Genomic DNA, 70,766 nt, shown 5'->3' on the forward strand with positions numbered 1-70,766 from the left:
AAGCTGCAGCTGTTCCTGAATACAACATGTTTCTTCTCTTCTGCTGGACAGAAGAATCAGTGTGTTTATTGAGTGTTAAACAGAGGACACAAAAACACGTTGATTTCTGGGTAAAATAATTGAAGCTGCAGATGTTTTGGAGGCTGATGTGGTCACATGTTGAAACAACACTAATCTGTCTCCACAGTAAGAGTCCTGACATGGAAGAGCAGTATTAGTGTACTGAAGGAAGTCTCTCATCTGGAACACAACAACAGTTCAGACCTTAATCTAATGTAAATGTTGTGGAAGGACTGAGACGAGTTCATGAGGAAACTCAGCTGTTCTAATCTACGTTGAGGACGTTGTATGAAAGTCTGATGTTTCAGGTCATATTTATGTAGAAATCCAGAAACTTTGAAAGAACTCACAAACTTTTAAGCACCTTCGTGACTCCAACGACAGCAACAGTAGAAGTTCGGCCGCATCGTTTCAACATGAGCTGGAGGTCAATGAATGTGTCTGATAAATCCAGGTTTCTCTACTTTACAGATCAAATTTAAAGATTGAATTTTTAACAGTGAAATGTTCGTGATATAATCACTAATCAGACTCCACCCAATTATTCCCTCTGCTTCCATCACGTCCCAAACTCCTCCATCAAAACCAGTCACAACCCTGCGTTCTGAATCTGACTATTTCTTTACGTACTGCAGCTTCCCTTAAAAAGTACCGTTTCACGTAGTACGTGTACAACTGGGACATACTTCATCATAAAAATAGGTCTTGACCTTTGACCCACTTTGTCGTGGCGCAACATTTGAAGTAAAAAGAAAAAGGATCCGATTTGGAGCGAGTACGCTTCGTTTTAATGCCTCCTCTTCTTCCTCTTGTGGGCGGAGCCTCAGCGTCACCAACCGTCTCGGCGGCTCAGTCGATGTGACGTAACTTCCGCTGCTGCAAAGGATTGTGGGTCAGAACATCCAGAGTATCATGTTGACCTGCAGACTGCAGAATACGAGCAGATGTAGTAGAACATCCTGGTACTTGTAGCATCCTACATTTTACATCCCGAGTATTGGGACGTACTAAATAGTATTTTTCCACCAACGTTGTATTTTGGAGGATTTTCTTGAAACCACTTTCTTCTGTAACATTTCATTCAGTCAGTCAACACAACAGCTGTCGAGTACATCCGTTTCTTTAATATTTCAACAGTACAAATTAAATCTGACTTAAGAAACATGACATGAGAAATACATTGCTTCATATTTCTGTATTCATTGAGAACATTCTGGGCCACTGAGAAATCACCTGAGAGAACGAGTTAGAAAACCTACCGGGTTTGATATGAGGACATTTACAACGAGGGAGAAATCAGAAGTGCTGAATCTCTGCGGTTCCTTGTATGTGCATTAAAACATCCATCCAGAAATATATCATCTTTTTCAGCCTCACCGCCGCCTGCATTAGTAAAACACTGGTACTGCACACTAATGACGAGCAAATACATCACAGCAAAGACCACTTTACTCAAACGTAGTGTTCTCAAAATAAAACATCCCAAAATATTCAACATTTCACAACATATCAAGAGGTTAAGTTCATACAAAGTGTGCAATTTTCCACGTACGGTCACGAGATGACTCCGAATGAAGGCACCGGACTTTGAGCTTCCGCCGCACCGTTCCCATGACAACCGAACCGTGCCGCCGGTGATCCGCGTCGCGCCCGCTTCAACTCATCCTCACCGAGGGTTTCCACGACATCGCTCACGATAACATCGGAATAATCTTCAACATGATTCATAAGGTGATGATGGAAACTTGTGAATGTGCGTCACGTTACATGTCACAAGTCACATGTTACATGTCACGTGTCACGTGTCACATGTCACATGTCACATGTTACGTGTCACATGTTACATGTCACGTGTCACATGTCACGTGTCACATGCGGCACTCACATGCAGCAACAAGCACGGCTGACAGTGGAAGAGTTTAATACAGATTCTGAATCTCTGGTTGTTTACAAACTAAAGAACCAACTCGGGGTTCATTTTTGTCACATTTATCGCAAAAATAACCTGAAATATTCAGATATTTTCAGGTTATTTCACCTTCTACCATAAAACAGTCCCTCCAGGAAATCATCATCTTGCGATCACAATAATTCATGCAATGTTTTTCACAAAAAATGTCGACAGCAGCAGCTGTGCTGCAAGTATCACAACATAAAGTCTTTTCAAACAAAACTGACTTTATTAATAAAAATACCTCCTCAGTGACACTCAAAGAATCATCTCATCAGCGTTTGCAGAATTACTGGATGTTAAATGAGTTTTCTCCACACGTCCAGTTATCAGAGACGTCTCTTTGTTTGTTTCATCCAGCAGGTCTATGTGTTGAATGAACATGAATTAAACAGCATCTAAAGCTCTTATTTTGAAAGGCTGATGTAGTCCTTGTTTCTATATTCCAGTCACAGACGCTCTGTTCTTCAATTTTTCAACAAGTAAATAAAAAATGTTTTCCTTGATTTGCAATTTTTTTCAAATTTTCCCAAATTCACTTAAAACTGTAAACTGTGTCACAATTTTTAAGAAATTCAAGCATTTTTTGATCACAGCAATAAAAAAAAAATACTGGAGGGACTGATAAACCAAACTAAATATCTGGATTAAAAACCAAATCAAAAGAGCAAAGAAGAACTGTCATCACGCTTCTTCTGTTCACCATCCGTCCCTCCATCCAAGTCAAAATTCAACAGTAATATCTGCCTGCTGATAAAACTGCTTTAATATTTCTATCTTTGACAGGTTGGACGTTCAGGTCGGAGCAGGAGGGGACCATTTTTAATCACACACGAATAGTTTGGATAATCAAATCTAAACAAACTCAAGTTGGACACATTTCAGGCGTCTTTGCATTTTAAATAGTAATAAAAATTGCACTTGACTTATTGTCCCCATGTAAGTATCTGAGCACAACAAGACCATATATGGAGATATGCATGAAATCAAACTCATATCAACTCCTTAAATTGCATCTTAAAACGACAGCAGAGCAGGAGAACGTTCATCTGATGTGATCGAATAAAACCTGCTCGAACACCGAGCTGAAGGCAGGAAACAGTGAAGGTGGTGAAGGTGAAGCAGGTGGAAGAGGTGAAGGTGAAACAGGTGGAGGAGGTGAAGGTGAAGCAGGTGGAGGAGGTGAAGGTGAAGCAGGTGGAGGAGGTGAAAGAGGATTAAAGTCGGTTCTCTTTCTGTTATTCTGAATTAAATTCATAAACATTGTGTTTACCTTCTACACCCTTTTTTTATCATAAATCACACAACACCTGTCAGACTGGGATTATTTGGGATTATTTGGGATTATTTGGTCTCATCAATGGCATCTCTCTCTCACCCAGACATAAAAGGGAGGAGGTTAAATTCACATAATCTGGTATGAAAATAAACATCTTAAAACAACTTTTTGTGTTTCAGGCACGGACTGTAAATCTACTCAAACATGTATTCATCCGGAGTATTTCCAGATTTTGGCCTTTGATTGTGAAAAATGTCCCACTTTGATCCGTTTTGTCAAAAAAGTAAATTAACCAACAACAATTTTCACAATCGGTTAATCTTTTAATTTAAATATTAAAGTAGAATTTGCTGCTTTTGTATTTAAAAAATAACCAGACTTCTAAAACAGTGACGGGGACGAACACACACACACACACACACACACACACACACACACACACACACACACACACACACACAATCTCATTCATACACAGAGAGAGAGAGAGAGAGAGAAACAGCATGAAATAAGCAGCAGAAGCAGGTTGGACTTAAGCTTGTGATAGAAGCTCATGAATCAGTGATGTAATGTAGTCGGTGGTATTAATATCTGTATGACCTTTGACCTTCATATCTGCGCTGGAGCTGCAGCTTTAAATTCAACAGGGTTTGAAACCAAGTCATTATTTATCCAAACAAATATTCTCCCAGCAAAAACAAAAGAAAGAAGAGAAAACAGAAACACAAATGACACCCTCTTACATCATCATCATCACATCTTTGCAGGTTGTTTAAATCTAAATAAAACGGACGGCAGTTCACAGCTCACATCAGAAATCTTTTCCAGAACGGATCTTGAGTGACAGCTCGTATTTCGGACTTCACAAATTAGAATTGAGGATCAGCAGCAACAGAACCAGACAGAAAAGGTTCAGTTTGTATCACGACTCTTCAGATAAAAACAAGCGTCACGGTGGTTTGTGACCACTAGAGGTGCTGTGGAGCAACGCTGTGATCAACAGCCTCCAGTGTTTAGTGCTTTCTGTTTGCATCCTGCACTCCTTCACACAGTTTAATAATGTAGTGCATGCAAGCCAAACTTTACACCTGATGAAGAACAACTCTGTGTAAACACGACTGTGTGGAGTTATTTAGCATCTGAAAGAAGAAGAAGAAGAAGAAAACAGTCACCAGAAAATACCAGCAATGAGGCAAATAAAAAGGTTCTCTAGAGGCTCGAATGTTCTCCGTGTGGAAGGACTCCTACAGCTGCGATGTTTACCTGCCTCCACTATTTTTATGCAGCAGTGTTTTTGTGCATCAGGACATTACCCCCCCTCCCCCCCCAGCTGAATTTATCCACCCTATAAAGCACCAACTGCATGAAGCTCATCAGCCCACATTTGGTTTCACACACAAGCCTGATGTCCAATAACTGGCAGTGATGTCACCAACCTGATGTGCTGTGCGCGCACACACACACACACACACACACACACACACACACACACACACACACACACACACACACACCCTTTCTGTTCCACATGTGAACGGGGGCGGCGGCCTAATGACTAATAACCCACCCCGTACTGGTATGACATCAATAATCCCCTGAGATCACCCGGTAAGAAAGTCCCCTGATAAAGAACAGCAACACGACGCCATGGACCACGACTGAAGCGGGACTATATCAACTACACAGCCAGCACGAGTACACTGTTATACCAAGAAGCTCTACACAGCACGGTGAAGTCTACTGCATCTCCTGTTGGGTGAGGATGGAGACGGGAAAAAAATCTCAAATAAAATCACAGCCAGGTCACATTGAAGAGGAAAATACATCGAATTCAGAACTTTCACAACCACTGAACTGAAGTGGAGACGATAAGATCCAGTCTGCAGCTGCGCTCTTGTCTTTGAAATATCTAACACCACGGGAGGAGCGGAGAAGGAGCCGTCGGCGGGCCGGGTCAGGTCCAGGCCACTTTGCGTGAGATGGCCTGTTTGAAGCACTCCGGGTCCACGTTGCCGGGCCGCAGCGCTCTCTCCAGACTCACCAGGACGTTCTGGTGGCACTCTCGGATGTTGACCGGGTACTTGGCCCTCAGCAGCTCGTAGGCGGCGATCAGTCTCATGTTCTGCTTCACCATCAGGTACTGGATGATGCACGTCGGCGCCAGCGAGAAGCCGTCCCGACAGTGGACCAGGACGCGCTTCCTCTTCTCCGTGGAGGCGTTGATGCACTCGTTGATGTCCTCGAAGCAGCGCTGCTTCAGCGCCGGGCCGTCGCCCAGAGCGTCCGGCACGTCTCCGATGTCCACCTTGAGGCGGGACCAGCTGTGCCGGGCCCCGCGGGAGCAGGTGCAGGGGACGAGGCTGAGGGTGGGGCCCGGTTCTCCCGGCACGCTGCTCATGTCGATGATGCTGTCGATGTTGTTGCGGCACAGCGTGCGCCCGTTGTACGCCGCGTTCAGGTTACCGACGTAGATGTAATCCGTCACCTTGGAGATGACGGGTTCAGAGTACTGGAAGTGTTCAGGGCCGCCGGGTTTGGGCTCCGGCGTGTCGGGGCCCCGGGCTCCGGCGGGCCCCGTGGCGGCTCTTCTGCTGTAGTTGCGCAGCTTCTTGGAGCCCGAGCGAGACGGAGGGTTGGAGTCGGACTCGGAGCTGCTGTTCCAGGGCGGAGAGAAGAGAGAGAAGCGGCTGGAGGACTTGCTCTTGTTGAGGATCTCCACCGGGCTGGACAGAACCGAGCTGGACGCCGTGGTGGAGGCCGGAGCGCAGAACAGAGAGGCCCGCTCCAGAGAGCCGGTGCTGCTGGCGGCTCCGGCGCTGTGAGCCTGCTCCATCTGCAACAAGCACAAACACACCGACATGTTTCCAACAAACATCACATGGACCGCTTTTCTCCGTCTGGGAAACAAAACTTACATCAACCCGGCAGACAAGATGTCAACTTCTTGTTGACACACAGCACACAAACTAATTGGTTCTGGTATGAAGAGGAGAATCAGGGAGGACGCTCATGACATCACATCCTGCTCGTCACTGGACCGGTTTGGATTGAACACATGACACGGTGCTAAAATGTTAAAAACACACGAGTCCATGGATATCTTTGTTCCTCAGACATCTTTGTTCATCAGATATCTTTGTTCACCAGATATCTTTGTTCACCAGATATATTAGTTCATCAGATATCTTTGTTCCTCAGATATCTTTGTTCACCAGATATCTTTGTTCACCAGATATCTTTGTGTGTTGTTCATCAGATATCTTTGTTCATCAGATATCTTTGTTCCAACCAGACTGAGCCAGCTGATCAGTTTAGTGTTTCTATGTTCTGTATTTATTCAGTTTGAGAAACCATCTCTAGAAACCAATAAAATGGACTAGAAATGCCAAAACTGACCTTCAAACACCCTCTGGTGTCATTTTGCAAAAGCAAAACTTTCCTGTTTTCATATAATTTATTTTTGTGAAGCAGTTATTTATTTTGGTTCAGATTTACTCCTGACTCCAGGACAGACAGGTGTGTGTGTGTGTGTGTGTGTGTGTGTGTGTGTGTGTGTGTGTGTGTGTGTGTGTGTGTGTGTGTGTGTGTGTGTGTGTGTGTGTGCTGGTGGACACACACCTGAGCTTTGAGGTTGTTCTTCCACTCCTGTGTCTCCAGGGCCTTGAAGCGTCCGCTGCTGTCGGAGGAGACGGACACACAGAGGGGCCGGTGGGCCCGGGGGGGGAGCTGGGGGGTGAGGGCCACCGGGACGGGCCTCATGTCGGTGTGCTCACTCCTACTCATCATGAGGTTTGGACAGGAACCTGAGACACAGGAGGAGGAGGAGGAGGAGGAGGAGGACGAGGAGGAAGAGGAAGAGGAGGAGGAGGAAGAGGAAGAAGAAGAGGAGGAGAAGGAAGAGGCGGAAGAGGAAGAGGAGGAGGAAGAGGAGGAGGAAGAGGAGGAGGACGAGGAGGCGGAAGAGGAAGAGGAAGAGGAAGAAGAAGAAGAGGAGGAGAAGGAAGAGGCGGAAGAAGAAGAAGAGGAGGAGGAAGAGAAGGAAGAGGAAGAGGAGGAAGAGGAGGAGGAGAAGGAAGAGGAGGAGGAGGAAGAGGAAGAGGAGGAAAAGGAGGAGGAGAAGGAAGAGGAGGAGGAGGAAGAGAAGGAGGAGGAGGAAGAAGAGCACATGACTGATCAGTGAGGGTCACTGATCAACTTCATATTGAACTTTCGTCCACTGATAAGCTGTAATGTTCACTGATTTAACTACATGTTAAATCTCCTCCTCCAGGTATCAACCATCTGATGGAGGAGGAGGTGATGGAGGAGGTGGTGATGGAGGAGGTGGTGATGGAGGTGTTGATGATGGAGGAGGTGGTGATGGAGGTGTTGGTGGTGATGGAGATGGTGGTGATGGAGGAGGTGGTGATGGAGGAGGTGGTGATGGAGGTGGTGGTGATGGAGGAGGTGGTGATGGAGATGGTGGTGATGGAGGTGGTGGTGATGGAGGAGGTGGTGATGGAGGTGTTGGTGATGGAGATGGTGGTGATGGAGGTGGTGGTGATGGAGGAGGTGGTGATGGAGGTGTTGGTGATGGAGGTGATGGTAGGTGTTGGTGATGGAGGTGTTGGTGATGGAGATGGTGGTGATGGAGGAGGTGGTGATGGAGGTGATGGTAGGTGTTGGTGATGGAGGAGGTGGTAGGTGTTGGTGATGGAGGTGTTGGTGATGGAGGTGATGGTAGGTGTTGGTGATGGAGGAGGTGGTAGGTGTTGGTGATGGAGGTGTTGGTGATGGAGGTGATGGTAGGTGTTGGTGATGGAGGAGGTGGTGATGGAGGGTTTCACCTACCGGCACATAGTGAGCGGGTGATGGCCTGAATCTGGAGGCTGTTCTGGGTTCTCGCCAGGTTCTGGAGGGTTCTCGCCAGGTTCTGGAGGGTTCTCGCCAGGTTCTGGAGGGTTCTCGCCAGGTTCTGGAGGGTTCTCCCTACACCTGCGGAGGAGAGGCCGCCATGCGATGAACTTCACAACCCAACACGGGACTAAGTCAGAAAGGCTCCGGACTCACCGATCCGTCCATCCGGCTTGCAGAGCACCTTTCGGTCCGGAGGGTTGTCTTTGGTCCGCTCCTCCTCGGCGTCCATGTCGCGCCTCCTGCTGCCAGAAGCCCATGACCCCGGACCAGGAGGCCGGCCGAGCTCCTCTTCAGCTCCATGCTGCTAGCATCACGGGCTACAGTTAGCTGCTAACAGCGGGCTAACTCCGCGTCAGCCGACCAGCCAGCCAGCTAGCTCCCCGAGAGTCATGTTGTCGGGCCGGAGGCTGCTGGATGTCGGTGGTCCGTCGGTGGTCCGGAGGCTCTTTAACTGTCGATGGTCCGGAGGCTGCACCGGACTGAAGCGTTCACACCGGCGGGCCGGACCAACATGAGGACCGGAACAGTTCCCTCATGTCACCGGTGAAACACTGAACGTTATCTGGAGCGTTAGCTTCCGTGACCCGCTGTTGGTCGGTCGTTTAACGGGCGCCGCAAAAAAAACACACAAAAACCGAGTTCTACCGAACTCTACCGAGTCCTACCGAACCCTACCGAACTCTACCGAGTCCCCTACCGAACCGTACCGAGTTCTACCGAACCCTACCGAACTCTACCGAGTCCCCTACCGAACCGTACCGAACCCTACCGAGTCCTACCGAACCGTACCGAACCCTACCGAGTCCTACCGAGTCCCCTACCGAACCGTACCGAACCCTACCGAGTCCTACCGACACAACACGAGCCAACGTCGGTGTCCAGCACCGTACGGGTGATCCTTCACACGGAGCTCCGGTGACTCGGTCGTCCTGCAGCATCACCGCCGTGAGCGCGAGCCCGACCCCCCGCCGCGCGGACTCAAACGCGGCTCGCGAGCGCTTGTAGTTGTTGCCCTGAGTTCAGTCTTACAGGGTGTGTAATACTTAGTACCGTTTTATTGTTACCCTGTTCTGGCATGATATGTACCACTTAACAATCTTCAACAAATAAACAACTAAGATTGTGGCTTGTGTTTGTAAAACGCGATGAACAACAGGTAACTGAGCGCGTAATAAACCTCCTGTCAGACTCAACACGGGGCACACGGAATAAACCTCCTGTCAGACTCAACACGGGGCACACGGAATAAACCTCCTGTCAGACTCAACACGGGGCACACGGAATAAACCTCCTGTCAGGTCCAACACGGGGCACACGGAATAAACCTCCTGTCAGACTCAACACGGGGCACACGGAGCTTCATATTAAACCTGGTTCGATTATATTACCGGCGTCTCCCGCATGGGTGGTGTCTGTCAGTTTCATAATGAACTGAAGCCGAGCTGCACTCATTATATTCAACAAACACAGATCGAGTGCACTTACTTACGCACATGTAATAATGCGACATTTTAAGAAGAGATTTTTCTGATACTAATAACCCTTTTTTATAAATCAATTCATACACATCCAAGAGCAGAACACACAAGGAACATAATCACAAGATCACGTGACATTAGCTGAAGAAATTATGTTAATAAATATATTAATAAATGCAGAAAAATATATAGACAGAGGTGCCTTGACAATGGACAGAGGAAGTACATGTAAATGTGCCTTAGAAATAAGCAGCACAACTGTAAAATCATTTCTGAATGTCAGATGATTCATCATTTATAAGGATAGGATGCTCCATGCTGTTGTCTGTCAGGTTGTCTTGAAAATATGTCATTGATATCACTTTAGTAATAATAATCAAAAACCCAGAAGCACAATCTTTTTTTTCATCTTGTTGCTGAAAATCATAGAATTGATCATTTGATTAGGAGCCTCACACAGAAACTAATCACACTGAAGCAGGGTTTTACTTTTACTTTCAGCTTTTGCACAGCAACACTATTTAACACTATTTCAAAGCCAAAGTAACTTCGGCTGCATGTTTCTCCTTCACAAGCGCTGCTGAAGGACAGAAAGATGGAGCCACAGCCCGGTCATGACAACCACCTAACAATATACCATTCCTCCCATAAAGCAATGATTTCATGGAAGCTTTATTTGTGTAACAGCTTATTAAATGTTTATTTAATTGACTATAAATCTAAAAAAAATCCAACTGACAGTGGTCAGAATCATAAAAAATCGGGACATCCTCACATCTGTAAGGTCAAAACAGGTTCCTGTATGTCATGTTCCCACACAGTTAATAGATAATCTGCACAAATAAATCAGCCCTTTAGTCTGACTTAACAACCATCAGTTTGGAAAAAGTATTTTTTGTTGTTCCCTTCACAAAGACTTTTGCCTGATGTGAACTCAGCAGTCATACTTAAGCTGCCTGGTGAACTACAGAAGAATAAATGCTGATTAAAAAACACACTTTCATGTCAGAAAAGCTCCACAAAATAAAACCACAGATTCAACAGAAAGTGTCACTGCAGTTGGAGCTGTGTAGAAGAAACCATCAGTGACTCACCGTGTGTGAAGCTGGTTGTTCCTCAGTGAAGCAGCAGCTCCTCTGAAAACATCTGATCTGGAGCCTGGGTTTTTCTCCCCTCTTCTTCATCTTCTTGTGTTTAATTGGACGGCCCAGGTCTCTCTCCAGGTATCCTGGTAACCCGCCGATCTGCTGATGTCGCTGCTCTCCATAATGAAGTGTGAGTGTATTGAACGGCCTTTGTGTCCAGAAGGCGATGAGATGAACATCGTCTGCCGTGACGGGATTCAACACCAAGGAACGATCAGCTTCTCTGAACTCTTCTTATCGCAGATGATCTTATTATTTAACTCAAATTATTATTTCAATTTCTCCTCTATATTTTTACAGTTGCTTGAATTTATACATTATAACAGCGTTGTATATAAAATCAAGGATTAATAAGTTGTTGTTTTTTACGTTGTACTAAGTGCTTTCTTAGTGTCCAGAAACTGAAGAGATGCTCCTCATTGTCAGAACTGAAGATTAAAAAAAAATAGAGATAGAATTCAGTGATAATATTTTACAGTAATTCCTGCAACTGGATTTCCTTTAAACTTTCCTGTTTTAAGGTGAGACAGCACAAAATCATAAAATCATATAATATGATCATATAAAATCATTTTGATGATGGACATTAGCTTCGATTTCAGATCCTCATTTCTAAAGGCTCCCACATGTTGAGAGTTTGAATCTTCATTGGTGACAGAATGCAGAAGGATGATCCTGAGATGTAAAGTGTTGTGGGAGGGTGGGGGTGGGGGTGGGGGTGGGGGTGGTGCAGCTGCCTTTGGGTGAGTGGGACATTTGCATTTCAAAGAGACTCTTCAGGCTCCTCAGCTCATCAGTCGAGTCTGTTGAACCTTCGCTGACCTGCTGCTGATCTGTGGCTGATAACTGCAAGCAGACTGGACATTTACAGCAGCCCAGTGGAGCTGAGATGGTCATTACAGCAGATAAAATATATATATATATAGATATATATATATAGATATAGATATAGATATATATAGATATATATAAATATATATATAAAGTTCATCTGGAGAGGGGAAAGCTCATTATAAACATGTCAGACTGAAATTGTTAACTCAGTTTTTTATGGGGAAGAAATTTCGAAAGAAAGAAACATTTCACTGATGAGAAATGTTCTTTTATTTGCTGTGAGGTGGTTTTGTCCTGTTTTCAGTTGCAACTATAACACGATGTCACAAATAACGCAATGAAGTATCTCCAAAAATGTAAAATGTAAATAAATGCATACACAAGCTGTTGTATTTTGTGATACAAAATGTGTGTTAAATATCGATTTGTTCTTATAAAATAAGCTGATTCAGCTGGTTTGGCTCAAAGGAGCTAAAAATAATAATAAAAGCTCTTTTTGGAGCCGACCTCTAGTGGTACTCGGTGGTATTGCAGCTTAAGACATGTCTGCAGAGGAACCATTTTTTAGACCTGAAGCTACGAACTCTTTTACATCCAGTCTGGTTTCAGACCATCAGCTGTGTGTCACATTATTCGTGTTGAGCAAACAACCGTGTTCACAACTGTTGGAGGTCATTTTTAAACACAAGGAACAAACACAAACTGAAGAACACTATTGTTTAAAAAATGAGCATCGTAGCGTCAATATTTCTCTTCAATGGAACTGATGGAACAAACCCAGAAAAAAACTAAACAGAAGTACACTATAGAATACTTTTATTACTTTTATAGTATAAGGAAGTAGAGTCACATACTGTAGTGTAATTTCCTCTGGTTGTGTACACAGGAAACATTTTCTTCCTCCAGTTCAAATGAGATCATGTATTTTGCATCAGGTGCTGACGGAGTGAAATCAAACCGAGCCCTCAGTTGTCTCCTGCTCTGTGATTGCAGAGCTCAGGGACGGTTTAATGAAGATGATCTCTGGAGGCCTGAAGCAGCAAGAAGAGACGCCTGCTGAACTCAGCTTGATTGACCTCCTGTTTTAAACCTTCGAGCGTCGGAGCTCTTCGTCTCTGCGTTTAACTCACGCTGACACGACCGTCGGCCTGAAGGGACCTCATCACTACATGATCATTCTCCAAACGTTTATATACATACTGATCCGCTGCTGCCTCATGACCCTTCAAGTCATCTGCGTTCAGTTTTAATCTGAAACAAACTCCCAGGAAGCTGCAGGTCTGCAGGTCAACCTTCACATCCAGATTCAGTGTTTATTAGAAATGTAAATGGATGAAAAACTCCACGTGTTTTTCAGAGTGATGTTTCCAACACGTCCTGAGAGCTGCTGCTCGTTGGACAAGATGACGCATATTTCTATGTTCTGATTAAAACATATTGTCTCTGTTTCTTTTACGTTTCTGACCTTCTTCTGACTTACGTTGGAAATAAATTTCAGTGTGATCACATGAGATAAAATTATATTCAATTCATATTACAGCAAACCTTTGAATCCTTTCAGAGGTTTGAGGGATGAATTGTGTTCATACACCAAGAAAACTCAGATTTGTAAAGTAATTTACCGTTTTATGATTTGATACCAAAAATATGATTGTAAACCTTAATATTTAATACAAAGTGATCAGATAGATTAAATTATTTTCATCCCATCATCATATTTGAGTCTCCCGGTCCTGGCTTGGTATGTGTGAAAGGTTTTACTTTGAGTACCAGCGCTGGGTGTTCTCCATCAGCTTGCTGGGGACGGGGATCTTCTTCTTCAGGGTCAGGGTGGAGTTGACCTGCTCGGCCGACAGCAGGCTGTGCCACTGAGCGACCGGCCGCCGCGGGTTGGACAACATGTCGGCCCAGTGCCGGAGCTGGTTCCCCGTGGCGTCGCAGCCCAGGAAGATCTTCCCCATGGCGTCGTTCCTGGTCATGGCGTCGTGGTCCCACAGCGAGATCACCAGGTTCACCCTCTGAGGACGACGGGAGAAACGGTTTTAGTCTGGAGATTAGAGGAAGCTAAAAAGCAGCATTACATCACCAAACTGCTGGTCTTTTGCAGGTTTTATCATTTATTCGCAAAAGTATTTTTGTGACTGATTAACTTTTCATAATTTACATGTTCTTCCTTTCGTCTGGGCAGAAAATATGTTTTGCACTGACTGAAAAAGTATCACAAAAATTTCTGAAGTAAAAATGATGTCGTGTATGAGGAGTGTTTTTTGTGTTTTTTTTAATGCAATGATGCATGGACGTAAATATGAATAAAAATATATATTATTGAACCTCTAATCTAATTAAGATTTTCTCAAAATGAGACCCAATTTTGAAGCAATAGCCTTTGAAGTTATTTTTATTCTGATATTATTTCTCTGCATCTTTTTCATCATTGTTTTATCAGTAGATCTCCGTCCTCCACGTCCTGCTGTTGTGTGGAAGCTTCACTTCATCGTGTGCTGCAAGTTTTGACTTCTTTATTAAAGCATCTTGAGTTTGTTTGGCCGCACTGTGATCAAATACAATATTGGTTTTTTTATTGTAAGTAGCTGCTCAACAAGTGATTGTTGTTCTATCGAAACACACTTACTGTTGCTACGGTAACCGTGAGTGTTGTCAAATCAACTAGAACTGAAATCTTAAAGCTTGTAAGATGGTTTTAAATGTTAGGTTTTGTTTTAAACTGATCCAACAACAGTTTAAACAGTTTAAAGCTGTCAGCTGCGGACTGAGATGGCTCCGCCTCCACATCTCCTCCCTCTACCTGCAGCAGGGTGGAGGAGTGACTGTAGACTGTGTAGTGACTGATGATGATGACGATGATGACGATGATGATGACTGATGTCCAAACTCCACTCAGTATTTTGATGTCAAGAACATTATTGAGATATTATTGAGTTTACGGTGACTTTTCTGTTGTAAACATTTCTGGAAATACAATATTCTGTCATTTAAAATACAAATATTCAAAGAAGAATCGATAAGAGTATCAATAAACAACCAGACTGATAAGAGTATGAATAAGATCTAAAATAAAATCTTAATCATATCCTTCTCTACAGCTGCCTGCTGAAGACCAGCTCAGTAAAATCAGTCTGAAAAATCCTCCTCTGTTAATTTTATCTGGTAAAACTGACCTGGATGAGTTCAAACGACACGTCGAAGGTGAAGGACTCGTTGTAATAAGGGTTCAGCGTCTTCTTTTTAATGGACGTCTTTCTTTTCTTCCACTTCCTCTTGTCCAGAGCCAGCTGCACCTTCACGTACGGATCTACGACCACCGAGCAGAAGAATGAACTCAGCACAATCTGTAATCTGTAATCCGTAGGCGTTTCAAAATTCTTTCACAACATGCAGCTTCAATTTTTACATGAAATACTGAAGTGGAAGTTTGTTCAAAAAGATAAAATAATGAAAAATAAACTCTTTAAATGCGTGAAGATTAAAAGAACAAATGACTTGCTCCAAGAGTTTTTACTGAACTTGTAATTCAGAGATCTACTGACAGACAGCTTTTTAAGATCATAATTCATTAAAGGTAATAAATAATATCAGAAACACTTCATCTTGCCTTACAGAGCACAGGGACAAATCAGAATCAGTCTTTATAATATCTGCTTTACCTTTTAACATTTTCACGATTATATTGATTTTATACTATTTATGAGAAATGTGTAATATAAAAATATAAACAATGCGTATGATTTGGTGGAACAACAAAAGAAAGAGGTAAAAACAAAGAAAGGAGTAGTTAAATCTAACAAAAACAGTGAAGACTAAGTGCATCTAAAAATCTAACTAGCACACCTTAACAGTTTTTTACATCATCCAACAATATCAGATTTAATCTAACAATTATGTTTTTCCTAAATTGTGGTTTTGGCTTTAACATTTTAGATTAGCAGCCTTTAGTTCAACTTTTCTCTTCACTGTTTTCTGTAGTTACTGTCGTTTGCCACTGTGGGGCAGTGTCGTCCACCAACATGACCACCAGTCAGTTCCTGTAAGTGGAGAACAAATGTGCTCGAACCACAGACTGAATTTAAAGTGTTTTTAGCTTCAGGTCTGTAAAATGGTTCTGATCCAGAAGTGTCTTCAGCTGCAATACCAGCGAGTGCCACAAGAGGTCGGCTCCAAAAAGCCTCCGGCTCCATAGACTCCCATTCAACTTCTCTCATCAAATCCAAAGTGAATAAAATGTGTCCATCAGTTATCTCGGTGTTGTTAGCTAAAGTCACTCCTTCTTATTAGTTTTCTGGAGGTCCATCTGAAAATAATCCCTCATTCATTAGAAAAGAAGATTCAAGAAGACCTGTTTTTGGGGGCGTGTCTGTTTGATTGACAGGCCTGTGGTGCAGTCAGGTTACAGCTGCCGGTGGGCGGGATGTAGTGTCTGACCTGAGCTCCCTCCGGTGTCCATGCTCTTCAGGTTTTTGGCCTCCAGGATAACCACCGTCAGTTTGCTGGCGGTGGGAACGTAGCGCAGCGAGAAGCAGATCTCGCCCAGGTTTTCTTCCTGCAGGACAAAAATACGACTCTGAATTCTTCACGATCCATTCAACAGTTTTATCTTTACATTTAATACACAGTCGTCTCAGAAGGAACTGAGACTCCCTTAAATTTTTGCACACTTTATTGTGTTGTACATTTCATTTTGAATAAATGTCCCTCCATCAAGCTGAAAACAAAATTAAAGTTCTCATTTACAAAAGTCTTCAGAGCCTTAATTCAGTAGTTTGTAGAGAAATAAAACCTCGAACTTGGCGGGCTCAGCCAGGTCCTGCCACTCCTCGATGACGTGGTTCCAGTCCACGCTGCACAGCTGCACCCTGAGCTCGCCGATGATTTCATGTTTGGAAAATCGGTTGAAGTCGAACACCTTCATCACCACTATGGACTTCAGGAGGCTGGATTTGGACAGCTGGGAACACATCAGGTCAGAAATAAATATATCTGTTTGTTCTCTGGAGATTTTGGGCTTTAAATTCAACAAGTCAGTCAACGAAAGAGCAGAAAATTCTGATTCTTGAACAACATTTCCGCCAATTATATATTTAACTCTTTAATCTTAAATATTCTTCTTAATTTTAGATGCTGTGTTTTTATGTTTCTAAATCGTCAAACTTTCATTTTTTTCAGGCTTGCATGATAATATGACAGATTTTCAGTTCTTTGATGTGCATGCAGAGACTCATGCAGTTTAGAGTGGAAGTATAACTCAGGTTGTTCTCTGTACCCGCAATTTACAGACGTTCCCTAAACGCCTCATACAAGCTATTGGTAGAGCTGGCCAGGGAGCTGCTCACAGCAGTCTTCTACAACGACTACATTTACTGACTTTTCAGCATCCTTTAGTCATTTTCTTTTTCAATGAAGCACCAAACAACAAGTCTAGTGACTTTTTGACAAAACTCAGCTGCTTGCCATCGAAACATACACCTTCCTGCATCTACGCTGTTCTTCTCTGAGTGATGGTTTACATGTAAATATGGCTGAAAAATCACAGCACTGCAGTTGTGTTTAAATTATTTGTTCTAAAATCAAAATACATTTTTCTATCAAATGTTCGCAAATAATTAGAACGCTACTGAGAAAATATCCATCTTTTGGTCCAGGTTACTTCTTTGTGACGTCAAATCAAACCTCAATATTAATAATTAGCCTCATATATCAAAGTACAGCCAGTTTTTAATGTATGTAAGCGAAGCTCGTCGTCCGGTCGCTGCTGTCCACCTGGAAGCTGAACTGCTCGTTGAAGACGGGGTTCAGCGTGTTCCTGAACACTTTGGTCTCGCAGGTTTTGGACTTGTCGGGGCAGATGTAGACTTTGACGTAGGGGTCGGAGCTTCCTCCCAGGTCCATGGCCTTCAGGCTGTTGGCCTGTTTGATCCCCACTGTGAGCTGCAAACACCCACAGACAACAGGGAAGGTTGTCGATCTTTGTCATTAATGTAGTGAGAGTATAAATAATATAAAAGAATAAAAAAATGACATCTCATTTCTACATCAGTGATTTAAAAGGATGGCGTGTGAAGACGTGGTCACATGTTTCATTACCTCCGACAGGTTGGCGTTGTAATCCAGAGAGTAGAGCATCTTCCCTCTCAGCTGTTTGGTCGAGCCGTAGTCATCATCGCTGACGTCTGGCTGCACCTGTCAGAGGAGCGCATCGGGAAAATAAAATGCTTTTCGCTTTTAAATAAAGATCAGATCACACGAGGAACGAAACAGGTCCAGTGTTCTGGACATGTAGTGGACAACAGTTATGTTATTTGGCAGCTACTGTTCAGTTCATAAGTCTACATTAAAAAATACAAAATGAACTTATAAAATATAATATTAAAGATTACATAATTCTGGCCTTTTTGGCTTGTGACCCCCTTCTAAAAATATCGTCGAGTTGGGGACCCTTGTCATATTAGATTTGATGTTTAAAGTGCTTTCATTTCAATAAAAGAGGTGGAATTATCTAATATTTCACTGAAAAAGATTATGCTCATATATGGATTTGGTCAGAAGAATATCTTCTCATAACGTCTTCTATTTATTGTCTTATGTTAATTTTCTAATGAATGAGGGATTATTTTCAGATGGACCTCCAGAAAACTAATAAGAAGGAGTGACTTTAGCTAACAACACCGAGATAACTGATGGACACATTTTATTCACTTTGGATTTGATGAGAGAAGTTGAATGGGAGTCTATGGAGCCGGAGGCTTTTTGGAGCCGACCTCTAGTGGCACTCGCTGGTATTGCAGCTGAAGACACTTCTGCATCGGGCTCGTTTTTCAGACCCGGAAGCTACGAACACTTTGATATATGATGGACAGAAAATATAATGACTTGGCACCACTTACACAATCTATTTTTTTTATGTTTTTGTGAATATAAAACATTGTGACTGGCTGCCGCCCACAGCGCTAACTACTACTATTAATATAATCATCAGATGGTGCGTCTCTGTCACTCACCAGAGCTGTGGTGGTTTTTCCGTTCAGCCCCTTCAGATTGATCTGCTCATCCTGGTTCTTCTGCCGCTTCTTCTTGCCTTTGCAGCAGCACTTGATGCATATACACAGACAGCAGATCAGAATCAGCAGGCCGCCAGCAGTAAAGATAGCGTAGATTACCCATCGAGGCACTTCAAGAGACAAGACGGGTATACGGTTAGTCAGGAAAGATGTGCTGATGTTCACCTAACAGACTCCCTGGGAATGAGTACAGATTTCTGTTGGGTTCATATTTTCTCTGACCCAAACATTTAATAACCATTTTTACTGAGTTGCAAAATTCTCTTTTTTTTTTCTCATCAAAAATCTTAAGTGACTCAAAGTTGGAGCAACACTTTCATCAGCACAAAACTCTACCGGGTTCAACTATCAGTCCAAATAATTAACATTTCTTACAAAATAAGTGGTTCTTTGATTTAAAAACAGTTGAAGCCCCAAATTTATGTAAATAAAAATGTCATTTGAGAAGTTAACTACGACTCCTGAGCTGCATTTTAATAAGAAACATCCAACTACCAAATTTAAAGCTGAAGACTACAGTAAAATTAAAACACAATCACTTCACAATCAGTCAGCTTTTATCAAATTCAGCATATTTTGTTCAAGTCCCTCACCTTTAATGATTAAACCTCTAAAAGTCATCCAAATTTATCAAAGTTACATACTTAAAGCTTTTTCCAAGAAATAAAAATTCCCTGGACGCCCTCAAGTGGCTGAGATATAACTCTACACCAGAGGACCACATTCCTTCCTTAAAGGGCCAAATTTTAATCTTGATGGACGACGGGCCAAAAATAAATGTTATGTGAAATAATATTTTATTAAAATATAATATCGTTTAAACAAAATTGAGATTCTAAATCTTAAATAAAATTTCAGAATAAATAAAACAGTCTTTAATCTGTTGTCAAATACAGTGGCGGGCCAAAATAAAGAACGTGAGGGCCAAAAGTGGCCCGTGGGCCCCAAATTGGGCAGCTCTGCTCTGGGTAGGTAGGTAGGTAGGTAGGTATTTACTTTATTAATCCCCGAGGGGAAATTTTTTCGCTACAGCAGCATACAGAAGCAATAAGATAATAATAGAAATAATAGAATAAAATACTAGCATAGAATATAATAATAGAAAAGCAATAAAATAGCAGTAAATAGCAGTAAGAAATATAAATATAAAATATACAATATAAAATGCAGTTTATACAATACATTATATATCTATATATATTATATACAAACAAACCAAGAACACAGTCAACAGTGTTATTGTACTGTGATGGATTTTGCCAGAGGTGAGTTATTGTACATTCTAATTGCGGTCGGCAGAAATGATCTCCTGTATCAGGAATGATCTCCTGTATCAGGAATGATCTCCTGTATCTGGAATGATCTCCTGTATCTGGAATGATCTCCTGTATCAGGAATGATCTCCTGTATCTGGAATGATCTCCTGTATCTGGAATGATCTCCTGTATCTGGAATGATCTCCTGTATCAGGAATGATCTCCTGTATCTGGAATGATCTCCTGTATCTGGAATGATCTCCTGTATCAGGAATGATCTCCTGTATCAGGAATGATCTCCTGTATCAGGAATGATCTCCTGTATCTGGAATGATCTCCTGTATCTGGAATGATCTCCTGTATCAGGAATGATCTCCTGTATCTGGAATGATCTCCTGTATCTGGAATGATCTCCTGTATCAGGAATGATCTCCTGTATCTGGAATGATCTCCTGTATCTGGAATGATCTCCTGTATCAGGAATGATCTCCTGTATCAGGAATGATCTCCTGTATCTGGAATGATCTCCTGTATCAGGAATGATCTCCTGTATCTGGAATGATCTCCTGTATCAGGAATGATCTCCTGTATCAGGAATGATCTCCTGTATCTGGAATGATCTCCTGTATCTGGAATGATCTCCTGTATCAGGAATGATCTCCTGTATCAGGAATGATCTCCTGTGTCTGTCCTTGTGACAGCAGATGAAGGAGTCTTTTAGAGAAAACCGTTAACTTCATTCAGTGCATGGAGATCTACTATTACACAAATAGTTACTGCCTCTACCTCCACCGACCCTCCAGGAACAGTAACACCTGAGGCCTGTGGGAAGGTCTGAAAGTTTAGCCCCGCCCACATGCAGCCTGTGTGTCATTCAGGAAAAGTAGGAATTTTGAAACCTTGCCATTATTCAAATTGCTCAATTTAAGACTCCCTGAGAAGTGTAGGATTTCATAATGTTCTTTTTAACGTACATAAACATAGTCATATATAAAACCATAAAATTATATAAGGTACAAAAAAAGACTAATAAATGTATATTTTGGAATATGCATCATTATCTGCGTCCGAGTCCCTCTCGCTGGTCATTTGGCATCTTACTGGTAAGATATGGAAACATTTGGTGAATGACAATTTTAACTTTTGAGTCTTAAACAATGGATACAACTAAAAATAAAATGCATTTATGTAATCTGAGATAATCTACCATAAACATTAATCAGTCATTTCTACATCATCTCATGTTTGTGTTTACAGATCATCTTTTTCTATCCTTTAAAGCCCATATTTCCACAACACTCATATTGTTTCTGAACTTGTTTTGATTTACATCAAAAATTATCTGGGGAATTTAACTTAGAAAAAGTCCGTCACTAAAAATAAAAATGTCAAAATAAAGTATTTTTGTGACTTGAGGGAAGAAAAACCACCACGCCTGACTATGGTTATCACTTTACTCTGATGCTGCTCACTCAACCCTAAAACAACTTTATAATTGTGCTTTGTGTTACATTACAAGCATCATGCTCGTCATCGTCTACCGGATAAAAAGAAGCAAGACCCGAATTCTTTATAAAAGTATAACACACGACCAGGAGAAATCAATATAATAAAATAAGACAGTGGGTGGAGGATTGTTGATGCGAAGCTTCTGTTTGGTGACTTACGGTGAATCCTGTCCAGCAGGTCACCAAAGAACTTGGCGGCGGGGTTGACGGTGGTGTTAGTGGGGGCGGAGGTGGAGGTGATGGTGAAGGGGTGAACGGTGACTGTGAGGTTGGTGTCGGTTCCCATGAAGGCCCATGAAGGCGGTGCATTAGGTGATGGATGAGATGAGTTTGATGGTTGATGGATGAAAGGCATGATGAAGAGCAGGATGAAGAGTTCTGGGAGCAAGAGATGTGGAAATAGTTTCAGTTTAAGGTGTTACTTCCTGTCCCGACCCGTGAGGTGAAATTTTAAGACTTCAAAATAGAGAGAAACTCTTCCAAGTGTTTGATCGCTTTTAAAAAAAATCATCACGCTCATGTTTGTACTTTGTGTCGGCTGACTGGTGAAACATTCGGTTATTTCCAGTTTATAAATAAATAAGGAGCCAAGCTGACAATGATAGATGTTACAGAAAAAAATTGTGGACGAGCTGGGGGAGGAGCCAGCGGTGGATCTGACCGATCTGATTGGAAACCTGGCGATACTACGTCCCGCCCACCGATAGCTGTAACCTGACTGCACCACAGGCCTGTCAATCAAACAGACACATGGGAGTCTATGGAGCCGGAAGCTTTTTGGAGCCGACCTCTAGTGGCATTCGCTGGTATTGCAGCTGAAGACACTTCTGAATCGGCCTCATTTTTCAGACCCGGAAGCTTTGAACACTTTTATATACAGTCTAATGGTTGAAACATACAAAGTTAATATTACTTTGATAAATGTTAAGAAGTATCCTCCCATTAAACACGTTCTCAAAATCTATTGTATAAGCAGGTTATTAAAACCTGTGTTTTATTGTTGGGTGACCTTTTGTAGTCATGTGAGACGATAAACGTTACAATGACAAAGGCCTCAAATTTCTGTGGTAATTATAACGAGCACAAAGAAGAAAGTTACGTAAATTAGTCAAAGAGCCAACAAGTCCACAAGGAAGGAGATTGTGGCGGATGGACGGGTCAACAAAACATTTACTTTATCACAGGAGACCAGTTTGCTTCTTGTTACTTGTAAATGTGTGTATATTGTTGTAACCATGGAGACAAAGGTCCTTTAAATTTAGTTTATTTAGCAATGAAGTTATTATTTCTAAATCCTGAAATTTCCTTAAACCAGACTGAAGTCGTTTTTGTGCCAAACCAAACATTTCCTGTAACATCGTCATGTCATAACAGTGATTTTCAGCAACTGATCTGCGGCATCTCTTCACACACTTATGGGTCATATTAAGTAACGTGGACAAAATATCCGTATAAAAACCGTACAATCCTTCACCGTCACACAAACACTGAACACTTGGACGGTGAAAACTCCTCAATATAAGTTTGGAGGTTTCCCAACAACAGTGATGTATCAAATCAAACAAGCAGCCATCAAACTCTGCTGACACGGTTAAATGAAATTCCAGCGCTGGTCTCCACCATGAACAAACAGCAGCAGCACATTAACCCACAGTCTGATTCACACTGATAACAAGTCCTCACCAGGCTTCAACACCACTTTGTTTTTACCCCAAACTGAACCTGATCTCCAATCTGATCTTTATCCTTCAACCAAGTCTGAACCCTCAGAGAAATGTTTACTCACACTTGCTGAAGACGATTTTCAAAAGAGACGGATTACAACAAAACTCAAGCTGCAGCGACGACACATCCTGACTTTTAGTGCCTGGAATGCATCAAACTCCAAAAACACTGAATCATCTCGTTCCCATGACGCAACCATCTTACTATTTTTTAAATTAGCTTCACTCCATGCTCTGGAGCTGAAAACACAGATTTTCGATCATATTTAATATATAAATCTCGTGGCTTAAATTGATAGTCACACTTCAAAATGACATTCAAACACACAAACTATGGAGATGGTATTAACTGGTTGCTGAAGTTCTATAGCTGGCAAGTAAATCACTAACACGCAATACAAACTATTAATTATTTATTGCTTTTCTATTGTTCTATTATTATCTTATTGCTTCTGTATGCTGCTGTAGTGAAAAAAAAATTCCCCTCGGGGATTAATAAAGTAACTACCTAACCTAACCTAACCTAAACTGAGAAAATCAAGCTCTCAGGGGTAGTATCTATACTACTGAATACTGAACCCCAGTGAAGCCTGTCAATGCCCAAAAACAAAATTGAACAAAACCAAGATAAAATATTGTCGCACCAATTTTAACTTTAAGTCAAATATACTCACTTGTGATGAGTTCTACAGAAATCCTGACATCCCTACTCACTTCACCTGTACGAGTGGCTGAGTGTTTCTGGCCTGTAGCACTCAGAATAAAAGGGATTTGTATTGAAGAACAACCGAGGAGGAAGGAAGTGACTCTATCGGTGGAACGGACCGGTCCTAAAGACGGGATGAAAGAGAGGAAACGTCTCCTCCCTCCATCTACAGCCAGTCTGCTGGGGCTGTAATCAAAAAGGGGAAAACACATCATCAACAGTCCATCTGAAGCAGCCTCAGCAGGAGGCCGGCCTCTTTCTAAATAAACTAATCAAACTGTGATCAGAGACAACAAATACACTTCCTGTTCTGTTCGACTGAGGGAGGAAACGTAGGTTCGAAATCTTTACTCAAAGATCTAAATATAAACTGTTAATCCCACAATCGATAAACTCCCCATGACAGAATGGAGCTCTGAGAAACCACCAAGAAAATGATGAGCACTGTTGAAGCCCCTGAGATCTGATGTCTGGTTCAAAATACACAAAAAAACAACTTGTTGCCCCAACTTGGCCAAGAGATATGACAGATTACTCGTCTGGTTTTGACCAATCAAAGCTTGCCTTCTTTCACGACCTGTATGACGTCATCAGGAAGATGATGCTCACCGAATACAAGAGTGTAAACAAACCGTGGCCTCCAAAGCAGTGTGTATGATACAGGCAGCCTCGTGTTGGGAAACATCCTCAATAAAAGAGGTGTCGACCGGTCGGTGGCTCCCACTACACGTTGTTATGAGGTGTGAGAAGAGTAAAAAATCGGACACGTTTTTTTTTGTTGGGACAATGTGAAGCATCCGATCCGAGACACATGAATGAAAGATAAACCTCACGTTTAATACCGAGTTGTTTTAACATCCAGAATTAAAGACTGAAAAACAGAAGAGAGAAAGAAGTGTAAAAAGAGTGGAAGAGAAAGAAAGAGTAGAACAAAGTAGCTGGGAAAAGAGAGGGAGGAAGAAGTGGAAAAAATGAAAGCATTATTAGAGGAAAGAAAAAATGGAAGCAGAAAAAAACAAAAACTGGTCAATTTGGAAGAAGAAATGAAAAATGAAGGAGGAGGAGGAGGAGGAGGAGGAAGGCTGGGAACATGGAATAAAAAAGGAAAACAAGAAGAAAAACAAAACAGGATGAAAGAGAAGAAATAATTAATCTCAGAGAGGGAAGGGAACAAAAAAAGGACTGACAGAAGAACAATGAGAGGAAAAGGGAGCGAAGGAGAAACGAGTCGGCTAACAGTGAAAGTTTGTTGTGTTTTCTGGGACTGAAGCGTTCAAACAAGATCAGCCAGTTTCCACTTCTCATCTGGAACATCGTTTCTTCACCGAGGAGTTTTCACACCATTAAAGTCTGTTAATGTGACATCACTGAACAAAGTGTTTCCTCCCTGACAAACACAAAACCACATGATGTCGAGACAGAAGAGAGAAAACTATCAGGAGCAGCAACAGTACCTGAGCGTGACGACCACTTCCTGTCTGCAGGTTTTTCCTTTTTCCTTCATTTATCTCTCATTTCTCCTCGTTTTGTTCAGTCGGCTGTTAAATGTAAAAACGTCCTGTGGTGCTCAGCGTCTGTCGGCCATCTCCAACACGCAGCTCTCACCACACCTGCTGAACACACAGCTACCGATGCAGTCAGTGTTCAAACAGAGGTGGAGTTACTGAAATAGCACTTATTTAAATACAGTAAGTTTCATCCTGCAGAACAACAGCTACTGAAACAGGAAGGTCTGTGAGGTCATATTATTATTAAAGGGAATCAAGGCCTCCTCGGCCAAACAGTTAATTACTGTAATATTTTAGGAGTTTTGTTTTTTATTTCATCCTGGCATTTGAATTTTGAACAATATTGTCTATAGCCCGTTTAATCAACTTATCTTATCTTGGCTGCATCAACTCAAAAACTTCTCTGTGGTTTCAGTAACTTTAACACAAAAAAACCATGAATGAATGTCTCCCTCTGTCAGTAAATGTGTGAACATTGACGTTCAAGGTCACCGTGGAAATATGAAATATCTCAACAGTTAATGAATGAACAGGAACTAATAAATGTGGTTAATTCAACTGACTTTACTGATCCAACTTTTCCTCTAGCCTTTGATTTTATGATTTATAGTGAAATGTTTCCATAATTGTTTGTTGTCTGGTCCTGATATTTGGTTGAGATATTAATGTTCCCCTGAAGATGAATCATGATCATGAAGATCCGGTTTTCATGAGTGAACACAGTAAATCTGTCTCCGGAGGGATTCTTCAGTCATTATGAATTATCCAGATTTACCTAAATTACTTAAATGTTATGAACCTAAATGTTCAAAGTCCCTAAAAGCTGAATCCTTAAACAGTCATTAAAAGTAATAAAGTCCCTCATTGCAGACGATATCTTCACTACCATGATTTCCCACCGTAATGTTCTCATCTGAACGAACACACACACACACACACACACACACACACACACACACACACACACACATTTAATCAGACCAGCCTTCCTGTAACTCCTTCTTCCTTCCGTCACAACAGTCAAACCACACTCAAATATTTGTCTCCATTACTGCAAACATTACATCCATCGTGAGGATCTCTTGATTTGACATCTACCTCTGATGATGATTGTTTTCATTAACATTTGATCTTGATCGTATATTTTACTTCCTTTATATTAATGATGTGATAATGTACCACGTAGAAAATTATTTATTCTATGTTTCTATTTGAAGGTTTGTTTGTTCATTCAAATACTTTCAATACTGTAAAATGAAGATCACTGGATTCCAAAATAAACATCTCTGTAATAATGCAGTCGGTCCTGATATCACTTGTGTTTATATTTCAGATATTATTTGAGAGCTTTGTTCTCCCCTCTGTGAGTCGCCACCTCAACGTGGTGGAGGGGTTTGAGTGGCTCAGTGATCCCGGGAGCTACGTTGTCCGGGGCACCAGCTCCTGGTCGGGTCTCCCAAAGCAAACTGGTGTCAGGTGAGAGTCCAGACCAAGAGCGGTTCACAAAACCCCGATGAACAGCAGGGGACACCCTGAGGAGGTCTGAGGTCACCTCGCCCGGATCAGGGAAACCGGGGCACCCTCCCGGAGCCAGACCCAGGAGGGGAGCTCGCCGGCGAGCGGCTGGTGGCCGGGCCTTCGCCCACGAGGCCCGGTCGGGCTCAGCCCAAAGAAAGAACATGGAGCAGCCACCCTGTGGACCCACCACCCGCAGGGACAAGCATCGGAGTCGGGTGCAATGCAGACCAGGCGGTGGGCCGGGCCGGACCGGGGGCCCGGGCGAGACGATCACCGGCAGTATAGACTAGCTCTAGGGATGTGGAACGTCACCTCGCTAGCGGGGAAGGAGCCGGAGCTGGTGCAGGAGGTGGAGCAGGAGGTGGAGCGGTACCAGCTAGATATAGTTGGGCTCACCTCCACGCACAGCACTGGCTCTGGAACCAAGCTCCTGGAGAGGGGCTGGACTTGATCCTTTTCTGGAGATGCCCAAGGTGAGAGGCACCGGGCGGGAGTGGGGAGACTCACGAGACACCGGCTGAGCGCCGATGTGTTGGAGTTCTCCCCGGAGAACGAGAGGCTCCGCCTCCATGCGCCTCCAGGTTGCAGGGAGGAAGACTCTGACTGTTTGATGCACTGGAAGGCAGCTCGGAGTATCCGGCCTTCTTGTAGGTGGTGGGAGGAGTCCTCTGGAAAGGGCGCCACCTGCTGACTCCATAGTTCTGCTGGGAGACTTCAACGCTCATGTGGGCAACGACGGAGAAACCGGGCGGGGGGTGATTGGGAGGAACGACCTGCCCGATCTGAACCCGAGTGGTGTTTCATTGGTGGACTTCTGTGCTAGTCACGGTTTGGCCATAACAAACACCATGTTGGAGCATAAGGTGGTTCATTAGTGAACCTGGTACCAGAACACCTTCGGCCGGAGATCAATGATCGACTTTGTAGTCGTATCATCGGATCTGCGGCCGTATGTCTTGGACACTCAGGTGAAGAGAGGAGCAGAGATGTCAGCTGATCACCACCTGGTGGTGAGTTGGATCAGATGGGAGTCGGCTGGAAAGACCTGGCAAGCCCAAACGTGTAGTGAGGGTGAACTGGGAACATCTGGTCGAGGAACCTATCCGGGAGATCTTCAACTCTCACCTCCGGAAGAACTTCTCACACATCCCGAGGGAGGTTGGGGACATGGAGTCCGAGTGGACCGTGTTCAAAGCCTCTATTGTGGACGCGGCCGCTAAGAGTTGTGGTCAGAAGGTCATCGGTGCCTGTCGCGGCGGCAACCCGAGAACCCGGTGGTGGACACCGGGGGTGAGGGAAGCTGTCAAGCTGAAAAAGGAGGCCTTTCAGGCCTGGTTGGCTCAGGGGTCTCCTGAAGCAGCTGACAGGTACCGGCAGGCCACAAGGGCTTCAGCTGCGGTGGTCGCAGATGCTAAAACTCGGGCATGGGAGGAGTTCGGGGAGACCATGGAGAAGGACTTTCGGTTGGCCTCAAGGAAGTTCTGGCAAACCATCTGACGACTTAGGAAGGGAAAGCAGGGACTACCCAAAGCGGTTCTCAGCAGGGGGGTGGAGGTGGGAAGGGGGGAACTGCTGACTCGGACGGGGGACATCGTCGGGCGGTGGAAAGAGCACTTTGAGGAACTCCTAAACCCGGCCACCATGTCTTCCGGAGAGGAGGCAGTGTCTGAAGATTTTTTTATTTTTTTTGGGGGGGGGGGGGGGAGGGGGGGGTTGCACCCATATCCCTGGCAGAGGTCTCTGAGAGAGTCAGAAAGCTCCTCGGTGGCGCCGGGGGTGGATGAGATCCGCCCTGAGATGATGAAGGCGCTGGACATTGCTGGGCTGTCTTGGCTGACACGCCTCTTCAATGTCACATGGGGGTCAGGAACAGTGCCCATGGACCGGCAGACCGGGGTGGTGGTTCCCATTTTCAAAAAGGGGGACCCGGAGAGTTGCTCCAACTATCGGGGTATCACACTACTCAGCGTCCCGAGCAAAGCTTATATCAGAGTGCTGGAAAGGACTCAGACCGTTTGTCGAACCTCAGATTGAAGAGGAGCAGTGCGGATTCCGTCCTCGTCGTGGAACAGTGGAGCGGGAGATCGACCACCGGATCGGTGCGGCTGCAGCAGTACAACCGGCGCTGCACCGGACCGTGTTGGTGAAAAGGAGCTGCAACGGATGGTGAAGCTCTCAGTTTACCGGGCGACCGATGGTCACGAGCTCTGGGTCGTGACCAAAAGAACGAGGTCGCGGCTACAAGTGGCTGAAATGAGTTTCCTCCGTAGGAGGTCGGGCTCAGCCTTAGAGATCGGGGGAGGAGCTGGACATCAGGAGGGAACTCGGAGTTGAGGCGCTACTCCTTCATGTCGAAAGGAGTCAGCTGAGGTGGTTCAGCATCTGATCAGGATCCTCCTGGGCGCCTCCCTCCGGCAGGAGACCCAGGACACGCTGGAGGGATTATATATCCTGGCTGGCCTGGGAACACCTCTGTGGACGGCCGCAGACTGAAGCTTTAAGTTACTGATAATCAATCAATCAATCAATCAATCAATCTATCTATTTATCTATCTATCTATCTATCTATCTACTGTAAAACCACCACTGAAGATGTCGGTACATGTGAAGTTAAACTTAACTGCTTTTATTGGTTTAGATGGTGAAGTAAGCAAGGAGAACAGAGCAGAGCCAATCACAGTGGAATGATTAGAGCAGGAAACGGTTTCCTAGCAACTATCAACAGCTCTCCTCCATAACCGAGTTGATATCGACCTAAAACGGTTCAATCAATATCAGAGTTGCACAGAAATCGACTGCTGCGCCGTTTCACACGTCGTCCCGCACAACTCAGTGAAGTCACAGCTGGTGTTGAACTTCAAAACAAGTCAGAACTTACCTGCAGTCAGCGGCGCTGCCACCGACCTGCTGTGATGTCACTGATTTGGGCGGGACCTGAAGCTTTTAAGAGATAATTGAATTAAAAGTTTCCTGCTCCGACCACCCATCATATCTGTCGAGATGAAGTCTCACACTGTAAAAAACAGACACAAATATCCCCTTCTATCTTTACGAGAGAAGTCAGAGACGCGCACAGGCCATAATAATATTTATATCTCCGCGGTGTAAATAAGTGCATGAGAAGCTCTTCTTTTAAACTATGTGTGGAAACAAAAAGACTGACTGTCAGTTCATTTACAGCCCGAACCCCCTTTTATTATTGGTAGAGAACATTTGAATAACAGGGGAACTAAGTGTGGTACAGGTTGGATGTTTGGATGCGTTCAGGTGGTTCGATGAACGTCGTGATGCGGACACACGGCTTCCTGTTCTCCGACCGACGTCACAGGAAGGTGCGACAGCAGCTGGCAGATTAGAAGTTGATGGCTTTGCCAAAAGAAGCGGCGAGGTTGGCTTCTCTGAAAGCCTCCGACACGGTCTGTAGGAAGAGGAGGAGGAGGAGGAGGAAGAAAAAGAGGAGGAGTTTTCATTTTTACTGATTTCATAAGACATAACTGTCTTAAGACAGTTACAAAGAAAACACACCAACAGGACTTTATCACTTTTAGCAGAATATAAACGGTGAAGTTGTAACAGATAATAAATGATGATTCAGTAAAACAGTCAAAATCAAATCGGCCTTCAAAGAAGATGAATAATACAAATGAATAAACTTTCTGTCTCAGTCAGAATTAGTTCTTAACAGATTCAATTAATCTGGGTTGAGAGACGCTGTGCCGTGGGACAAGATGGTGGACGGTACGTACGGGATGAGCGTGGCAGACCCGGGCGACGTCCTCACACGAGGCTCCGTACTCCATCGCCAAAGCAGCTTCGTTGATCATCTCTCCGGCTGCCTGAAGGGAAAACACACCAGCAGCCGTTAGTTCGAGCTCCTCCTTTAAAGATCGGAGGCTACGCTCACATTTAACCGCAGCGACTCCGCAGTCACGCGTGTTCATTTCTAACATCCTAACTGTTACAGACCAACATTGTTGAACACTGATTGTTACATTCATTTTCAGTTACGTCTGACTGTTGAAGACAACATGTCCTAAAAAGGCCACCGTACAGACTTCAGCAACAACACAAGCGTTTCCTCTGGCGCCACCTGCAGGACAAACATCTTTCAATCCAGCGCTGGCCAGGAACTAAAAATATCGACTTCTCTGTTTGACTTGTTTTCTGGTGTGTAATATTACAGCGTGATATTGTTACTATACGACTACACATTGCACTCATAACATTTTGATATTTCAGAACAAGAGAAGTCCAGTTGAACTAAAATCAAATGAAGGTTGTGTCCCATGAAAATGAGCCACTTCCTGGGTTTGATATCGTGCGTTACGGAGGTTTGGACCAGATCCATAATAATGTTTATAGTCTGCGTTCAACTTAACCTTTACTACACACCAAATAACTTCAAGTTTGCAGCAAGACGGGAAAAAAGATGTGTTTTGGGGTTTGCAGAGTGTTTAAAAGCTGAAATGTCTCGAGAGGCGTCTGATCACTCGGTGGCAGCTTTCCCTGATTTCTCAGAGCTCTTACAGGTCCGAGGATGTGCGATCCCAGCATCCTGTCCGTCTCCTTGTGGCTGAGGATCTTCACCATGCCGTCGGTGTCGGCGTTGGTTTTAGCTCGGCTGTTGGCTGCGAAGGGGAACTTGCCGACTTTGTAGGGGACACCCTGAGGAGGACAGACTTACACTGTAAAACACTGTCATTTGAATTAGGCTTTTTATTTTGTATGTTTGTCACTTACACATTATTACTGAACACTTGATGAAAATATAAAAATGTGGGAAAATATCGACATCATCTGGTTGAAAGTGTTCATAACAAAGTTTGAAGCTGCTAGGAACTAAATATAACCCGTTTATATCGAGTGTTTTCATTGGTGGCAAGAAACTAATTACATTTACTGGAGTAGTGTACTTATGTACATTTACAAGCAACCTGAGAGTGCTGCTACTCTTTACACCAACTGTGCTTCAAATATTACACTTTTTATTTCAGATTTATGTGAGTCAGTTCATTTCAATAGTAAGGTCGAGGTCATATAATCTCACAAAGCCTTTTCACAACAGAGCTGCATTTCATATAACCCTATAAATCAGTCCATCCAGGATTATCCAGAGTTCTTTTGTGATTGTTGGGATCAAAAATGTTTTGATTTTGCGGCTGATTTTCGAAAAACATTTGAGTTTTAAGCGTGTTTTTTTATGTGTAAAATTTTGGGAATTTGAAAAAATTACAAGTTGAGAAAGAAAAATGAGATATTCTTTTTAAGCCCTTCCAGATAGAGGAATAAATATGTAATCACTTCCTTCTGTAATAATCATGCTGCACATCACAGAAATATTTTAGTTCTAATCTTTTTATATTTAATCATTGAATTTAGAAAAACTTTGAGCTAAAAGTTTTGTTTGAAAAGATTTACTTTATGTTGTTAATACTTTCAGTGAAGCTTCTGCAGACGACATTTGTTGCGGAAAAATCGCGGGATTTAAAAAAAATTGCAAACGCCTGCAAATATTGTGGCAATTGTTTGAATTTTCATTAATTATTGTGATCGCAAGATCCCGTTTCCCAGAGGGACTGATATTGGAAGTCCTGCTTTTGTGCATGTTGGTTCCCTGCCTTGGTTTACTGGGACACTTAGCTTATAGATCAAACTGCTGAATGATGTGAATACTGCTGGATCCTCACGGATCGCTGTGATGTCATATAGTTCACTTGATTATTCCACAAATACCGTTGAGAAGAAAAATGTAGAAACAATCACTTGTCTAGCTCACACAGAGTTTCAGCTCATTGATTTGCTGTCAAGTCTTTCGATCAAACAGACACGCCCCCCCAAAAAACTGCTTTTTGAAACCTGATATCAAATGAATGATGGAATTATTTTTGGATGGACCAGAAAACAAAACAAAAAAGGAGTGACTTTAACAAATGGCATCAAAATGACTCGTGGAAACTATTTATTGACTTTGTATTTCTTGAAATAAGTTAAATGGGAGTCTATGGAGCCGGAAACTTTCAGTAGGCAGCCCCTAGTGGCCCTCGGTGGTATTGCAGTTTAAGTCCTCATTTTTCAGACCCGGAAATCTACAAACACTTTTATATCCAGTCGGTTATAAAGACCAAAAACGGAGCTGAAAGAGACTCAATATTGGACAAAAAGCTTCAGAACGGTTTGATTTGTCACCATTTCAAACTGAAAGGTGATAATACGTCAATGTCGTGTTTAAAACTTGTTTCTGCTGCCCCATAAGATGCCCAAAAAAATAGATCTGTTTCTGCAGGTTTAATTTTGCACAAAAGCAAACCCTTGTTGAAAGCTCACCTCCTCTTTGAGCTGCTCCTCCGTCTTGCCCACCCACGCCACCTCCGGGTGCGTGTAGATGACCGAGGGAACGCAGTTGTAGTCGATGTGCACGGCGCCGCCGGCCATGCCCTCCACGCAGATGATGCCCTCGTCCTCGGCCTTGTGGGCCAACATCGGCCCGGCGATGACATCACCGATGGCGTGAATACTGAAGGAGGAGGGACAGATGTCACTGACGGGTCTCGTTAAAGGAGCGAATATAAATCATTTTCATGTGTCAGCAGCTTCTATTTTAATTCATTATCAATGCATTTACAGCAGTAAATAAAGTAAATCAGAGCAAAGGAATTAAAACCGTGTTACAGAGTCACATCACACAGGTGAGTCGTGGCCGGAGCTCAGAGGTACCTGGGTACTTTGGTCTGGAAGCGGTTGTTGACAGGGATGCGACCCCTGTTGTCCAGCTCGATGCCAACAGACTCCAGACCCAGGTTGTGGGTGAAAGGTCGTCTGCCGACGCAGACCAGCAGCACGTCACACGTCAGAGTCTCGTTCTTCCCTCCGGCTGCCGCCTCCACTCTGAAACCCACATCGAGCCCCGGCGGTTACAGACAAGCAACACAAACAAAACAAAGTTCGAGCCGTTTCTCCGACGCCGTCCGATTCACTCACGTCACATCGATCTTGCCGTCGGGCCTCTTGGTGGCGCCCATGACTTTGGTGCCGAGCTTGAACTTGACGCCCTGCTTCTGCAGGATGCGCTGGAAGTTCTTGGAGATCTCCATGTCGATCCCCATGCCGCCGACGTGTCCCAGGAACTCCACCGCTGTGACCTTGGAGCCCAGACGCTGCCACACTGACCCCTACAGGACAAAGCAGGAAACGTTGGTGCTTATTGAGCCGGGCCTCGTTGTCCATCTGTCGAGGTCACACAGAAAGATTAATGTGAATCAGAGGGAAGCGATGCCGACCAGTTCCACTCCGATGACTCCGGCTCCGATTACGATCAGCTCCTCAGGCACTTTCTTCAGGGACAGCGCTCCCGTCGACGACACCACGGTGTCCTCATCGATCTATCCAAACACAACACAACATGTTTAAACACACTCTCACTCTATTCATTTTTTCTGATTGTTGCGATCAAAAATGTTTGATTTGGCCGTGGATTTTCTCAAAAATTGCGATGTAATTTGTGGACATTTTTTCGAGAAACAAAAATGCATTTAACATTTTTTTTTTTTTTTTGAAGCACTACCTGATAAAGGAATAAATATATAATCTCTTCCTGTTCTCATATTTTTTCATTCATTTATTCAAATATTTCCTCCGGAGTTTTATTTGGTGATGAAAACAGGAGCAGAGTCTTTCTGATTGTAAATGAGAAGATCTTTTTATTAATAAAGTGACTTTTGTTTGAAAATACTTTCTTTATGATGTTAATACTTTCAGCACAGTTTCTGCTGACGATATTTTTTGCGGATAAAAATCACGGGAATTTAATTTTTTTTGTTGAATTTGCATTAATTATTGTGATCACAAGATTTCCTGGAGGGAACAGAATATTCATTACAAACGATGGTTGAAATAACATCGCAGTGATGGACACACAATTGTCCTTTGATTCAAAGCTCCCCTCAGACCTACAAAGTGTTTGTCATTGTTTTGTTTAAACTTTGAAGATGTTTTATTTGATTAGAGAAACGTTGCACATCCCAGTTTTACAGTGAAGAATGAAGTTTTGCGAGCGAATCTCACGGCACTTCTTCCGTTTCTTCATATTTTTCTCTTTTATTAAAAATCCCTTCAGGTCATGAACTCGAACGTTTTGTGTTTCTAAAGGTTTCAGTGAGTGAAGCAGGAAGGCGCTCGTACCTGGATGCCGGGGAAGGGCGTGACCTCGGAGCCGGTGGCGATGAGGATGTTCTTGGTGTTGATGACCTGCTCGCTGCCGTCCGCTACCGTGGCGATCACCTGGTTCTTCCCCGTCACCCTCCCGAAGCCGTTGACGTGGGTCACCTGTCGGGGGCGAAGTCACAACGTCAACCTGCGATTCTGAACGTCAGGAAACAAACGTTCCGGCAGAGAGACTGACTTTGTTCTGTTTGAATAGATGTGCGATGCCTCCCGTCAGCGCTTTGACCGCTCCGCTCTTCTGAGCCATCATCTTCTCCAGGTTCAACGAGATGCCTGAAACTGAGACACGGAAACTTCCATCAGCACTTTTATCCTCACGAGGGCGTTCATGTTCGCTGCTGTAACGACTGCCGAGTTACTAACGTTCAACTTCGTCTCCGTCGAGGTTCAAATGTTCACGCAAGTTCAGTTTATTGGCTGATAATTAACGAACAGATTAATTGTAAAGTTTAGTTCAGTGGTGTTCACTTCCACTGTTGAGTATGACATCATTAAACAAATCTGAGCTTCAAACAACTCTTTTTATTCTTTAACTACAGAATTTAATAAAACGTTAAATAGCTCCGTTTCTATCAAATTGTTCTGCAAATTTTACAAATATTGTCAAAAGGAAATGCAAACTGAACTAAATCTACTTTTCCCCCACAGATTGTACTGTAAGATAATGTTGAGGGTCGGACATGAAGCTGGACCTGTAAACCACATCTGCACCTGTAAACCACATCTGCACCTCCACTCCACATCTGCACCTCCACACCACATCTGCACCTCCACTCCACATCTGCACCTCCACACCACATCTGCACCTCCACTCCACATCTGCACCTCCACACCACATCTGCACCTCCACACCACATCTGCACCTCCACTCTACATCTGTGCAAACTCCAACTACACACGTGTACATTTCTAGTACATGAAGTACATTTCTACGATACTTGGGGTTCATTTTCTCAACGGCAAAAACTTTATATTTCTCGTAACGTTAGCGGCTCACATGGAAGAATTTAAAACTCCTTGATTAATTTTTTTTTTTCCCACAATGCATCTTGGGAGTCTGACTGATTATTGACCCAGGACTGCTACAGAAATGCTCCGTCTGCGAGTCACCTCACATTTTGTAGGGGAAATAAAATTAATTTTTAGATTTTATTCACTTTATTAATCCCCGAGGGGAAATGTCTTCACTACAGCAGGGGGGCTCTCAGGGGGGAGATGCTGCAGCAGGCTGCCACTAGGGCGGCGCCAGGTAACCTGACCTGAGGTGCATGTTTTTGGATGATGGGAGGAAGCCGGAGAACCCGGAGAGAACCCACGCAAGCACAGGGAGAACATGCAAACTCCGCACAGAAAGGCCCAGGACCGGATTCGAACCCGGAACCTTTTTGCTGTGAGGCGACAGTGCTAACCACTGCACCACCGTGCTGCCCTAATGGAATTTTTAACTTCCTGAACTTCCTGAAAATGGCCCCTCCCACTTCTCAAATCTGACAAACGTACTCCGGCTGCAGCTTCTTAAATGTGAAGGTTTTCTTCTATCCTTTGTCATCATATCAACCTAAACACAACATCTGGGTATCTTTGACTGTCGGTTGGACAAACCAAGACCTCTAAATGTGAGAAACATTTATCTCTGCTGGAGATTCATCTTCAATTCTCAACCCGACAGCCACTGAGCAGCCTGGACCGCCTCGCTGAGCGACACTAAATGTCAGAAAGTCAACTCTTACTCTCAATGCCTCTGCTTTCAAAGTCCTTGCCGTGAGCCATGTGGTACAAGTGGGAGTTGTTCAGCAGAGCCTGCAGAAACAAAACAGCATTCAACATTTACATCATGTTTTTATTAATTTTTTAAGTCGATCAATCTTTTCCCTTCATTGATAAAGTTAAATTATCTTCTTCCTTCCTGCTGCTGTATTTTATCACCTCTGACAATCTGACAGATTCATCGATGACAATTTGAGAGCCAATAAGATAACTGAGAAATTAAATGTGCGAGTCGAGCCTGTTTTCTGAGCCTCGTTTTTAACCTCTATTTATTTACATTTGATCAAATTAAGGTGTGCAGAATTATCCAATAGCTATTTGTGATGTCCAGACAACTAATCACTGGATTACTGCGACACTTTAGAAAACTGAAAAATGGGATTTTCCTGTAATTTTCCAGCACATTTAGAAAAATGAATTCATATTTATTCTTCCTGTTTTTGATTGTGAAGCTGAATCTTTGTGTTTATTACAGACAACACTGTTTCACAAAGTTTATAAGGAGCAACATTTGCAAGTTTATGTTTTAAGATGTAAAAAGGATACCGCTAATAATAATAATCATAATTTATATCTGATGTGGTTTTTCCACCAAAAAAGTAAACAAATAATTAAATGATCCTGTAAAAAAGTCCTGAAAATGCATCAAATGCTTCTCACTCAATAAAAAAAATGATCTGAGAAGGATGTCAGAAGTTTTAACCATCCACACATGCTCATTAGGTGAATGTAACCGGGACCGATATCCAAACTATTTGGGATGTCACAAGTCTCGTTGGCCCAAACTTCAAAATTTAGAGAAACTTTCCCTCTCGAGCCGATGGTTCGAGTTTTAAACTCCGATCGCACGTCGTCCTGTACGATGAAGCTCAAACGTTCAACTGGAGGAGAAAGAAAACGTCGATCGGGAGGTTTGTTACCTTGGAGGGGATGCAGCCGACGTTGAGACAGGTCCCACCCAGCGTGATATTTTTCTCAACACACACCGTCTGTCAAAGGAAACAGGCGTGTCGTTAACGTTCCTGTCGTGTCGGCGTGAACAAACCGGGTGCGTGATATTGTTTTGGGGATGTCGGCCTACCTTGAAGCCGAGCTGCGCGGCTTTGATGGCGGCGACGTAGCCGCCGGGACCCGAACCCACAACCGTGACATCAGCGTCAACTGCAGAGGGGCGACACAGCGGCTTTTAACAGAGAGTCCGTAACAGCGACGCAGAGAAGTCGCCAGCTTACGGTCACGATGAAAGTGTGCTAGTTTGTGTCCGGGGAGATCAGCGGATCATTTTCAGAGTAAAGGTCCACTGCTTCAACAGGGCTTTTATTTTGAAGGAACCAGAAGAACAGTTGCTGACAGTAGCTCAGTGAAGGATGATTCAGAGTTGGATATTACATTTGAAAATTGCCCAACTCAACTTTGACACTTTTCCATTCATGGCATTATTGAAAAGCTGGATCAGATTAAACAGATAATTTATACATGTCGTCTGATTGTTTTTGTCATAGTCAGATTTTGTGATTTCCCTTTCGATGCTCCGCTCCACGTCGAATGTTTCACTATGTTTTCATTGTATTGTGTATTTCTAAACATTCCCATCACTCGTTGCGTGTCATTGCTGGTGATTTCCTATGAAGACGGTCTTCAGTGCCACGAAACATAGAGATGGATTTCAGGAGCAACCTTACTGATGCTTTTAATGAATCGTGTTAAATTCAGTCTTCTTCTTTGTTAAATATATGGTGAGAAACAACCAGCAAAAGAGCAGAAAGATACAGGAGCTGCACGCTTGTATTTCACACAATATCATTTTTATCATAAATACTTGTATATGAAGGTGTACTCTGTTTATAAACTTATACTCTTTAAAAAGACTTCTATCACGTGGCTAAAGTTCATGCGAGAACATGGCGTTGATGAAGACCGATAAGATTTACAGTCATCTTACTTGCTGCTTTGTCGGCGTAGGTTCTGACGGACAGCGCCGCGGCGCCGTGCAGTTTACAGGGGAGATGGTGGCCGCGCTGCGAGGCAGACGGGAAAATACATAACCAGGCAGTCCAACATTCAACACAGCATCACAACCCAAAACTAAAACACCAAGGAAAGAGGTGGGGAAGAATTTGGATGATATATATATATATATGTATATATATATACACAAACAGATTATACTACATATAATCTGTCCTCATCGACAGATGGTTTTCAATCAGTTTCTTATCAATGCTGAGAGCAAGTCAGACGATTTCACAGACTGAAAGCAGAAAAAGTCAAACTGATCGAACCAGATTCACCTTTACTACAAAGAGATCTTTATTGGGATCTCATTACTTGGTGTTTGTTTTCTACATTTATATTTCCTCATACAGCTTCTTCTCTCCACACTACAGACAGGCGTGTACAAACAACAATACAACGCCATAAATAAAGCTGTAACCATTAATCAATTCATAAATACTAGAAATAATACAAATTCATCACAAACTACTGTGGTAATTGTTTTAATGAAAAGTGCTATAATCCTCTGGTTTGAGCTTCTAGATGTGAGTATAGTTTCTGTTCTTCAGTGCTGTGATGAAGTGAACGGGTTTTGGTTGAGGCTGCAGCCTGGAAACAATCAAGCTTTCTTTTTTAACATTTCCTGACGTTATTAAGACAAAACTGCTCATCAATTAATCAAGAAAATAAATCAACAGATGAACCAATAATGAAAATGTGTTTGTATCTGCAGCCCTGTCAGCTGGCAGCGCTGGGTGTCGGACCGGCAACCCCTCCACCTTCCTCGTGCAGCTGACTGCAAGTTATTTGCAAATAAATATGTCCGAACTTAAAATCTTCTGAAAAGCGATGAATAATCTCGTATAATGAGATGTTTATCTCCCGGAGCCGGAAGTTAGATAACCACTGCTAACTAGCTTAGCATGCCGACATGACTCAGAGAACTGTGAAGTCAAATACGTACATATTTTACATCCGGTGACCGTTCAAACATGAGCCGAATGCAAATAGGACGAAACCCCATACGTTTAGTTTGTTTACATTTTGTTTACAGTTTGTTTACAGTGGGAAGAAACGAGCGTCACCTTTTAATGATGTGTTTTCCCAGAAACCTCAGAGGAACACGTGACAACCCAAGTCCTCTTTATTGAACTACGGGCTTTTTGTTCATTATACTGATGCCGAAATTAACAAAAGACATGAACACAATTGGGAAACATAACAAAATGAAACTAAGCGACGTATTCAGCCGAAGATACACCGAACAGCTCCGATCGGAGGTTTTCCCGGCGGAGTTCGGTGTTTGTTGACCCGCTGGACAGGCCGAGGCCTCCGGGCCCAAAGCACCCGGTCCGGTGATCAACACAGTCGAACCCGCTGGGACCGACCCGGACAACACGCGCTGGTCAGCGGGGTGACCCAACCGTCCTTACCGTGGCCAGAGAGCGGTATAACGGCGTCCAGCTCTGCATGTTGTGTGCGTCCCCTCCAGTCAGTAACCTACAGTGGGCCGACCAGCCAAGGACTCTTGTCATTGCGCACGCGCACTACCAGTCCTGCAAAACACGGCTGTGCGTCGCTTCTATATGACGTTGAAGAGTGAAACGTCACTGAACCTGAAGCCACAGCTGCAATTTATTTTGTTCAAGTTCATTTTTACTCTTTTTTTTTTAACGGGTTGAACCCACTGACTGTGTCACCTTACGTTGTGATCGATATCTGGGGAACGCCTGGACGGAAGATCTTCACATCTGGCACAAAAGTTCACTCGGCCTCAACAATGTAGAATTTGGCTGAAAGGTCAGAGGTCACAGCCTCTGTAAATCTCAAGTCTTTCCAGTTCTTGTGAATGTGATATCTCAGGAAGGGCGCTGGCATGTTACTGGGCTGACCGGATGACCTGAATAGAAGTTGGTGGTCAAACGTGAACTGACCAACGTAACCTACAGTGGTGTGAAAAAGTGCTTGCCTCCGTCCTGATTTCTTATTTTTTTGCATGTCTGTCACACTTAAATGTTTCAGATCATCAAACAAATTTAAATATCAGTCAAAGATAACACAAGTAAACACAAAATGCAGTTTTTAAATGAAGGTTTTTATTATTGAGGGAGAAAAACAATCCAAACTCACATGGCCCTGTGTGAAAAAGTGTTTGCCCCCTAAACCTAATAACTGGTTGGACCACCCTCAGCAGCAACAACTGTAATCAAGCGTTTGTGATAACTTCCAATGAGTCTTTTCCAGCTGTGGAGGGATGTTGGCCGACTCATCTTTACAGAGTTGTTGTAATTCAGACACATTGGAGGGTTTTCCAGCACCAACCTCCTTTTTAAGGTCATGCCACAGCATCTCAAGAGGATTCAGGTCAGGACTTTGACGAGGCCACTCCAAAGTCTTCATTTTGTTTTTCTTCATCCATTCAGAGGTGGACTTGCTGCTGTGTTTTGGATCATTGTCCTGCTGCAGAACCCAAGTTGGCTTCAGCTTGAGGTCACGAACAGATGGCTGGACATTCTCCTTCAGGATGTTTTGGTAGACAGTAGAATTCATGGTTCCATTTATCACAGCAAGTCTTCCAGGTCCTGAAGCAGCAAAACAGCCCCAGACCATCACACTACCACCACCATATTTTACTGTTGGTATGATGTTCTTGTTCTGAAATGCGGTGTTACTTTTACGCCAGATGTAACGGGACACACACCTTCCAAAAAGTTCAACTTTGGTCTCGTCAGTCCACAGAGTATTTTCCCAAAAGTCTTGGAGATCATCAAGATTTTTTCTGGCTAAAATGAGACGAGCCTTAATGTTCTTTTTGCTCAGCGATGGTTTTGGTCTTGGAACTCTGCCATGCAGCCATTTCTGCCGAGTCTCTTTCTTCTGGTGGAGTCATGAACACTGACCTGAACTGAGGCAAGTGAGGCCTGCAGTTCTTTGGATGTTGTCGTGGGGTCTTTTGTGACCTCTCGGATGAGTCGTCGCTGCTCTCTCGGGGTAATTTTGGTCGGCCGGCCGCTCCTGGGAAGGTTCACCACTGTTCCATGTTTTCTCCATTTGTGGATAATGGTTCTCACTGTGGTTCTCTGGAGTCCCAAAGCTTTAGAAATGGCTTTAGAACCTTTTCCAGACTGATAGATCTCAATTACTTTCTTTCTCATTTGTTCCTGAATTTCTTTGGATCTCAACATGATGTCTATCTTTTGAGGATCTTCTGGTCTCCTTCACTTTGTCAGGCAGGTCCTATTGAAGTGATTTCTTGATTGAGAACAGGTGTGTCAGTAATCAGGTCTGGGTGTGGCTAGAGAAATTGAACTCAGGTGTGATGAACCACAGTTAAGTTATGTTTTAACAGGAGGGGGCAAACACTTTTTCACACCACTGTATATGTAAATTATGACAAAAAAAACATTCACGTTCATTTCTGTCTATTATTGAACTCCAGAACTGAGGAGCAGAAGGGGAGACTGTGACCATATTTCACATTTATGAAAGAGCCTGAATTTCTGACATCGTGTTAATGTCATTAACTCAGTATCCATCTATAAGTTACAGATCTTCTGTGCTGTCAGTAATGAAATTGCATTTTGAACCAGTTTGGACAGACATGCCTGTAAACTATAACTTGAGTGGATATCGAAGGGGCATACAACTACGAGGCAGTTACTCTTGTTTTTCTTTATTTCTTTCAATTTGATTTATTTTATTGAATTTCAAGAAAGATCATGAACAAAGGATCAGAAAAAACACATCACTTCATGCTTACACAAAAACAAGCTAAATGATAAATGGAATAATATGTAGCACACAGATATTTAATTTACAATTAAAAAAAAAAAGGAGAAAACATCACAGTTGAAGAAGGATTTTTGCAATTCTTGAACAGACTGTCCACGAGATGCTGAGATATTTTAGTCTGGAGCGTGTTGGACTTGGGCTCATGCTAGTAACCAAAATGTGTCAGCCTCCAGTCCTGCCTGTTCTTTAATGAGGCAATAGGAGAAGATGTCAGGCTTCAAGATATTTATTTAACAGCAGCAGAATAACCAGTTTACAGAGCTCTGGGTTCAGACTATGTTTCCCTGACAACAACAGAGTATGTGTCAGTTCATGAAGTCTGACCTCCTGACTTTCCCTGACCATCTTCTTATAGTCCAGACACCAAAAAGTCATGTGTGTTGATGTGTCCTTTGTTGGCTGGAGGAGGTGGTGGTTGTCTTCCTTCACATCCTGGAGTCCTCCACACAGTCTGTTCCTGTTTATGCCTCAAAGAACAACAGTATGTGACCCCACAGGTTGCAGACCCCCTCCTGTGACCTTTTGGTTTGGCACAGTACTTTCACTCTCATTCACAAACACAGCCTTTTGTCTACACCTTCATTCACAAACACAGCCTTTCGTCTACGCCTTAGGATTAATAGTTGATAATACGACCTATATATAATTAATATGATATGGCATATATATATGTTGTATTATTGTAAACATAACCTAGCACAGAATTGCACAATTGTCACGCCAACGTTTCCATCCTCACAGCCAAGAAGAAAAGAGGTTTAGTGCAGCAGACTGTTGTCTCCTAAACCGTGAGACTGACTTAAGTCCTGCCCTCCGATGCAGTCGCATGACGTAATATCAGGCCAATAGACTTTTTAAATAATATATTAGATAATGTTGGAATCTCAAAACACCCTCTTCAAACGTGAAAAAAAGATTTCCTTTTGATTATATCTTTAAATAAAAAGCCACCACCAGTTAACAATATATTTATGTCATCTAGAAAGAGTGAAGGAAAATGGAAATGATTGTTGCGTCTCACACACACAAACTCATATTAACAGTTTGCCATTACCAATTAATAATTGATTTATAGTTTTATAAACATTTGGAAAAATGAGATGGAAATTTAAACACAAATTAAATGTGTTTTAATGAATTAAAACACATTTAGTTTTTTAACAACTTCTTTTGCAAGTTTCTCATCAATTTTGGTGATTTTTTTGTTGTTGTTGTTTTGTTTTTTGTTTTATGATATGGATGGTTTTTTTTTTTGGTTTTTTTTTAAGGTGTCAGACTTTTTCTGGTGGTTCCAGCACAACTTATTGATCATGAAAATATTCCGTTTGGTAAGATTCTCTGTGGTTTTGCAATGAAATAAGAAACATTAAATATCCCAACAGGCTGAATGATAATTTGCAGCTCAGGGAAACTTTTTTCAAATGAGAAAAAACTGCAACATTATTATCTGCTGATGTGAAAAAACAAACTGTACTTGGAAAATCGACATTATTTTACCCACACTTCTTATTACTGTACAACTTCTCTCTTCCGTCTCACTCAGGTGCAGATAAAACGGAGTCTCTCGCTGCAGTCCCAGCTCTCCCACAGCCCCTCTTTGGTCAGAGCTCCGCAGCGCTTCAACAGAGGACACTGGTGGTCCTGACTTCTCTCCCAGGCTTCGTATTTCAGAGGGTCGCCGTTCACCCACAGCCAGATGTCACCCAGGAAGCGCAGGCCGATCCACACCCGCTCCGTGACGTGCGGCTCCTGCTGGATCTCCTTCAGGGCCAGAAGGGTCTCGGACTCGGAGAGCAGGCTGGTGAGGTCGGCGTGGTTCTCCCTGCAGTGCTCCAGAGCCTCCTCCCAGGGCTTCTCCTCCTCCACCACGATCAGGTTCAAGCAGAAGAAATTAAAAAAAATGTTTTCATTGGCAAACTGCCATTGATCACCGTTCCAATATCTAGCTGCAGTGCCATCAGGGAGCAGACCGATCCATCCTCCTTGCCTCCCATTAAGAGAGTTTCTGAGCACCTGCATCTCCACCTCATTGCTTACGGGTGACAGGTCAGTGTGGTAGTGCCTGCAGTAATCCTGGGCTCCCGACCACCTCTTTGAGATCGAGATGAAGACATGTTTTGCAGACAGGCAGCGTGCACTTGAGACGATGAGCAGCGCGAAGACGATCGTCTCCATCCTGGTCCGGTTTTGTTTCTGGAGGAAAAGCGAGTCGTGATTTTGTTTTGTTCCTCTCGGACTGAGCTGGGGGCAGACGCTACCTTTGCATAGATAGAAACAACTTCAGTCAAATAATGTCCTTACAAAACAAACCGTGTGGGATGGACATCCAAAAGTTTTCTAAACAGTGTGCTGCCTTTTCTAGTTTGGAAGAACAACCAGTGACAACAATAAAAAGTGAATCATTTAACTGCACTCTAACTTATTTTGTGTTCAGTCTTAGGCTTGTTTGAAAAGTTGGCTTCATCTTTCCAGGTCGCTTGCCATCAATCACAAAGAACAAAATGAGCTCCATATATTACAAATTTGTGAACTCGCTCTGAGGGTTAATAATTACAGATGAATTATATGTGAATTATTTGTACTTTTTGTTTCTCGATATAAAAATAAAAAGACACAGGAGCTATCTGTATATTTTACTGCAGTGTTAACACATTTCATATGAAAAGGATAAATTATAGTTCACCACTATGATGTCATCCATTTACTAATGTCATATTAAATAACTGGTACAAATCTGGTTTCCTTTCATGCAGCATCTTTATGAAAACTCACTTCCAACTCCAGGACCAACAATTACACAACTACAGACAAGTGTCTCTGAATTGTAGCTTTTGCCAAACAAATTCCTCAACTGATTTGTTTGCTGTTGCCATAGCAACCATTTCCTGATGTCCTTTTACATCACTGGGACAAAATCTGGTTAAATTTGACTGCAACACCTGGTGGCTCAATGCTGGGCTCATTTCAGATGCAAACACATATACGGCCATTTAGGCAATACATCAAGAAAGCTGGCACATGCACCATTTTCTGCCTAAACTACTCACTACTAACTAACTAACTAACTAACTAACTAACTAACTAACTAACTAACTAACTACTAACTAACACACTAACAAATCAATACAGGTCCCAAAAACATAAAAGTTGGCGCGCAAAAGGTCAGAGAGAAAAAAAAGAGGCTGATATTTCAAAATGTCTCTTTTCGAAATGAAACGTCATCACTTCTTTATTTTCATTTTATGGGACATTTGTGTGAAATTTTGTCTGGATGAAGATTCATTTTTGAATTACAACCAAACAAATATGTTTGGTGAGGCCGGATGGCTTCACTGACAGTAAACGCATCATGGAAGTGTTAGATATCACGTTCACGAGCACAGAATTGAACGACGTCCCAAAAACATGTTGTTTTTAGAAGAGCCGACAAATACATCATTGGAAACTGAATGCTGTTGATTGACTGGGACAACGTGTGGACGACAGCATGGAGGACATCAGCAGTCAGACAGCAGCAGCGGAGCAACATGCTAACAGCATGCTGGCTAAAACGATGCAGGTAAACTCAGTGGAGGTAAAAGAACGTTTGGAGAAAGTCAGAAACTTAGAAAAACAGATGGAAACCATCAGAGAGGAAGATGATGACATACAAAGATGGAGATGGAGATAAGAAAGGTACAAAGGAAGATGTTTTTTGCATAAAAGGCCAACAAGGCTATCAGGGCCGAAGTTGGGGATCATTTTGAACAATTTCTTGCCATAAAAATTGACAGCAAATGATGCATCCTGTGGTTCTTTTCAATGCATCAGAAACCATAAATCTTTAGTTTTAAATCTTCCCTATTCGCAATTTTTTTTCTACGAAATAAAATTCATCAAATTACTGCAACTGACTCGGAAAAGTTAAATAACAATAATATTAGACGGCAGTTTCAAAATAAAAGAATACATTTATTAATCAAAGCTCTAACGCAGCAGAGTGCTAAATATTTTTTGAATTCACGAACAATTCAATTGGGTCCAAGAAACAGTTGCCGTGGCAACTTCACATCTATCACTAAGACTGTTTTAAACTGCCTGATATTGTTGCTGCATTTTATTCATAAAGCACCAACTTACATCATAAGTTATCTCAGAGAGCTTTACTGAGGTCGTGACCTTTCACGGCAGGAAGTAACTCGATTCCCACATGAGGGACATGAGGGAGGAAAAAGTCCAACAGAACCGGACTCAGAGACGGGCGGCCATGTTGACTAGTTGGAGTGAGGAGAGAGCAGAGAGAGAAAAGAACAGCAGAGAGAAAAAAACTTTTTTTAAAAAAACCAGTCAATAGAAACCACAAACACAGCAGTTAGAGGAAGTACCAAAATAAAAGCTGGATGAAGAGATGAAGTCTCGTCCACTGTCTCCCTCAGGTGGTCGGACTGTGTGACTGCACACTTCTTCTCTCCACGCTCTCCTCCATCTGTTGCCAGACAACATGTCCAGAGATTTAGTTTGAAACATGAGAAATTCATCCAGCAGAGGCCACCACAGCAGCCAGTTGTTGTTTATTTCAATATATTGTGAGGAGTCAGATTATGCAGCAGAGAGACGAACTCTCTCTTAGCTCCGGTCCAGAGTTCCAGACACAACTACAGGACTGACTCTTTATTTGGCTCAAGAACATGCCGTTGACTTCCACACACAAACACACATCAATCACAGGCAATTACATTGATGTCAAACTCATGTCATTTATGGTGCCTACTATGAACATCCGAACAACCTCTAGGCATTCTGGGGAGAACAGTTACTATCCCGACACTACAGTATATAGAATATTAACTCTAATTGTAACTTATAATAAAAAATAAATAAAAAGACAAATATAAAGCTAGCAATAATCAGTGTGTTGTCATGGTAACGAGGCTTCTTGTTGCTGCGTTTTGACAGCAGAGGGGAGACGTGGCATCGCTGAGATGAGAGACATCGTTTGTTTTCTTCGTCTGGTGACAAAGCGAACTGTTGATCTGTTCATGGACCGTCTGCTCTCTAAACATTGTGCACAGTTTTAGTAACGGGACGAGAGAAGGGATATCTTTTTTTAAGATAAGTCAATAAACAATTTGCTTTTCTAATGATTTGATGACTATTTGAAAGTCATCAACAATCTCAGTTATTTCTCATTTTAAATATTTTTTCAGCGTCTAATTTCCTTTTTTTTTTTTACCTCTGCAGCTCTCCACATCTGCTCGAGATGAAAAACAAAACCAATAAAACAAATATATAGAGATCATGTAAAAATGTATAACATTTCACTCGTTAGGAAGCCATAAATGAACTGTTTCCACAGTTAATAAACTATCAACTAAAAACGTCCCAAAAAGTTGGGTCGCTGTTTAAAATGTCTTGTGGTGCGTCACATTTATCTGAAGGTTCTGTTTCAAAGCGAATCGAATGTTTGTTTGTTTCAGTACGTCAGAAAAAGCAACAATTTGAATGGGATATACTTATTTTTTGAGCGTGTATGCGTCTCTGCAGACAAACATCCGAGCTCGTCCTTTTTTGAAGCTCCACTTCAGAGTCAGTTTCTTCGTAGTGTTTGATGGTTTTGTACTGCACTGATTTTTTATTTTGGATTGGCTGGTCTTCAGGTCGTAAAGTAATGATGGACTGTTGTTTCTCTTCACATAGTTGAGTGTTACTTACCAGAATAGAGATTATTACAGTAGTAGAATCGGACAAAACCAACACACCTGATGTGGCATCTGTTAAATCAAAACCATTCCAGGTTCATCCATGAAGCTGATGAAGCTATTTTCAATAGGAATCAGTGAAATTAAACAATACTTGTCTTTGTTCATACTTTATTACTTCATTTCTCTCTCTGCATAATTCCTTTAATAATAATTCAGTTATTTCTTGGTTTTTGAGAATTGTTCTACAATGTATAAGTTAGTAAAAAATAAATAAAGACCCTTGAAATGAACAGGTGTCTAACCCTTTGACTGATACAGAACTGTATATCTCAATATCTTCTATCATTAATAATCTTTATTCAGCAGTAATATTAGTGAAACCCCGAAGGCAGGTCAGAGAGATTCTGTCTAAATTATTATTACATCCTTCACTCTACTGTTTCTGTTTTTCCTGAGATGGTTTTTCCAGTTGTGCCCTTTTAATTACTTCATTTTGTGTCATCATTATTTCTCTGTTATCCTGTAGTTTATCAGTTTCTAAAATTCAGGTTGTTCCTGCAGTCTCCTTGTTTTCCCACCTTGTGATTTCTATCCCGTCGTTTTGTCTCTCATCCTGTAATTTTCCATCTTGTATCGTCTCGCGTGTCCGTTGTCTCTCGAGCCGCCCGGCGACTCCACCATGTCCGGTTCGCTGGAGAACGGCCGGGTACTCATGCATCCCTCTTGCCCTCCTACCGTGCTGTCCTTCTCCGTCCCAGCATGCATCATGTTTGATACCGATAAGAGCTGGACGTCGGAGTGCGCGTTGGCCACCGTGTGGCGCCGCACGTCGCCGACCTTCTCCAGGTACATCTCCCCCTCCTGCTCCACCAGCGGAGACAGAGACGACGAGTCCAACGAGCTGAGGTGCTGACTGACGGTGATTTCGGGCTGGGACGGGTCGCCTAGCAACGACACAGATGACCTCAGATGACAGGACTCTGGTCGAGGAGAGACACAGAAACAGAAAACTGATGAGTGAGTGGACACGTCAGCTTTTTTTTTTTTTTTTTATCACGGTTATAAATTCAAGTATGAAATATTATGTCATTCAAAAAGGTGTGCCATGTAGGTCACACACACCCAAGCTTTTTTTTTTGCCTCAGAGTTTGCGACACTAAGGACTCTATTTTCATGAGACAAGTGCAGGTCTACCAGTGAAGATCAAAAAGTTTTGTGCCTTGATTCAAATCAGTTCAAACATGCTCTGAAAAGTTTCCAGCGCCTAAAGAATTAATATATATATATATATATAATTTTTATTTATTTGGATTTTTATTAGAAAACATAATCAATTCAGTCTTTTTCATTGCAGTCAACAACAACAACAACAACAACAAAAAAAAAATCACTTCACATATTTCCTGTTATTTCCAATCAAAAATTCTCAAAATCGTGTTAAAGCCCATTTTTTCAAAGTAGAGTCGTAGTAAAATGACCAGTGACGTGTGACGTGATGTAAGTTAATTCTGGGAAAAGAACGGTTAAGAGTGAAGAACTGGGAGAAGGAACGACACCGAGTGGACCTGGAGGCTGATATCGCTCAGAAAACTAAATACAACCATAACAGATTTTTTGTTTTGTTTCATAAATGTCAATACTTGTTTTAAAAATTATACTTTTATTATGTTCAATAAAAGTTTATTTTCCTAAATCTTTAGACAGCATATATGTTAGCTGGATAGACGTTTCCCTGCTCATCACTGTTCACGTACAGTTTGTACGTCGGTCTCAACGCGCCGTCAGAGATCTCTGAATATAATCAATTAACGAGAATAATAAATATGAAAATGTACAATCTAAAGGAATAATTTCTGAGTATTAAAAAAAGGCCGAGCTACAAAAACAATACAGAAAGGAGGAGAGGGAAACGAGTTAATACGTGACATGGTAATAATAATAATAATTCTCAATAACATTTTATAAATTCATTGTCGTCGGATGACTCTACTGTCGATGCAGTGATCTGACTGTTCAGGAGTCACGAAGTTAAGACATTTTGAAGTTTTTGAAGTTCTTATACTGAAATTATGAAAGAAACAGATTACGTTTTATGACCTTAATAAACCACCTCGCTGGAATGAAACTTCAATGCAGCAGCAGATTAAGCGGCTCGCCTCCGCCGAGAGGATTTAAACAGCATTTTCCTAAAGAGCTGACCTCTGACCTCTGAAACAAGCTGACGAGCTGCTCAGGAAGTCGGGCGCTTGTCAAACATTTAAGATCATTACCTGCAAAAAAACAAAAAAAACCCTGAACCTTTCTTCAGTCTGTCCGTCCGTCTGTCACAGAGAACTTTATATTTCTGTCAGAGCTGATCTCTGATGCCGCCGCGTGGCTTTACAGTTGTTTTGTAATAACTCTGAAATGTTTGTTTTAGCTGCCAAAAACATCCCAGTGACAGATGTTGGTGTTTCCAATAGAAACTGGAGAGAACCAAAAAAAATATTACCAGTAGAGTCAATCCAAGAATCTGGTTGATGATAAGTAACAATGTGAACGGTTAAGACGTGGAACAACACCAGTAAAGTTATTTAAAGTTTAATTTGTAGTTACTACACCGACCTATGACGATCCCGTTTCTGTTGTGCAGCACGTTGCCGAGATACGGAGACACAACGATTTCCACCAGACGCTCCAGTTGCTGATACTCCGAACTGGGAACGCCGGACTCGTGGATCCCCTGACGGACAAACACAGACTACTTTATAACTCTGAAGTAAAAAAAAACAACTCGGCAAATATATATTTAAGGATAATAAGAATACTAATCGAGTTTTTATATAATGATTTTTTAAATATAAAAAAAATCTTGTCCCATCTCTAGTGGAAACACTGCTGACTGTTTTGTAATATTTTTCATAATTCTGATAATAAAAGCAGGCTATGAAGTCAGATTAGATGTCCGGCAAATATTATATCAATTCAACTTAGAATTTTTTATTTCCGTACATGCAAACATTAGAAGAAAGATGGTTTATCATTCTACATATGAGAAAAAAACAACAACATAATTTAACAGTTCAAGAAAATGATAAGTTGAAGAAAACGCAAATACCAATAATTTGGCACCAACATGTCAGATGTGTGTAAGTGTGCTGTTGATTTGTAGATTTTGTTCTTAACAAAGAAAAGAATCCCAAATAAGAAAACATTGGTGAACGCCAGAATCTGCGGAAAATCGGCGTAAGGGGGATTTGAGAAGAAATTTCTTCTTAAATGCGGTCGGTGAATGAAGCCCCATGTTTGTGAGAAACTGGATGACTCAGCAATTTGAAAATATGTGTTTAGTGCCTGATGGGAAATAAATGTTATAAATGACTCCGGGCGTCCAAACCAGGGACTCACAGTCAGGACATACGGCCCTGTGATATGTGATAATACCTCAGCTGTAGTGGAGGCACACTAACACATTATTATTATTATTTATTTTTGCATACAAAGTGGGATGTAATGTCAGCCACATGTTGGAGACCATCGAGGTCAGCTGGGATTTAAAACGGGCTAAAAACTGATAGAACTTAGAAAACAAGCTGTAATAATCCTTGAAGATTGCAGGGAATATGTGTGTGTGTGTGTGTGTGTGTGTGTGTGTGTGTGTGTGTGTGTGTGTGTGTGTGTGCGTGGTTACCTGTAACACCAGCAGCATTTGTGTAACAGATGGGGGGATAGAGGCTGCAGTTCCCAGAGTCTCCTCCAGGGGCAGCTTCAGCAGAACCAGGTCTCTGAAGACTAAAAGAGCCATCTGCCTCACAGTCAGCTCCTGACCCTGAAACACACACACACACACACACACACACACACACACACACACACACAGAGTCATGTTTCCATCACTGCAGACAAACTTCGATCGGTTTCCTGGACACTTGCCATGACCTCCGCTTGCGTAACCTCAACTTCACCAACCGCTACCTCTTAAGTCTTCACGCTGAAATGTATTGATTTATCGGGACTTGCTTTTTATCCTCAGAAGGTTCCCGTAATGAATGTGTAAACATAAAATGACAAGTACACACACAGACAGTGAAATAAATACACACTCCAGCAGCAGCTGACTTCAGTCTGCTCAGCAGGTTAATCCGCTGACCGCTCCACTCAAATGATCCCGGATGAGTTCAGGATTTGAATTTAACCTCAGCTCCTCTACAACCACACTAAGGCACACCGACTGAGCGGTTACTATGACGACCTGATTTGTTTTGTGATGAAAAGTGGATGTAAAGAGGATAATGATAAAAGATAAAACAATACCAAAACACCGTAGACAAAAATGTTATTCTGACAAATGCAAAATGTCAAGAGGAAAATAAATATTAACTCTTCAATTGACAGGTATATTTTTCCGAATACAACATCAAAGTTTAGAGAGCATTAAACATTCCTACAATTAAGAACAATTGTGAACGTTTCTAAAATAACTTTAAGACCACATCTGATATCCTTAATAACAAACATGTGACGGCTTCAGGAGGAAAACTTCCTCATCGTTGCTCCGATCCTCTGATGTCAGTATCTGTCGAAAAGTTTACTACAATTCAACTAATTATTGATGATGATGATGATGATGATGAAGATGATGATGATGATGAGACACTTTCGACCCAGGCTGTGTGTGTTTTACCTGGAAGGGGTAGAAGATGGCCTGCAGGGTCGGAAGGGTCTCCGTAAAAAACTGGTCCCAGACGTCAGCGAGGACGACGAGCTGGTCGTCACCTGTGGAGACGCAGCAGCTGGTTCATACGAGTCCGTCCCAGCTGACTGGATCACACTCTGGACGGGTCGCTGGGTCGCTGGTCCGCCACAGGACCAGGAAAAGGCCCAGAACCCAGAACCTTCTTACTGTGAGGTGACGGTGCCGACCACTGCACCACACAGCCTCTCTTTATGAACAACAATAACTCCTCATTCACAACCAGTAAGTCTCTGTTTTCATCACCAAATAAAACTCTGTTCACCGGAGGAACAGGAACAAGAGGAGAAACAGGAAGTGAAATGTGTTCTTCACATTAAAATGAAGTGATTAAATGTTTGTGATCAAAGGAAGTGATTCCATATTACTGGATGTTAAATGAGTTTTGTCCACACGTCCAGTTGTCAGAGACGTCTCTTTGTTTGTTTCATCCAGCAGGTCTATGTGTTGAATGAACATGAATTAAACAGCATCTAAAGCTCTTATTTTGACAGCTGATGTAGTCCTTGTTTCTATATTCCAGTCACAGACCGTCTGTTCTGGAAACATACGCAGCTTTTAGGAGATTTTAGGACATTTGAGGAGCTTTTAGGACCTTTGAGGAGCTTTGAGGAGCTTTTAGGAGCTTTAAGGACCTTTTATCTCCACGGTTCTCTAAGTTCAATAAATATTTTATAATATTATAATATTTCTGTGACGTGCAGCATGATTATTATCACAGGTAGTGATTACAGATTTATTCCTTTATTAAGCAGAGCTTTGAAAGAAATCAAATTTTTCTTTCTCAACTTGCATTTTTTTTCTAATTCCTGCAATCTTACGCAAAAAACTCATTTAAAACTCACATTACAATTTTTTTGAAAATCCGCCACAAAATGATTTTTTTTTAACAACAATCACATAAAAACGTTGTGAAATCCTGAAGGGACTGACAAACACTAAAAATACAAAATAGCAATAAATATACGCCGCATTGCTTCACCAAATATTTCCCTCTGCAAGTTTAAATTCTGTATAAAAAAAACTAACTTATTTGTGGGTTAAGGACATTTTTCCTCTTTTCTTCTCTGTTGTTGTCAGAAAATGTCCCACACAAGTTCATCATCTTTAGAAACCACTGACCCGAGTCACCGCTGTGGAGAGCCATGTGGTCCAGGACTTCAGACAGACCTCGGGGCAGCAGCTGGTTCTGAAACGCAAACACAGAAAGACAGATTAAATACAACATTTTACAAAAAAAACAACAAAGCTCTGATCACCATTAAATTTGTCTTAAATTTGCATGTTTTCACGAGACAGCATCTTTATGGATCGAGTCTTATATTTCTGATCACGACATTGACAAAGATTTGCTGCTTTTGCTCTGCGCCTGACTGACAACCTGTCCAGGATGAACCTTCACCTCCAGCCCAATGTCAGGTGTGATAGGCTCCGCCCCCCACAGTCTTCGAGATGATAAGTAGTTTATTTGCTGTTGGTGAAATGTTTTTAATACTGTAGACACGTGAATACCCTCATAAAAGTATGATATTAAATGATTAATCATATTATCAATCATGTGACCAGGTAACACACAGTACTTGTGAGTAAGTTATTTGGTGTATTGACTATCGTAGGATTTCTTTTTAAATCAGATGGTGAAGAGCAGCTCTTGTTTATTTGCCGTGTTGAACATGAGACGACCGTCTCTGTGACAGACGCCACATTTACGCAGCACACATCTGTTTGCAGAGAACGAGCCCAGCTGAAATCAATCTTTGCTTTCAGAGCTTTCTTCTCTCATGACGGGGCACTGTGCCGATGGTTTCTCAGTTGCCGAGGGCAACCAGACTTGAACCACTAACAACTCTCTTTTTGTTTGGTCTTCTTGCCCCTGGAACAGCTGACTCTGAACAGGCTTATAGTAAGTAATCTTGGGCTTAATGACAGAGCACAGCATACAATGAAAACATAAGTTGCAGAAGAAAAAAGTCAGAATGCATTCAATAAAACATGGACTTAAATCCAAGAGAGAAACTCTAGAGAACTTAAGGTGTAATTTGGAGCAACAAAACCTCAGAAAACATTTCTATAAGTTTGTACAAGACTGGTGTCATCCATGTTTAGGAGGACTGAATCTGGCATTGAAAATAAAGGAAAATACAGTAAATATGATCAAATATAAGAATGAAATCTCATCAGTGAAGGGTGAAGTCACTTTTTTAAAAATTGGTATCGTAGTTTGTCACCAACCATCAGTGATGTCATCAACCATCAGTGATGTCATCAACCATCAGTGATGTCATCGTTGGTTTGTGAACATTATGAAGCCTCCAGTTCAGATTCTGTCCGTCACCATCTTACTAATTCGGAGCAGTTCGGAGCAGGAAGTGACCATATTTGGACGAGCTGGGGGAGGAGCCAGCGATGGATCTGACTGATCTGATTGGAAACCTGACGATACTACGTCCCGTTATGTGATTTATTTATTTAGAATTCATATATATTCTTTATCATTCTTCTACACTGATACCAACATTATCCTCAAAAATCCATCCAATCATCTAATGACTAATGATTAAAATTGAATTGTCCCACACAGATAAAGAGATAAAGGAAGCCGAGTGGCCACATCAACACGAACTGATGTTTCCTCTGCACATTGAAAATAAAAAGATGCTGGTTTCTGTTTTGGACTTTTTCGCTGACATGAACTCAGTCACTCAACTCACAATTTAATAAAATAACAAGAGCAAGTAAAAATACCTGGAGGTACTCTGTGATGAAGGAGCCCATCTCGGTTTTCAGGAGCCATCTGCAAAGACACAGAGGAGATCAGGAGGAAGGAGGAAGCCGCCATGTTTCTCCTGCAGCACACTTCTTCTCCGTGTGTCTTTCAGCTGACGCTTTATGTCTGCTGCTTCTCTGACTTTTTTTCTGTGTTGAATCTAAAAGGTTATATTGAAGAGAAAAAGAGTTTTTTTTGTCACCTGATGCTCTCGTTAAGTGTGAACAGCTCGTTAGTCTGAAGAGCTCCGCCCTGGAACACCTTGATGACGGCTGATTGGACCCTGAAAGACACACAAACACACATCAGGTCAAAGGGCGACAAGTTGCTAAAAGAGCCAGTTGAGAGCCAGATTCTGATCTCTGGAAGAAAGTCCTCTCGCGTTGGTTGTGTTTGGTTGGTTCATTCTGGATTATTAGAAGTAGAAACATGGCGGTGTAACATGGCGTCATTGGTAGATATCCCTGTCGAGATATGAAGGTCTTATTCTAAGGTAGCAAAAACACAAACATTCATTGTTTCCGGTGACTTCAAACGAATAAAAAATCTAATCATGGATATTCGATTCCATTTCTGCCGATAATCACACAGAGTATTTAAAGTATTGTTTAACCTGTCTAGATTTTCCTATTGATGGATGGATGGATGGATAGATAGATAGATAGATAGATAGATAGATAATATATAATAGATAGATAGATAGATAGATAGATAGATAAAAGATAGATAGATAGATAGATAGATAGATAGATAGATAGATAGATAGATAGATAGATAGATAAAAGATAGATAGATAGATAGATAGATAGATAGATAGATAGATAATATATAATAGATAGATAGATAGATAGATAGATAGATAGATAGATAGATAGATAAAAGATAGATAGATAGATAGATAGATAGATAGATAGATAGATAATATATAATAGATAGATAGATAGATAGATAGATAGATAGATAGATAGATAATATATAATAGATAGATAGATAGATAGATAGATAGATAGATAGATAGATAGATAGATAGATAGATAGATAGATATAGATAGATACTTTATTACCTTTCCTAAACTTTGGAAATTGCCATTTTCAAAATTTCCATGATTTTTCCTTCTTGTCTAGATTGTCTTTTATCATTCCCACATAATAAAAAAAAAAAAAATCAAAAGTGAACTCATCATTTCACGTTACCAAGAAAACATGACTGACATCCAGAAAAAACAGACTTGAGGAACTTTAAACTCAACTTTTAAAATCAAAGAAACTTCCCCTGGACAGGATTTATTTCTCTGACTGCTGGCACCTATTGTGAAGCGGGTCGGCTCAGTGTGTGATGTCCTTGCATGTGGCTTAGCTGGTTGACAGGATGTGACCCGGCTGCCACCTCAGCTTCCTACTAAACATCCTGCTCAGTGGTAAGGAGAGACGGAAACGGGCCAAAGGCTCGGAGAAGGTGTGAGCTACGACTGCCAGACCCGAAACAATCCCAACACACCGAGGAACTGAGGATAATACCAAGAAATATATTGAACCTACCTGTAATCTCACGTATGACACAATTGAAAAGTGCTCGAGGAAGGGCTGGGCGAAAACGACCCTAAGTTATATTTCTGTATTTTCTACGAAGTGGGTTGAATATTAATTTGTAAGTCAAAGCCTGAAGCAGGCGCCCACGGTTCTGCTAACAGCAGGATGAAGGTAACGATCATATCTGAGCTTTGTGTTGTGGGATTATGGGGTCGGACATGAAGACAACTGATAACGCCTGGTATTCACACTGTGAGCCGACGTGGACACGTTGCTCCCGGCAACGCATCTAATCTGTCTTCTGCATTTCAGCCGGACTTATTAGGAAAATGTAGAAACAGTTGAATCTTCTCCAGCAAACACTTGTGTTTAAATATTTTCTGGTAAAAAGGTGAGGGACGGGTTTTCTGACCTGTTCCACACGGTGGTGTTGGAGATCTGCAGAGCAGGTGAGCTGGCGTGGAACCGCGCGAGGTCCGACAGAACCGGAGAGCTCATAAACCGAGGCCTGGGACGCCGGAACGATCCCATCATGCACCCCGCTGCTGTGGAGAGTTCGAAAGCAAAGTTTAAGTGCATAATCAGCAAGTAAACCTTCACTGTACAGCTCCAGTAGGTTCTGCTTTGTGACGAGCGGATCTCATTAAATCCATAGAAAAAGTGACCTTCTTGTAGAGAGAGCATCTGAGCACAGCTGGTGTAGCGGCCACAATCAAGAGAGAGCAGGAAATTATGCACATTTACAAATTATTGCATCATCACTGGTGATCAGAAGTACTGCATTAGAAGCTTTTTTTTTAATTTATTTATTGTTTTTTAATTAATTTTTTTACCAGAAAGTAGATGAAGACGTAAACAGTTCAGTGAAGACACCAGCGAATATTATCTCCCTGAATCACTGTCGTTCCAGTCGGCTGACTGACTCGATCCAAAATGTTGGTTTAAACCACAGACTGTTTATAAAAGTGTTCGTAGCTTCAGGTCTGTAAAATGGTTCCGATCCAGAAGTGTCTTCAGCTGCAATACCAGCGAGTGCCACTAGAGGTCGGCTCCAAAAAGCCTCCGGCTCCATAGACTCCCATTCAACTTCTCTCATCAAATCCAAAGTGAATAAAATGTGTCCATCAGTTATCTCGGTGTTGTTAGCTAAAGTCACTCCTTCTTATTAGTTTTCTGGAGGTCCATCTGAAAATAATCCCTCATTCATTAGAAAAGAAGATTCAAGAAGACCTGTTTTTGGGGGCGTGTCTGTTTGATTGACAGGCCTGTGGTGCAGTCAGGTTACAGCTATCGGTGGGCGGGACGTAGTATCGTCAGGTTTCCGATCAGATCGGTCAGATCCACCGCTGGCTCCTCCCCCAGCTCGTCCAAATATGGTCACTTCCTGCTCCAAACCGCTCCGAACTAACAAAGATGGTGACGGACAGAATCTGAACTGGAGGATTCATAATGTTCACAAACCAACGATGACATCACTGATGGTTGATGACATCACTGATGGTTGCTGCTTGGTACAATTGGCCGAGTAACGCTGCCCAACATTCTCTTCCTTTTCTATTTCTCGGTTGTAAAAATCCCCGTCGCAACAGGAAACAACAACCTCTGAGCTGGAAACCTACATGCTGAGGCTGGCAGGTTTTGGGTCATTCAGACCTGTTTTGCCATTTTAATGTCAGAGTGACTGCTTCCTTGGCTGGTGCTAAGCCACCAAAGATGATTATGATTATTGGTTTTAGGGAAATCCAAAAGAGCCACAGCACGTTTTCTACTGCAACTCTACCACGTCGATGTTTGAAGCGAGGCCAGTAGACCAAACGAAAGGTTCGTTCCTCAGACGAGTGTGAGAGTGACACCATATCTGAGAGGCTTCAAAAAGGCTTGTGTCAAGGACGACAGGATGTGTGAGAACGAGACCATCTGTGCACCATTCACCACATTTGCTGTTAAAAGGAACACACACACGCACACGCACACACACACACACACACACACACACACACACACACACACACACACGCGCGAAAAAGAATCAATATTTGATGAGACGATTCACTCCAGAACAAACGTGTTAGCACATCGACTGAAAGGTCAACCCTCCGTCAGATCCTCCTCCGCTGTCACATCACACCCGTCTGTGAGGTTGAGTTTACTTCACATCTGTCGAGACCAACAGACGCCGGCATCGTAGCTCAAGCCAGACAGTCGAGCCGGAAGTTTTCAGTGTTCCCGACTCTGTTGGAGGTGAAGTTAGAGATCAAAGTCAGAGGACGCAACACACGAGCAGCTCTGATGCTCGACTCTGAACGTGCTGCTCAGGAGGCGTTCACAGACCGTAGGTCACAAACATTTTGGAAACGCTCACAGCCCAATACACAATGCTGTGATCCAGATGTTGTACTAGTGTTCCAGATGTTCTACTTGTGTTCCAGATGTTCTACTTGTGTTCCAGATGTTGTACTTGTGTTCCAGATGTTCTACTTGTGTTCCAGATGTTCTACTTGTGTTCCAGATGTTGTATTTGTGTTCCAGATGTTGTGCTTGTGTTCCAGATGTTGCGCTTGTGTTCCAGATGTTGCGCTTGTGTTCCAGATGTTGCACTAGTGTTCCAGATGTTGCACTAGTGTTCCAGATGTTGCGCTTGTGTTCCAGATGTTGCGCTTGTGTTCCAGATGTTGCGCTTGTGTTCCAGATGTTGCGCTAGTGTTCCAGATGTTGCACTAGTGTTCCAGATGTTGCACTAGTGTTCCAGATGTTGCGCTTGTATTCCAGATGTTCTACTTGTGTTCCAGATGTTCTACTTGTGTTCCAGATGTTCTACTTGTGTTCCAGATGTTGTACTAGTGTTCCAGATGTTGTACTAGTGTTCCAGATGTTGCACTTGTGTTCCAGATGTTGTTCTTGTGTTCCAGATGTTGTTCTTGTGTTCCAGATGTTGTACTTGTGTTCCAGATGTTCTACTTGTGTTCCAGATGTTGTACTTGTGTTCCAGATGTTGTTCTTGTGTTCCAGATGTTGTACTTGTGTTCCAGATGTTGTACTTGTGTTCCAGATGTTGTACTTGTGTACTAACTCTCTCTACTCTGAGTCCATCAGTGTGTTCTCTCTGTCAGTACAGAACCATCAGAACACTACCAGTTCCAGGATGAATCACTCAGAACGCTCCAAAGAAGAAGTGAGAAACACTTTCACCCTAAACGGTCGCCATCTTGGCTCTGTAGAGGCAGGGGGCGGGGCCATAAAGGATTTTCAAATTAAAAGCGTGTGATGAAGCTGCAGCTGTTCCTGAACACAACATGTTTCTTCTCTTCTGCTGGACAGAAGAATCAGAGTGTTTATTGAGTGTTAAACAGAGGACACAAAAACATGTTGATTTCTGGGTAAAATAATTGAAGCTGCAGATGTTTTGGAGGCTGATGTGGTCACATGATGAGGTCATTTCCTGTCAGTGTGAGTTGAAACAACACTAATCTGTCTCCACAGTAAGAGTCCTGACATGGAAGAGCAGTATTAGTGTACTGAAGGAAGTCTCTCATCTGGAACACAACATATCACTCAGTCTGTGTGGTCAGTTCACTCCTTGAGATGCATCACTAGTCTGTTTTTATTCTAACTTTAACTCCAAAAGAGATTCAAGAGGTTAGGAACTGTAAGATGTGTACATTTACAGGTGCAATCACTCGATATTTATTCAAATATAAGTTCAAACAGGGGACAGAATGTTTGTACTGTTTCTGACCTGCTGAAGTTCCCCCTAATTTGAAATTATGAAAATGTGACGGCACTTTTTTCTGCTGTACAAAAACCACAAACAGCAACATGTGGAGAGGCAGACAGACACACACACACACACACACACACACACACACACACACACACACACACACACACACACACACACACACACACACACACACACACACACACACAGGAGAATTCAGGCTGACGTGGCGTTCTAACTGGAAAACCAAAAGACAAAAGCTGACATGAAATGTGAAAAACTCTCTGATCCACAACGAGAAGAAACTGAAACCTCTGAGTTTCTTGTGCTTACGTCAGTTGCGTGTTAGCGTGTGGGCTAATCCTTCAACAGAAGCCTTGTCATGAGAAAGTACTCGGGGACTAATGCAATTAGAAACTGAGAGAGACGGAGCGCGAGAGTTTGTTTATTCTCAGAACGTAACTGAATTAAAGCTTTTATCTCACTGGTGCGTCTCGTTCAGAGACGACGCGGTTTTATTGCGACTCAGTTGGTTCCACAGGTGATGAAGGTGATAAATGAGATCTGGGACACGTCACGTTATTCCACATGCTTCACGTGCATTCGCCGTAAAGACTGCGTATCTTTACGTTAATCAGATGAATCCTGTGAGTGGTGCCGTTAAGACTGTTTAGGGGTTTGTTGCAGCTGCATGTGATTTGCTTGTTGTTTATTTAAAAGGTTAAAGGTTTGCACTCATATGATCACAGCAGTTTCAAAGCACTTTACAGTTTGCATCCCATTCAACCACATTCACAACACAACACACTCACACACCAGTGGAAACAGAGCTGACCTGCAGCAACAGATCGAACCACCAACCGTCTGATCATTGGGAAACCCCATGTCCCCGCAGACTGGATATAAAAGAGTTCGTAGCTTCAGGTCTATAAAATGGTTGTGATCCAGAAGTGTCTTCAGCTGCAATACCAGCGAGTGCCACTAGAGGTCGGCTCCAAAAAGCCTCCGGCTCCATAGACTCCCATTCAACTTCTCTCATCAAATCCAAAGTGAATAAAATGTGTCCATCAGTTATCTCGGTGTTGTTAGCTAAAGTCACTCCTTCTTATTAGTTTTCTGGAGGTCCATCTGAAAATAATCCTTCATTCATTAGAAAAGAAGATTCAAGAAGACCTGTTCTTGGGGGCGTGTCTGTTTGATTGACAGGCCTGTGGTGCAGTCAGGATTTTCCCAAAATCCTCTGGGACAAACCACTCAGTCCTCACTGGAGTTCAGCAGCAGAAGGTCGTAAAATTTTCAAATAATGAGAAACTTGAGGTCAGAAGCCGTGAAAACATCCCCGACTGTCTGTCATCACTTCAACCTGTGTTCAATACGGTCACTTCACACATTAATCTAACAACACTCCTGCTGTCAACAAGTGGGTTTTTTCTTTTTTAAAGCAAGAAATTCACTTTTCAGTGTGTGTTTCTGTGTGTGTATATATTTATATAGAGGTATAGATAGATTAAAGGATAAACTGCCCCGAACAAAACGAACAAGTGAAACCTTGAGACCGTCTTCTTGCCATTGTCCTCGACTGACCTTTTCTTTTAAAATTATTATCATTATAATTTTTTTCTGCCTGGTTCATCTCTTCAGCGTGACAGGATTTGACTTTGAAAGAGAGATCTGAGTAAGAATAGGGATTCTCATGGTCGTCATGACGAACGCTTTTATGACTCTGAGCAGAGCCTCACCTGTTCAGGTTGACCTGCAGGTCAAAGGTCAACCTGAACAGTCCTTCCTTCTGCTTTCAAAAGAGAAGCTTTTCAGAACAACATGGAGACAAACAGAACTATCTGGTGCAGCGTCATCTTATAAATCTAAATGCAGAACGACCCAGTGGCCGAGTGGTTAAACCGCAGTGGTGAAAATGCAGATGGAATAATGCAGATAGTTCCTCTGCTGTCCTTCAACACATTTCCTTTGTGGTCGGTCCAAACTGAAGGAAGCCACAAAAAAAAATCTGAAAAACTAAACAAATAGAATTAGCGCCTCGTGGTCGTCTGTCCTGACTCACACATGTATTTACTGTATACAGGGTTTTCCCTCCCATTAAATCCTTCAGGGGCTTTTTTCCAACCATGACGTCATCCCCTTAAATTTGATCCAAACCTGTCTTATGGATACAGAATGAGTGAGAACAGGAAACATGAACGACACACTATCAGCTTCGATTTCTCAATGTGTTGTGATTATTATTGTTTATGTGAAACTTAACTTAACCTTCCCCCTCGATCTCATAACACACTGTAAGCTGCTTGTAACTTTATCTACAAAAACTAAAGCAACCGTCAGTCGATCCCTGACAATCCATTTAAAACACTTTTTCCTGTCAGTTTGTTGGCAAAAAAGAAACAACTTAGTCTGCAGGCCTAGAACTGTGAATCAGCTGATCAAGAACAAAACAAAACAAAACCAACCACAACAACAAAAAATCCACAATCAAATCGTCAACTATGAAAAATCTCATTTCGTTTTTGGAGTTTGAAGACACCACCTTGAATTGAAGACTAGATCCGAAATCAGTTTCTATAAAAATGTCCTAAACGGAAGGACTTGGTGGCATCAATCATGAATCCTCGCTGACGCCACCCGCGTGTTTTTGCTGATTTGTTTCCCTGTAAATCTCACGCTTGAAAACACGCAGTTGGGTTCATTTTCATCCAAGACAGGAAAACGTGTGACTGTCACACCGAGGCGTCGCCCAGCGTTTGGCTGTGGTGGACGAGCGTGTCTATTTCACACTTTCGCAACAATCTACAAGAACTTAGCAGTGTGTATATTTACAGACAGCAATTCTACAGGTTGCAGGACGACTGTGTCTGAAGCCTCTGAGTTATCTGTGAAACCTTCATCAACAAGGAATAAAACACCTGCTGATCTGCAGACTCAAACTGGTTTTACGATGTTAAAAGTCTTTTCTGACCTTCATGAGTAACTTCTGAGGGATTTTCACAATATAAACATTTCCGTAATAAAAGCTTCTATTTAAAATTTGTGCAACAAAACAACATGTCATTTTCTCCAAACTCCGCTGTGAGGTTCGTTTGGAGTTGTTGTTTTTTTGTTTTTGTTTTTGATTATTTTTTTTGTACATGACAACAAGAAGATACCAGCCTCGTGTGCGGCCTCACCTCTTCAAACTGCTTCACTCCTCCTGCTCCGCTGAAGAATAAACTCTCCTCAGTCTTCAGATGAGAGAAGAGAAGCTCGGCGCGGAGCAGCTTCTTCCTCTGCAGCAGCTTCTTCCTTTGCTGCAGCTCTCCGCACACTTCGCTTCAGTTTCCGCTGCAACAAACAAAAAGTAAAGAGAGCTGAGCTCAGCGGGGGCGACGGACCACTTCCTCCCAAATCAAACCGAGAAACAGCTCCGCACAGGTCCGCTGGATGGGAGACCGACGGACCGACGGACAGACGGACTCCTCGGATGCTGCAAACCAGGCGACCTTCAGAAATATTATAATTTAAGAGAAACTATCAAACATTTTAAATCCAGCCAGCAGAGCGGCAACATTTCCGAGAATCTGATCTGAGAGCGCTTTGAAAGTCTGCGTCGTGGTGCATCCACAGGTTAACAAGTGGCTGCACGCAGCGCCCCCTACAGGCCGACACCACACAACATGCATCCTGCAGCGTAAACACACATTCAACAGGTTTATCTCCTGCAGAAGAAATCCAACTAACCCCGAGGACGTAAAAGTAAAAAGATGGTTGGATTACTGTCAGGATACAGAAACAAAGTTGAAGAAGTAGTGAACGATGACAGTCAGAGCTCTGATCTGATCAGGGTCACTTTTCTGGAATATATTACTGACATGTTATCGTACACTGAATAATCAGCTGGTTCCAAATCAGCATGTTACGTTTAAGAAAAATGAGATTAAGCTATAAAATGACTAAATATTCTTAATTCTTTTTTTTTTAATTATTATTATTTTTTTTTATCACTGATCATCGTAGAATAAAGTATCGTGCAAATTATTTTACGTTTGGCAACACTGTCCAATCAACAGGCTGCTCGTGTCCCGGTCAGTAGTGAGCCACACACTGTAACTAGGCAGACTTCCGGTTATCACCTTCAAAGTAAAAGTCGAACTTGATAGAAACGAAGCTTCCAAGAGAAAATAATTCAGTCCAGTGTTATTATACATCAGAGTAGAACTGTGATATATTCACACTTTATGATTTATAATCTGATTGATCAACATCTCATCAACAAAACACAATTATTCTGTTGACAGAATAAACTTTCAAAAAGCTATTTAAAGAATTGCTCACAAATTTCTATTACATCATTTAAAAAAAAAAATCATTATAAATTGCAATTAAGAGTTAATATCCTATATATTTGGGAAATAAACAACAACTGGCTGCTGTGGTGGCCTCTGCTGGATGAATTTCTCATGTTTCAAACTAAATCTCTGGACATGTTGTCTGGCAACAGATGGAGGAGAGCGTGGAGAGAAGAAGTGTGCAGTCACACAGTCCGACCACCTGAGGGAGACAGTGGACGAGACTTCATCTCTTCATCCAGCTTTTATTTTGGTACTTCCTCTAACTGCTGTGTTTGTGGTTTCTATTGACTGGTTTTTTAAAAAAAAGTTTTTTTCTCTCTGCTGTTCTTTTCTCTCTCTGCTCTCTCCTCACTCCAACTAGTCAACATGGCCGCCCGTCTCTGAGTCCGGTTCTGTTGGACTTTTTCCTCCCTCATGTCCCTCATGTGGGAATCGAGTTACTTCCTGCCGTGAAAGGTCACGACCTCAGTAAAGCTCTCTGAGATAACTTATGATGTAAGTTGGTGCTTTATGAATAAAATGCAGCAACAATATCAGGCAGTTTAAAACAGTCTTAGTGATAGATGTGAAGTTGCCACGGCAACTGTTTCTTGGACCCAATTGAATTGTTCGTGAATTCAAAAAATATTTAGCACTCTGCTGCGTTAGAGCTTTGATTAATAAATGTATTCTTTTATTTTGAAACTGCCGTCTAATATTATTGTTATTTAACTTTTCCGAGTCAGTTGCAGTAATTCGATGAATTTTATTTCGTAGAAAAAAAATTGCGAATAGGGAAGATTTAAAACTAAAGATTTATGGTTTCTGATGCATTGAAAAGAACCACAGGATGCATCATTTGCTGTCAATTTTTATGGCAAGAAATTGTTCAAAATGATCCCCAACTTCGGCCCTGATAGCCTTGTTGGCCTTTTATGCAAAAAACATCTTCCTTTGTACCTTTCTTATCTCCATCTCCATCTTTGTATGTCATCATCTTCCTCTCTGATGGTTTCCATCTGTTTTTCTAAGTTTCTGACTTTCTCCAAACGTTCTTTTACCTCCACTGAGTTTACCTGCATCGTTTTAGCCAGCATGCTGTTAGCATGTTGCTCCGCTGCTGCTGTCTGACTGCTGATGTCCTCCATGCTGTCGTCCACACGTTGTCCCAGTCAATCAACAGCATTCAGTTTCCAATGATGTATTTGTAGGAATAAACAGTAGAAATACTGAATGTGTCTGACTCGTGTTATCTTCAGCTCACAGAAGAGATGTTGGCTTCTCTCCACTCAAACAGTTCCTTCACCCCAAAATCTCTGCCCGGCCTTCTTTTAGTTTTTGTTACCAGAAAAAACATCCTGCATGATCCTGCAGAGCGTAACTGAACTGTACAAGAAACGTTGAGAGATTTAGTTGCAGGACACCGAGCAGCAAGCTTGTTTCACCAAAATCTGGTCTGGGTTTTTAGTTTTTTTCAGTCAGTTTAGCTCGCCTGTTATTCACACAGTCTGGATATAAAAGAGTTCGTAGCTTCAGGTCTGTAAAATGGTTCTGATCCAGAAGTGTCTTCAGCTGCAATACCAGCGAGTGCCACTAGAGGTCGGCTCCAAAAAGCCTCCGGCTCCATAGACTCCCATTCAACTTCTCTCATCAAATACAAAGTCAATAAACTTTCTCCAAGTTTTTTGTATGTCATTCGCGAAATTCTATCTTCCAGATTAGTGTTCTGGAGGTCCATCTGAAAATAATCCCTCATTAATTAGAAACTATCTTAAAAAAATATGTATTTTTGGGGGCGTGTTTGATTGACAGGCCTGTGGTACAGTCAGGTTACAGCTATCGGTGGGCGGGACGTAGTATCGTCAGGTTTCCAATCAGATCGGTCAGATCCACCGCTGGCTCCTCCCCCAACTCCTCCAAATATGGTCACTTCCTGCTCCAAACCGCTCCGAACTAGCAAAGATGTTGACGGACAGAATCTGAACTGGAGGATTCATAACGTTCACAAACCAACGATGACATCGCTGATGGTTAATGACATCACTGATGGATGATGACATCACTGATGGTTGCCGATTGGTTATTACTGAGACTCATCAGACCCACAGCTGTTGAAGAGCGCCGCCCACGAACACAGTTCATTTATCGACCACAGCACAGAGCCCGACCCTTTCAAACCCGTTGATCTGAACCAGAACCAACATCATCGGTCAAGTAATGGATCACGTTGTAATTTACAAACTAGTGTTCAGACATTTACAAATAAATGTCAAATTGATGGAGCACTAAAATGTGTGAAAGAGAGCGAGGATGTCTCATTTTGTTAAATGGATGGATTGTTAAAATGGATCAGCAAGAATGCGTAACGCCACGTCTGACCCGGCCAGAGGTCAAAGGTTAGTCCACTGTTTGAGCTGATTATCGTGACAGGGTGACCAGGTCGTGGCGGGGTCAGAGTTCAGCTGCTAATGGCTGCTACGGTTGCTTGTCTCCTCCCACCGCTGCCCGCTAGTGGTCATTCTAAAGAACTGCAGATTTTCTCTTCATGCTCTTATCATCTTTAGCATCAGGTTCCTGTCCTCTGATTGGCCAGCCAGCAGGGCACCGCTTCACACCTGGAAAATCAGTAAAAAAACACAAAGAAAACCTCATGATTGACTTCCATGAAACAGCTGAACAACATGGAAGTGATTTCATATTCATTCTAATTAGAAGCCTTTAAGATTGTAGCTGTCTTATTCTACAGCCATGTTTAATTGAAGTAAGTTTAAAAATATAAATATAACAAAATTTAATTAATGTAAATTTTGCCTGTAAAGAAAAAAACAAGGACTGTAACTGATTTTGGCGCTTAATATGTATAGATATAGATATATATTTATATATTTATTTCTCTCGTAAAACGTTGGCTTTTCTCTTTAGTGACACTTTATCATTTAACAATAATTTACAATTTCATTTCCAAGCTTAACACTGATATCAAATATGTGTCCTGTTGAACCTCCATCTTTTTAACAACCGATTTTGATCAAAGTAACTCAACCCTTGTGCATCCTCAGAGTCATTTGTATTATCATATAACATCTTTCTTTTTAGTTTTATTTCAACCTCAGCTCCTGTAATATGTCTATAATCCACTGTTTACACCAGGTGGTTACATGAGTAACTTCAGAACAAAAATGTCTGCTGAAACCAATTATAACTGCTATTTCTTTTTTACTGCTGCCAGGACAGGAGTCAATCATGCATTCTAAGTTATTAAGCTTCATTTAAGAGTCCTGGCTTCAAAATTGTAGTTTTTTCTGTTTTCCACAAGATGAAGCCATAACAGGAGGACATTTGCCCTGTTAAACCTGCATACATGTGCAGCAGGCTGGGAGTTTAAAGCAGGAGTGATACCTCTCTCTCAGCGTCGGCTGGCTGCTGAGGAAGCTGAGCTGCTGCTCCAGACGACAAACTCTGAAGGCCAGATAGCAGGAGGACAGGACGAGCAGGAAGACACTGAGAGACACAGACGTGCAGAGAGACACTGAAATCATTCTGAAAGAATTAAACAACCACAGGTCACGTCTGAACGCTCAACACTCAACAACCAAATCTGACAGGGAGGCCGAACACGTTAAAAGTAGAAACAGGTGAACGTGACTCTGAAAGCAGAAACGATGGAGGACGAGGAGGCAGCAGGAAGCAGCTCAGATCCAATTAGAGGTTCACTCTGGAATGTTATTGTGGGACTGTGAACCGAATTAGAGCACAAAGCATCATTCATAAGATGACACAGTCCCGCATGGACATGAGGGAGAGAGTGAACAAACATACCGCTCTCACAACAACGGCTCCACATTTTTCTTTGCGTTTTCTTTGCTATCGTCCTGCGTCCAAATCACACGACTGAAGACGGCGTCTCTGTCCTACACACAGATGGATGTGTTCGGTTTATGCACCAAACTAATGTGGTGAGATTTTAGTGCTTCAAAAACTTTATACCAACTTGTTGTGGCAACATTTTATAAAAGATTACTGTCATCAAAATGACCGGTTTACTAATTCAACACCCGTCAATCAAACTGCATAACAATTGAACATTGTTATCCAAATGAAGGGCTAGATTTATTACTGGGCTGTAATATACTTAATGCATCACATGACACCTGTGAGTGGTTTTAATGTTGTGATCAGTGCATTTCCTCGAACAACTCCTTACTCACAAATTAAGAATTCATTATTTTGGGACTACTCTTTATATTTTACATTGCGCTGTACAGATGTGTCGGGGTTTTTCACCTTCTTTAAGCTCCATTTTTAAAATGATTATATTTTACTAATTAATATTTTGAAATTCTTTATATTTCTATATTTTTGGTATCTTGTCATAATGCCTTGAATATCTCAGATGAAGCACCTTTTTGTTGACAGGCCTTATCTTGATTATTTGGCATTTAATTTGGACTAATAATTAATAATCAGTCAGTTGGAAGTGTAGCGATTTAATTTGGGTAAACCAACAGTTAAAAGTGATCCTGTGGGGCGGTTCTGGTTCTGTATATGAATATATTGATCATACAGAACATCCAGCAGCTGGCAGTTCTGGGACAAAAAAAACATGAAAACACAGCTGAGATGTTACTTTCACTGCTGTTTTCTGTGAGTTTAAGCATCTTCTGGGTGATTTACTGATGACTGTGTATTTTGAGTTGGATATTTTCTTTGGATATTTAATTGGACTCACAGCAGAATGAAGAGTTTCAGCAGCTGGTACTCCATGTGGCCCAGTTCAGGTACTGGTTCTGTCAACAGGATCTTCTCTGTTTCCAGACTGCTGTCTGCACACACGAGAACAGTTAAATATCTCACAATCACCATCTTGTTATCGGTAACTTCCTGTGACAGCGGGCCTGTCGGTGGGCGGGGCCTGCCGGTGGGCGGGGCCTACCAGTGAGGGTGTGCGTGCTGAAGGGCGTGTCGGTGGCGAGGCTGGGGGACGAATTCCCGAGTAAGTCCGGGAGGGAAGAGGAGACGGCGGGAAGTGATGGCTTCCGCCTCCATTTCAGCACCTCTGGATACTCATCCTGTCAGAGACGGAGACGTTTACACCAAAAAGCAGCAACTTAAAGTAGTTTATAAGCGACGGGACTTCTGTGACGTCACAGGATATAAATTTCAGTCTTTTTCTGAAGGTTTTGAACTGCTGCGATCAGTTTGACCCCAAACATAAAACATATTTCTGTCTATTTTAACATTATAGCTGGTTAATTTACATATTGGCACCAGAGGATGCAGTGAAAGACTCTGTGAGCTACTGATGAAAG

At 42.3% G+C, this 70,766-nt stretch overlaps 5 protein-coding genes across 7 annotated transcripts in view; all 5 read right to left on the reverse strand.

The window, feature by feature from the left end:
- Positions 1 to 1,164: 1,164 nt before the first annotated feature.
- On the reverse strand, positions 1,165 to 9,141 carry LOC138206035 (uncharacterized). The gene is made up of 4 exons (XM_069162481.1): positions 8,340 to 9,141; positions 8,121 to 8,264; positions 6,909 to 7,093; positions 1,165 to 6,123 (listed from the first exon to the last, which is right to left on the reverse strand). Exons 1-4 carry the CDS (start codon positions 8,413 to 8,415, stop codon positions 5,245 to 5,247), a joined length of 1,284 nt encoding a protein of 427 aa, XP_069018582.1. The 5' UTR covers positions 8,416 to 9,141; the 3' UTR covers positions 1,165 to 5,244.
- Positions 9,142 to 11,924: 2,783 nt separating this feature from the next.
- On the reverse strand, positions 11,925 to 25,507 carry syt8 (synaptotagmin VIII). 2 transcript variants are annotated; one of them, XM_069162616.1, is made up of 9 exons: positions 25,365 to 25,507; positions 21,640 to 21,858; positions 18,657 to 18,746; positions 17,743 to 17,838; positions 17,419 to 17,586; positions 16,439 to 16,606; positions 16,084 to 16,201; positions 14,823 to 14,956; positions 11,925 to 13,661 (listed from the first exon to the last, which is right to left on the reverse strand). In XM_069162616.1, exons 2-9 carry the CDS (start codon positions 21,787 to 21,789, stop codon positions 13,401 to 13,403), a joined length of 1,185 nt encoding a protein of 394 aa, XP_069018717.1. In that variant the 5' UTR covers positions 21,790 to 21,858; positions 25,365 to 25,507; the 3' UTR covers positions 11,925 to 13,400. The 2 variants fall into 2 exon arrangements, with proteins under 2 accessions (XP_069018717.1, XP_069018716.1); XM_069162615.1 differs by lacking the exon at positions 25,365 to 25,507 and adding an exon at positions 23,879 to 23,927 and having other exon boundaries at positions 18,657 to 18,826.
- A 4,039-nt stretch (positions 25,508 to 29,546) lies between these two features.
- Positions 29,547 to 40,462, reverse strand: dldh (dihydrolipoamide dehydrogenase). The gene is made up of 14 exons (XM_069162747.1): positions 40,352 to 40,462; positions 38,866 to 38,941; positions 38,005 to 38,084; positions 37,844 to 37,912; positions 36,887 to 36,956; positions 35,335 to 35,435; positions 35,115 to 35,258; positions 34,214 to 34,315; positions 33,915 to 34,105; positions 33,651 to 33,821; positions 33,261 to 33,450; positions 31,464 to 31,601; positions 30,683 to 30,772; positions 29,547 to 30,354 (listed from the first exon to the last, which is right to left on the reverse strand). Exons 1-14 carry the CDS (start codon positions 40,451 to 40,453, stop codon positions 30,289 to 30,291), a joined length of 1,590 nt encoding a protein of 529 aa, XP_069018848.1. The 5' UTR covers positions 40,454 to 40,462; the 3' UTR covers positions 29,547 to 30,288.
- Positions 40,463 to 48,562: 8,100 nt separating this feature from the next.
- Positions 48,563 to 64,693, reverse strand: prr5l (proline rich 5 like). 2 transcript variants are annotated; one of them, XM_069163495.1, is made up of 9 exons: positions 64,318 to 64,693; positions 57,833 to 57,962; positions 56,093 to 56,173; positions 55,869 to 55,917; positions 54,246 to 54,312; positions 53,055 to 53,146; positions 52,062 to 52,199; positions 50,996 to 51,113; positions 48,563 to 49,371 (listed from the first exon to the last, which is right to left on the reverse strand). In XM_069163495.1, the coding sequence occupies exons 2-9, from the start codon at positions 57,952 to 57,954 to the stop codon at positions 48,980 to 48,982; spliced, it is 1,059 nt and encodes a 352-aa protein (XP_069019596.1). In that variant the 5' UTR covers positions 57,955 to 57,962; positions 64,318 to 64,693; the 3' UTR covers positions 48,563 to 48,979. The 2 variants fall into 2 exon arrangements, with proteins under 2 accessions (XP_069019596.1, XP_069019594.1); XM_069163493.1 differs by having other exon boundaries at positions 57,833 to 57,965; positions 64,318 to 64,692.
- A 1,380-nt stretch (positions 64,694 to 66,073) lies between these two features.
- The window catches only part of LOC138206640 (GRAM domain-containing protein 2A), an 18,160-nt gene continuing 13,467 nt past the window's right edge, over positions 66,074 to 70,766 (reverse strand). Inside the window, exons 9-12 of the mRNA XM_069163483.1 lie at positions 70,391 to 70,526; positions 70,187 to 70,280; positions 68,857 to 68,958; positions 66,074 to 68,072 (exon numbers count right to left, since the gene is read on the reverse strand). Coding sequence (XP_069019584.1) covers positions 68,024 to 68,072; positions 68,857 to 68,958; positions 70,187 to 70,280; positions 70,391 to 70,526 — 381 coding nt within the window. The 3' untranslated portion in view covers positions 66,074 to 68,023. The remainder of the gene's footprint in view (positions 68,073 to 68,856; positions 68,959 to 70,186; positions 70,281 to 70,390; positions 70,527 to 70,766) is intronic.

Source organism: Embiotoca jacksoni, unplaced genomic scaffold (genome assembly GCF_022577435.1).
Source record: "Embiotoca jacksoni isolate LCO1_2020_lvr unplaced genomic scaffold, fEmbJac1.0.p SCAF_3, whole genome shotgun sequence".
NCBI lineage: Eukaryota > Metazoa > Chordata > Actinopteri > Embiotocidae > Embiotoca > Embiotoca jacksoni.

Excerpts from the sequence above, each read along its gene's own strand:
- LOC138206035 (XM_069162481.1), bottom strand. The coding sequence starts at position 8,415 with ATGGACGCCGAGGAGGAGCGGACCAAAGACAACCCTCCGGACCGAAAG. Across the intron at positions 8,265-8,339 it reads CAAGCCGGATGGACGGATCG|GTGTAGGGAGAACCCTCCAG; the intron begins GTGAGTCCGGAG and ends TCTCCTCCGCAG. Across the intron at positions 7,094-8,120 it reads CACCCGCTCACTATGTGCCG|GTTCCTGTCCAAACCTCATG; the intron begins GTAGGTGAAACC and ends CCTGTGTCTCAG.
- dldh (XM_069162747.1), bottom strand. The coding sequence starts at position 40,453 with ATGACAAGAGTCCTTGGCTGGTCGGCCCACTGTAGGTTACTGACTGGA. Across the intron at positions 36,957-37,843 it reads TCGGCTGCATCCCCTCCAAG|GCTCTGCTGAACAACTCCCA; the intron begins GTAACAAACCTC and ends TTGTTTCTGCAG. Across the intron at positions 30,773-31,463 it reads GATCGCACATCCTCGGACCT|GCAGCCGGAGAGATGATCAA; the intron begins GTAAGAGCTCTG and ends TTTTCCCTTCAG.
- prr5l (XM_069163495.1), bottom strand. The coding sequence starts at position 57,954 with ATGATGGGATCGTTCCGGCGTCCCAGGCCTCGGTTTATGAGCTCTCCG. Across the intron at positions 52,200-53,054 it reads CCATCTTCTACCCCTTCCAG|GGTCAGGAGCTGACTGTGAG; the intron begins GTAAAACACACA and ends TGTGTGTTTCAG. Across the intron at positions 51,114-52,061 it reads AAATGCTGCTGGTGTTACAG|GGGATCCACGAGTCCGGCGT; the intron begins GTAACCACGCAC and ends TTTGTCCGTCAG.
- syt8 (XM_069162615.1), bottom strand. The coding sequence starts at position 21,835 with ATGCCTTTCATCCATCAACCATCAAACTCATCTCATCCATCACCTAAT. Across the intron at positions 16,202-16,438 it reads CTGAGCCCGCCAAGTTCGAG|GAAGAAAACCTGGGCGAGAT; the intron begins GTTTTATTTCTC and ends TTTGTCCTGCAG. Across the intron at positions 13,662-14,822 it reads TGTCGTTTGAACTCATCCAG|AGGGTGAACCTGGTGATCTC; the intron begins GTCAGTTTTACC and ends CGTCGTCCTCAG.